The sequence below is a fragment of the Gallinula chloropus genome (genome assembly GCF_964237585.1).
Source record: "Gallinula chloropus genome assembly, chromosome: 18".
Classification (NCBI taxonomy): Eukaryota; Metazoa; Chordata; class Aves; order Gruiformes; family Rallidae; genus Gallinula; species Gallinula chloropus.
This window is the reverse complement of record NC_140103.1, coordinates 14,284,111-14,355,543: the sequence shown is the minus strand read 5'-3', so window position 1 is coordinate 14,355,543 and position 71,433 is coordinate 14,284,111. Positions and strand designations below refer to the sequence as shown.

At 48.5% G+C, this 71,433-nt stretch overlaps 2 protein-coding genes across 2 annotated transcripts; both read left to right on the top strand.

Annotated features, from left to right (window-relative positions):
* Window positions 1-17,679: 17,679 nt before the first annotated feature.
* Window positions 17,680-18,603, top strand: LOC311198485 (olfactory receptor 14J1-like; the record flags this gene model as incomplete). Its single annotated transcript, XM_084272442.1, has 1 exon — window positions 17,680-18,603. One exon carries the CDS (start codon window positions 17,680-17,682, stop codon window positions 18,601-18,603), a length of 924 nt encoding a protein of 307 aa, XP_084128568.1.
* Window positions 18,604-49,722: 31,119 nt separating this feature from the next.
* Window positions 49,723-68,711, top strand: LOC311198484 (olfactory receptor 14A16-like; the record flags this gene model as incomplete). Its single annotated transcript, XM_084272441.1, has 2 exons — window positions 49,723-49,999; window positions 68,221-68,711. 2 exons carry the CDS (start codon window positions 49,723-49,725, stop codon window positions 68,709-68,711), a joined length of 768 nt encoding a protein of 255 aa, XP_084128567.1.
* Between the last annotated feature and the right edge of the window lie 2,722 nt (window positions 68,712-71,433).

The following is a 71,433-nucleotide window of genomic DNA, read 5'->3' as shown; positions in this document are numbered from 1 at the left end:
GAGCCCCAAGGTTAGTGGTTCTTCTAGGATGCAACCTGGGGAGGTTTAAAGCCATAAACCTTTTTCAGCCCATGCACATTTAGCTTGACACCTATTGCTCTACATTTAACAGTTTTGAGGTGGAAACTGGTAGAGCCTGAAAATTACATCAGGCATATTTAAGGCCTCTCCCTTGGCTACGAAAGCCCTGAGTGCCAAGGTTAGTGGTCCTGTTTGTATTCTAAATGGGGAGGTTGCAGGCCAGGAATTTCTTTCAACCCTTGTACCTTTTGTTTTGGAGCTATTCATGCAGTTCGGCACTTTCAAAGGTGGAGGACTGCAGAGCCGTGCAATGACGTCAGGCGCTATTAGGGTTGTTCCATTGGCTAGGAATGGGCTGAGATGATTAGAACTTATTCATGCTGCCAGTGGGTTATCTGGGGAGATTTCAGGTCAGGATCGTCTTTGGCCATCAACCCTTTTTGTTTGGCAGCTATTGCTGGACTTTGAGAAGTTTCAAAGTTGGACGCTGGGAGAGCCTGAAAATGATGTCAGGCACTGTTAGGACATTACTTTGGTAAGGAGAAAGCTGAGCCCCAAGATTACTGGGGCTGCTAGAGTGCAAACAAGGGAGATTTCAAGCAAGGAACCTCTTTCAGCCCTCACCTCTTTTCTTTAGGAACTATTGCTGGACATTTAGAAGTTTCAAATCTGGACGCTGCTGGAGCCTGAAAACAACATAAGGCACTGTTAGGACCATTCCCCCCACTAGGAATGCCCTGATCCTAATGGTTGCTGGGGCTGCTAGTCCATGCCTGGAGCAGGTTTCAGGGCACAAACACCTTCAAAGCTCTTGCACTGTTGTTTGGGAGCTGTTGTTGGATGATTAGAAGTTTCGATGATGGACGCTGGTAGAGCCTGGAAATGACTGCAGGCACTGTTAGGATGATACCCTTGAGCATGAAAGCCCTGAGCTGAAGTGTTAACGGGGCTGCTAGTGTCTCATCTGGGTAGGTTTCAAGCCAGGAATGTTTTCAGCACTCATTTAGAGTTATTACTGGACATTTACCAGTTTCAAATTTGGATGCTTTTAGATGGGGAATATTACCTCTGATAGAGTTTGGACCAGTTCCTTGGAAGAAATGCCCTGAGCCCAACGGTATACAGGGGCTGCTAGTGGGAAACCTGTGGAGGTTTCAGGCCAGGAATATCTTCAAGCCCTCACTTCTTTTGTTTGAGACCTGTTCCTGGAGGTTTAGCAGTTTTAGAGGTTGTTGCTGGTAGATTGAAAGATGACGTCAGGCACTCTTAGGACAGTTGCCTTGGTTAGGAATGCCCTGAGCTTCAAGGTTTGTTGCACTTCTAGTCTACTGCCTGGGGAGGTTTCATGCCAGAAACATCTTTCAGCCCTCACACCTTTTGTTTGGGGCTCTTACTTGACGTTTGGCATTTCTGAAGTTGGACACGGGTAGAGCCAGAAAATGACACCAGGCTCTCTGCAGACCATTCCCTCAGCCACAGAAGCTCTGAGCCCCAAAGTTACTGGGGCTGATTCCCCTGCCAGAGGAAGTTTAGGGCTCCCCAGTTATTTCAGCTCTCAAACATTTTGTTTGGGAGCTATTACTGGATGCTTAGCATTTTTGGAATGTGGACACTGGTAGAGCCAGAAAATGATGTCTGGTATTATAGGACCATTCCCTTGGCTAGGAATGCCCTTCCCCCCAGGGTTCCCGGGACTGCATGTGGGCTACCTCGGGAGGTTTCAGCCCAGGAACACCATTCAGCATTCGTAGATTTATTTAGGAACTATTGATGTATGATTAGAATTTTCACAGGAAGACACTAATAGAGCCACAAAATGACACCAGGAACTCTCAGCTCCATTCCCTTGGCTTGGAAAGCCCTGACTCCCAAGGTTACTGGGGCTGCTAGAGGACTACCTGGAGAGTTTTCTGGCCAGGAAGCTTTTTCAGCCTTTGCAAGTTTTGTTTGCAACTTACAATAAAGTTGGGAGATTCTCCCTGGCCTTCCTTTTGTTATTAATGTATTTATAGAATTATAAATAAAAGGAGGGACAGAGAGAATCTCCCACCTTTGCTGGATCCACTGGGGAACAGCTGTGACGGAGGATGAAGAAAAGGCTGATGCACTGCATGCCTTTTTTACTTCAATCTTTAGGGGTAAGACCAGTTGTCTCTCCATTCCCAGACCCCGGAGTGGAACGATGCAGACAGGAAGCAGACTGAAGCCCCACTTAGACCTGCAAAGCTCAATGGGTCTGGATGGGACACACCCGAGGGCACTGAGTGAGCTGGCAGAAGTGCTCCCCAAGTAACTTTTCCTTATTTACCAGCAGTCCTGGCTGACCAGGGTGGTTCTGCCTGACTGGAGGCTGGCACATGTGACACCCATCTACAAGAAGAGACAGAAGGAAGACCCAGGGAACTGCAGGCCTGTCAGCCTGACCTCAGTGCTGGGGAAGGGGATGGAACTAATGCAGCACATGCAGCACACTCTGGCTATCAGGCCCAGTCAGCATGGGTTTAGGAAAGGCAGATCGTGCTTGACCAATCTGATTTCCTTCTAGGACAAGGGGACCTGCTTAGTGGATGAGGGGAAGGCTGTGGATGTGATCTACCTGGACTTCAGTAAATCCTTCATCACTGTCTCCCGAAGCATCCTGCTGGAGAAACTCGCTGCTCATGGATTCGATGGGTATACTCTGTGCTGGGTTAGAAACTGGCTGAAGGTCGGGCCCAAAGAGTTGTGGTGAACAGAGTTGAGATGAGAGGAAATGGTTTCAAATTACTCCAGGGGAGATTTATTTCTCATTTCAGGAGGAATTTCTTTCCTGAAAGGGTAGTCAAGTATTGGAACAGGCTGCCCAGGGAAGGGGTGCAGTCACCATCCCTGTTGGTATTCCAAAAGGCGTGGGCCTTGTTCGTTCTGGTTTGTCTAAGCTGTAATAACACGGGCCACAGTCATCCCGTTCCTCATGCAGTATCTCCAGGCCTTGTGTGACCCTGACACTATGGAATGACAAGCTGTGTTCTCTTTGTATCCTTTCTGCCTGAAAAGGGACACAAGATTTTCTTTCTTTTTTTTTTTTTTTTGTTAAGCTTTTATAGACAATTTACAAGCACATCTTCATCAGCTGAACCTCTTGATTACTTGAATCACTCCTCAACTTGGGAATTTCCAGGAAGTGTCATACTCACCTTCCCCTGTACCTGCGTTACCCCCAGTCTGTCTCTTCATCTACCTCATCACTGAGGTGTTTGCACCTCTCCTGGTGATACGGCCATGCCCAAGGACATCTTCTCCAGACTACCCCTATGTATGCACTTCACTTTGCTGAAAGGTTTCCACCTCCACTTGCTCTTTGGTCATTCAGATGCCAATAAACATTGAGCTTCAGAGAGTAGGAAAACATCTCATCTTTCAGAAGTCTAATGAACTGTTCTGTCGGAAGTTCAGGGTGTTGATAAGTGACATTTCTATTTGTCTGAATAAAACTGTTCTGGGGGAGAATCTCCTCTTAAAGCTGACCCCCTTCACATGCTGCTTGGCTGTAACAGGCAGCTGAGGAGAGAGATTATATGGGTATTAAACTGTGTCATGTGTAACTGCTGTTTGTTGTCAGAGAAATCTGTCCCTGCCTGTGAGCACAGATGATGCCAGGAAAAGTGTTGGGAGTCCCAGGAGGCCAGTGAGGGAACTGCTGGTCTTGGGGAAGAGCAAGGTTCTCCATGCAGGGTTGGATCTCCAGAGACTGCTCTTCCTGCCTGTCCAGAGCTATTTAGGAGACCTCTGGTCCAGCATCCATTTCACAATGCTGTTGAAACATCTTCCATTAAATGAAAAATGACAGAATCTTTTTTTTCTATGAAAAATTCCTCCATTGTGAAATTACTGTGATTGTTTCATCACCCAACTAAAACCTCGCCAATTACTTATAGAAGCCTTAATTTTTGAAAGAAAATCACATCAATAGACATGCTTGTAAGGGCTTTCTGAATGTTAATGAGCCCCAAGGTGTCTCTAGTGAGTCCACAGACCTCAGATACCAAGAGGACAGTGAAGAAACTTCTCAAGAAGTTCAAGTCAGGAGCAATGCCCAAAGTACCTTGAAGCACTAACAGGCCCCACTGGCAGCCATTGCTGATAAAACCTCCCCAGGGGCTCATTAGAGCAGACAACTGGAGGCCATGAGGACAAACCCAGGCAAAGCACAGGCAGCTCTGATGCTGAGGACATCCTGGCTTGGTCTGATGAAGCAGAAATGCCAAGAGCTGTGCCCCAGCCCCTGGGCAGGGAGATCCTGACCCTCACCCGTGTCTCAGGGCTCTTCCTTGGAATGTGGGCAGTGTGACACCAAGGGAAGGAAGGGGGTATGACACATGGTGGACTCCCCTGGGGTGGGTGCAAGACGGCAACCATACTCCATGGCCATGAAGACAATGTGTCAGGAGAGAAAACTGGTATTCTGGGGTCCTAGGAGTGTGGGGTTTGGGGATTAAAGCTGGGGGTTGGGACAAAAGGTATTTAGTTGGGACATCCAATTATTCCCCAACAATCATTGATTCAGGTAACTGCATCCCAGAGGCGTTCTGCCCAGTGAGGCTTGTGAGCTTTTAAAAACCCTTTCAAAAGCCCATTAGGTTGGGGGTAACACAGGGTGTGAAATCCCCTCCTGACTCCTTCCTTGGCCCACTCCTGCCCCTTGGCAGCAGTGACATGACTGCCCTGGTCTGACTGAACAGACTGGGGGTGGCAGAAAGCGAAACCAGTTTGTCAGGGCCCGCCCTGGATGTTCTCCTGCTGCTCCTGGAAATGCCTGGGCTGGGACTAGGCCAGAAATGATTTCCACTCCCACTAATACTATTGTTTCCCCTCCAAATTTCCAAGGGCTCCAATGAAGTCAATTTTCCAGGCCTCCCAAAGGGTCTTTTTCTCTCTCAGCTGGAGGGGGGTCTCTTCCATGGGGTGCCGCTCTAACCGCAGGCAGCATTGTTCACAGGCCCAGAGCCAGGTGGGACAAGCTTCCCAGTGACAGGCCACCCCCTGGCATGTGCCTCCCTGTGGGAATCCTTGGATCCTGCCTGGCCACCTTTCACATGCAGCCATTCCAGGAGCCTGTCCCAATGTCCTCTGAGCTGGTCCTCTTTCTGCAGAGGGGCAATGCTGGCCAGTTCCTCTGAGCCGAGGGAGCTGGGCCTCGTTAGCTTGGAGAAGAGGAGACTGAGGGGTGGCCTTATTCAGGTTTAGAGATAAGCAAAGGGCAATGGGTGCAAGCTGGAGCAGAGTTCCATGTGAATAAAAGGAGAGACTTTCTCAGTGTGAGGGTGACAGAGCACTTGGACAGGCTGCCCAGAGAGATTGGGGAATCTCCTTCTCTGGAGACTTCAAACCCACCTGATTGTGTTCCTGTGCGGCTTAGTCTGGGTGATCCTGCTCTGGCAGGGAATATTGGGCTAGATGATCTTTTGAGGTTGCTTCCAGCTCCTAACATTCTGTGATTCTTGGACCTTGGATCCCCCTGCACGTCTCGGACCAACTCTGACCCCTCAGGTTTCACCAGGTGTTGGTGTTTGAACACCTCCTTCTTGGCCTCCACCCCGTTAATTCCCATGGGAGCTGGGACCAGCAGCTCCCAGGAAGCAGGTGCCTGTTTTGTGCCCATTGGAATTGGGGCAAGAGTACTCCCAGCTTCAGTGAGTTTGAGGCAGCCACGGGCCAGAGCTGCATCCCTCTCCAGCCCCAGCACTGCAAAACAAGGATGAGGTGCCTCGAGTGACTTGTCATACTCCTTCGCCTCCCCAAGGGGAAAGAGTCCCCTTCCTCTGCTTGCCTGGGTGTCCTGTCTCATGGGGAGACAAGGAAGGGTGATTCTTCTGCCCAGCTCTGGTTTGATCAGAAGAAAGGACTCTGCTGGACAGAAGGATTTCTCCGCAGACAAGAGAGAAAATGGCAGGGAGGACATGTCTTTCCAAGTTGGATCCCTGGAGCTTCAGGGATAGCACAGAGGAGCCCAGGAGTATGTGACGCATTCGCCTGCTCCTCTCCAGTGAGCTGGGCTGGGCTCCTGGGACAGTTCATGAGACAGAGTTCATGAAATATTGCAGCTCTGCAGAGAGACAGCTCACAGCAGGAGCAGCTCCTCTGCCAAGTACACAGGGCTGGGGACACTGCCTGGAGGCACTGAGGCTGAGAGAGCTGAAAGATGCTGAGAGCTCACTGAAGGAGGAATCTCCTCAACTTCTCCCTGGTATGTCTGTGGGTGCAGGGCAATGCAGGTTCTGTTCCTGGAGGGATCTCTGTGACATGGGGCAGTGTGTGGGGTCTGTCAGGAGGACAGTTTCTCTGTAGGACAAGAAAGTGCTGCAAGAAAGGGATGCCTGCCTGCCCCATCAGAGGGACAGGGCAGGACAGCTGTCTTCTGGGCATGGCTGCAGAGGGGTGCCCAGGTCTGTCCTTGTGAGCAGGGTCCCTGCACCCCAGGGGATGTGTGCTGGGGCAGGGACTCTGCTGCTGCTAGGGTCAGCACTCAGCCTGCCTGTTGGGCTATCCACAGCACTTCTGTGTTAAAGTAGTGACCAAGGGAAGGGCAACATAAGGTCCTTCTTCTGGAAAGTGCTGCATGGGTCAGCTTTGCTCCCAGCTTATCCTTCAGACATTTCAAAGAGAATACTTTTCCAAAGGCAGAGTCTTTGCTTTGACTTTTCCTCTCCTGTGGGCTGTGCTGACTGTGGTAGATGAGAACTTATTTCTCCCCTTGAGAATATGCAGCGAAAACTTGATTCTCATTAAGATGTTGGAGCCTGGGCTGAGCCCTGCACACATAGAGGTTCCCCAGGAGAGTGCCCTGATGCCAGGAGGGGTCTGCAGAGCAGAGGGCAGGTTGGATGAGGTCTGTGAGCACAGAGCAGGAGGTGACATGGGCAAAGAGAAGCAGGTGTAGGGACATCTCCAGGCAGCAGAGACGTTGTCAGCGAGGGAGACGGAGCTGCTCCCAGAAATGCCCTGGCAGTGGGGATTTGGTACCTCCCTGACATCCCCCATGGTGCAGACACTGTCCCACAGTAAACCCCTGGTATCTACCACCCAGCACAGACTCTGCACCGAGAGTTCCAGGGTTTCAGGCTGTCTTTTCCTTGGCAGCCCAACCCCCAGTGAGGAGAAACCCCTGAGTGCATCTCTGTCTGTCCCTGTCCTTCCAGCCTTGGCTGGAGCATTTCTTGCTGTTTCCCCACCTGTTCTTCCTGCCTTTGTTTCACTGTTACCTGGGGCTCTGGGCATGTCTGTTGGTGGAGCTGGCACTGAGATGACCCTGACTTCAGCTACCTCATCTGTTGGACTGAGGAATTCCAGGGGTCTCCTGCTGGGCTACAGGTTGCCTCCCACAATGGCACCGCTCTCCTAGGCACTCTGGTGACCCAGAGAGGATCCCCATGCAGAAGAAATCTCAGCACTGAGGCCATGGCAATGCTGCTCATCACCTCTGTATGGGCAGCTGCACTGAGTCCTGTGTGTTCCTGGCTGGGAGCGGGGAGCTGAGATCCTCCTTTTGGTAGGATGAGACCACAGGAGGGCTTTGGAGCTCTGCCCTGGGACACTGGATTCCTCAGCTGTCTGTGGGGTTCAGTCTCTTCCACAAGGAACACCAGGGTGTGATCACAGAGCGTCCAGCACCTGAGACCAGGGCTGATGGACAGAGCAGCTCTCCCCACTCTGCACTCAGGGGAAGGTTTCACTGGCACTGCAGCAGCAATGTCAGGGAGTTCTGACAGAAGAAACACTCCTCAGTTGCAGTGAGGAAAAAACCAAAGCTCCAAAGCACTGAGTTCTTGCGAACCCACAGCAAATCCTCCTCCCAGCACTGGCACACAGAAGCTGAGACAAAACACACCTCCCAGAAGGGACCTGCCAAAAGTTTTCCTGAATTCTGAGAGGCAATCTGAGGATATTCCCTAAGAGTTGGAAGAGGTTTTCCTGAAAGAAGAGTTCTTTAAATTTTCACTGCTTTGTTCTCCCCTGGCAGGTCTCCACACTTGACAGCAGCAGATGTCCAACAGCAGCTCCATCAGCCAGTTCCTCCTCCTGCCCTTTGCACACAGACGGGAGCTGCAGCTCCTGCACTTCTGGCTCTTCCTGGGCATCTACCTGGCTGCTCTCCTGGGCAATGGCCTCATCATCATCACCATAGCCTGTCACGACCACCTCCACACCCCCATGTACTTCTTCCTCCTCAACCTCTCTCTTACTGACCTTGTCTGCATCTCTACCACTGTTCCCAAATCCATGGACAATTCCTTGTGGGACACCAGGGCCATTTCCTACACAGGATGTGTGGCTCAACTCTTTTTCTTTGTATTTTTGATGTCAACAGAGCTCTGTCTTCTCACTGTCATGGCCTATGACCGCTACGTTGCCATCTGCCACCCCCTGCACTACGGGACCCTCCTGGGCAGCAGAGCTTGTGTCCACATGGCAGCAGCTGCCTGGGCCACTGGGTTTCTCTATTCTGTGCTGCACACAGCCAATACATTTTCACTGCCCCTCTGCCATGGCAATGCTGTTGACCAGTTCTTCTGTGAACTCCCCCAGATCCTCAAGCTCTCCTGCTCACATGCCTACCTCAGGGAAAATGGAGTCATTGTGGTTGGTATCTGTTTTGCTTTTGGGTGTTTTGTGTTCATTGTGGTGTCCTATGTGCAGATCTTCAGGGCTGTGCTGAGGATCCCCTTGAATCAGGGACGGCACAAAGCCTTTTCCACCTGCCTCCCTCACCTGGCTGTTGTCTCCCTGTTTCTCAGTACTGGTGTGTTCGCCAACCTGAAACCACCCTCCATGTCCACCCTGTTTTTGGATTTGGTAGTGTCATTTCTTTACTCGGTGTTTCCACCAGCAGTGAACCCCCTCATCTACAGCATGAGGAACCAGGAGCTCAAGGATGCCATGTGGAAACTGATGACTGGATTTTTTAAGCAGCAGTAAAGTGCTCATATCACTGACCATGTAACTGACATTATGAGCACTCCCTAATCTTTAGGTTTTTTTAGTTTGGGGTTTGGGGGGGTTTCCTTCTAGTTTCTCTAAGCTATAAGAACACCCTCCATGTTCATCCCTTTTCTAACGCAATGTCTCCAGTTCTTGTGTTACCCAGACACTAGATAATGACTAGCTGTGCTCTCTTTTCATTAAGTCTACTTTCCAAAACCATTTTTTTCTTTCTTTTTGCTTTTTTCCTTACATTTCTAAAAAAAATTAAAAGCCCATTTTTATCCTATGAATCTCTTGACTACTTGTCTGAAATGGCAATGATTTCCCACCATGATAGGATGGGAATTTTCACGTTTGGTACTGACGGCAGCTCACTAGGAATAAACAGAGTGCTGCTGTGGCAAACAACTCTGTGGTGCATCAGCATGGGGATCACCAGCAGACACAAAGTGTCACTATCCCACTTTAGCAGCACTTGTCAGGCCACGCCTGGAATACTGGGTGCAGTTTTGGTCACTGCTCTAGAAAAAAAAATGTTATGTCCAGTCTGGAGAAGGTCCAGAGAAGGGCCACAGGGGCCTGGGAAGCCTGCCATATGAAGAAAGGATTAGGGAGCTGGTTTTGTTCAGCCTTCAGAAAAAAAAGGCTTAGGAAATATCCCAAAAACAGGTCCCAGTACTGAAAGGCTGTCTACAAAGAAGGGAGAGACTCCTGTTTCTAGGAGGAATCACATGGAAGAGCTGAGGAATAATGGGTGCAAGTTCCTCCTGGAGACATTCCCAGATATTTATAAGATTCAGTGGGATAGGGTGTGGGGACAGCTGCTCTATGTGGTGCTTTTCTTGAGACTGCACACTTGCCGAAAATGGTTGGACCAAAGAATCCTTGAGTTCCTTTCAACCATGTAGTCCATGACTGTATGAGTCTTTTAATATTATTGCTGTCCTCCAAAAGCATTCTTGATGAGCTGAGCCATCCTATATTGACCCTCAGGCATCTACAACAGTGGTTCTGTTCCAAGACAAGGGGAAGCAGGCTGTGAGAAGATGAGGTTTCTTCCAGTGGCCCAGTGCAACGTCATTTAGAAAGGATCTCTTGTTTTATTTCTCATTTCTCACCTTCTTTAACACCTACTGCTGTCATTTTGTTAGAAGCACCACAAGTTGGAGAGCCATCAGCAAACACACATGAACTGTTAACATAATGGAGCTTCCCTTCAAACAGACCTTGAGAAACTCTGGGATTTGATGCACAGGAACATCAAGAAGGTTTCCAACCAGAAGAGATCTTCTCTTCCTGACTATATTTTGGCAGGGCTGGAATTAATTTTCACGTTGGCAGCCCCCATAGTTCTGTGGTTGGGATTTGTAAGCAAAAAAATTCGAACTAAACACGTTTGTTCCTTGCTGAGCAGGGCTTGCACAGCATCAAGGGCTTTTGTCTAATTCTGCTCCAGAAATGAGTCAACTGGGAGTGCACAAGTACCTGGAAAGGTACAGAACAAGCCCTGCTGACTGTAACTGACCAAAGGGATTATCCACACTGTATGACTGCAGGAGTGAGCCCACTGTTGTGTTACACTTGACTACAGAAGGTGGCCTGGTTTTGGGAAGAATAGAGTTGATTTTCTTTCTAACAGGGGGAATGCCCTGTTTGGGAGTTGGGATGAGAGCAGTGCTGAAAACACAGGGATGGTTTAGTTGTGTCCAAGCAGTCAGGAACTTTTCAGTTGTTCATGATGCTCTGCTAATGAGACAGCAGGGGGCACCCAGGGAGATGTGAGGAGACACAGCCAGGACAGGTGATCCAAACTGGCCATAGAGCATATTCCATGCCAATTACATCATGCTAAGCAGATGATGAGAGGCTGGTGGGAGAAGGAGGGTACCACTCCAGAACACGCAGTTTTAGGCACTCTCCAGGTTCAGGACAGCTCTGAGCTGTAGGGTCTGAGCTGTGTGGGTTGGTTAGAACCTGCATTATGCATCACCAGTTCTGTATATTTTACTACAAAGTCCTATTGTTGTTGTTTATCTCTCTCTGCTGTTCCAGTAAACTGTTCTTATCCCAATTCAAGAGGTTTGGGGTTTTTTTGTTTCCTTTTCCCTCCCTTCCCCCTACCACAATCTCCATCCACATCCTCTTAGAGAGGGAGCAGCTGTGTGGTGCTCGGCTCTGGGCTGAGGAGAAACCACAACAGGTTCCAGCACAACAGCGAATCTGCAGCTTTGAAGGTCAGAGGCTGGGAGACCCAGGGCGTCTTTAGCCTGGGCAATGGAGGCTGAGAGAAAGCCCACCTTGTGCTATGTGGAAAGAACATAAGAAAGTCCATGTGAAACTGTGACTTTGAAGGTCAGAGTGGACATGAGGATGAAGAAATGTCATTCTGGGGGTAGTGCTGTGGTGCTAAAAGTCACTCAGAGGAAGTGTGGATATGCTGGTGGCTTTGTGTTTCCAGGATCAGCTGGTGAGGAGGGACAGAAAGCAGTACAGGCTGGGACATTAGGGAGTGATATCAAAGTGGGGAACAGGGTTTGGTTGCCTGCAGTCTGTAGGGAAACTAGACAAGGCAGGGGGAAGTGTGGGATGGGCTGTGGTGCAGATGGCCAAGGGTGCCGGCCAGGCTGAAAGGGCCTGATAGGAATGAGGTCTTTACCCCTGGACTATGGCTGATGGCCCTGCCACAAAGATTTCAGAGGAGACACATTGTTCTCATGGCCACGGAGCATCATTGCCTCCTTGCAGCCACCCCAGGGAAAGCCTCCATTTGTCATACCCCTCTCCTTCCCTTGGCATCGCACTCCCCACATCCCAAAGAAGAGCCCTGAGACACAGGTGAGGGTCAGGATCTCCCTGCCCAGGGGCTGGGGGTCAGTGCTTGGCATTTCTGCTTCATCAGACCAAGCCAGGGTGTCCTCAGCATCAGAGCTGCCTGTGCCTTGCCTGTGTTTGTCTATAGTTGTCTATTCTAATGAGCCCATGGGGAGGTTTTGTCAGCAATAGCTGCCACTGGGGCTTGTTAATGCTTCAAGGTACTTTGGGCATTACTCCTGACTTGAACTTCTGGAGACATTCCTTCACTCTCCTCTTGGTATCTGAGGTCTGTGGACTCATAAGAAAAGACACCATGGGGTTCATTAATATCCAGAAGGCCCTTACAAACATGTCTCTTCAAGTAACGTTCATTATAAAACTCGACTTCTACAACTACTTGGATTTTAGTTGGGTCCTTAGTGATTCCTTGGATTTTAAAGGAATTTCCCAATGGAGGACATTTTTTCAGCCTGTCCAAGTCATTCTGCAGAGCCTTCCTGCCTTCCAGCAGATCAACACTCACACACTTTGATGTCATCTGCAAATTTACTGAGGGTCCAAGTGATCCCCTCAGCCAGATCATTAATGAAGATATTAAAGAGAACTGGCCCCAGCACTGACCTCTGGGGAACACCATGTTTTACCTGCTGCCAACTGGATTTAACTCCCTTCACCACAACTGTTTGGGTCTGGCTGTACAACCAGTTTCTAACCCAGCAAAGATTATACCCATCTGATCCATGGACAGCTAGTTTTTCCAGCAGGATGCTGTGGGAGACAGTGATGAAGTTGTCACTGAAGTCCAGGTAGACCACATCCACAGCCTTCCCCACATCCAAAGAGCAGGTCACCTTGTCACAGAAAAACATCAGTTTGCTCAAGCACGATCTGCCTTTCCTAAACCCAGTCTGACTGAGCCTGATCCCCTGGGTGCCCTGCATGTGCTGCATGATGGCACTCAAGATGATTTGTTCCATCACCTTCCCCAGCACCAACGTCAGCCTGACAGGCATTTTGTTCCCTGGGAACCTCCTACTGGCCCTTCTTGTAGATGGGTGTCACATGTGCCAGCCTCCAGTCAGGCAGAACCACCCTGGTCAGCCAGGACTTCTGGTAAAGAAGGGAAAGTGGCTTGGTGAGCACTTTTGCCAGCTCCCTCAGTACCCTCAGGTGTGTCCTATGCAGACCCATTGACTTGTACAGATCTAAGTGGCTGAGCAGGTCACTTACCAATTCCCCTGGGACTATGGGAGCTTCGGTCCCATTCACATCTCCATTTTTCCACACAGGGGTCTGGGTATCAGGACAGAACAGGTCTTACTGCTAAAGACTGAGGCAAAAAAGGCACTAAGTTCCTCAGCCTTTTCTTCACCCTCTATTACATTGGTCCCCCTGGGTTGAATAAACTTTGGAGATTCTCCCTGTCACTCCTTTTGTCATTAATATATTTATATAAATATTATTAATTATCAATAGCATGAAATATTAATATTACTCTTAATATTACTTAATCTTTAAAGAACTATTATTTATATCAGTAACTATGTAATGAATGTATTTATAGAATTATTAAGAAAAGGAGGGACAGGGAGAATCCAAAACCTTTACTGTAGGTTACAAAAAAAAAATTTACAAGGGCTGAAAAAGTCTCCTCTCCAGAAACCCTCCTAGGTAGCCCACTAGCAGCCCCAGTAACCTTGGGGGTCAGGGCTTTCCTAACCACTGGAATGGTCTGAAGAGTCCCTGGTGTCATTTTGTGGCTCTACTAGTGTCCCCCTTTAAAAATTCTAAACATACAGCAATAGCTCCCAAATAAATCTATGAAGGATGAATGATGTTCCTGGGCTGGAACCTCTCCAGGTAGCCCACTAGCAGCCCTGGTAGCCTTGGGGCAAAGAGCCTTCCTAGCCAAGACAATTGTCCTATAATATCAGACATCATTTTCTGTCTCTACCCGTGTCCACAGTCAAAAATGCCAAATGTCCAGCAATAGCTCCCAAACAAAAGGATTGAAAGCCTGAAAGTTCCCTGGGTAGCCCAAAAGCAGCCCCAGTAACTTTGGGGCTCAGAGCTTTCGTAGCTGAGGGAACAGTCCTAAGGGCCCCTGATGTAATTTTCAGGCTCTACCAGAGTCCAACTTTGACAATTCTAAATGTCCAGTAATAGCTCCCAAACAAAATGTGTGTGGGCTGAGACATGTTTCTGGCATGAAACCTCCCCAGGTAGCCCACTAGCAGCTCAGGTAACCTTGGGGCTCAGGGCTTTGCTAGGAGAGGGAGCAGTCCTAAGATTGCCTGACTTCATTTTCCAGCTCTACAAGCGTCCACCTTTGAAACTGAGAAATGTCCAGTAACAGCTCCCAAACAGATTGGTGACAGGGCTGAAAAAGGTTTGTGGCCTGAAACCTCCCCAGGTAGTAGAGTAGCAGTACAGCAAACCTTGAGGCTCAGGGCATTCCTAGCCAAGGCAACGGTCCTTAGAGTGCCTGATGTCATTTTTCCATCTACCAGCAATCACCTTTGAAAGTGCTAAACCTCCAGCAACAGGTCTCTAACAAGAGGAGCGAGGGCTGAAAGATTTTCCTGGCATGAACCCTCATCAGTGTTCAGATGTGAAGCACAAGGAACCTTGGTGCTCAGGTCGTTCCTTGCAAGGGGAACTCTCCTAACATTGCCTGACGCCTCCTCAGGCTCTACCAGCATCCAACTTCGAAACTCCTAAACTTCCAGCAACAGCTCCCAAACAAAAGAGGAAGAGTTTAAAGATAATATTGACCTGAATGCTCCTCAGGGAGTGGACAAGCAGCCCCAGTAACCTTTAGGATCAGGGCATTCCTAGCCAAGGGAGGGGTCCTAAGATTGCCTGATGTTGTTTTTGGGCTCCACCAGCGTCCATAGTTGAAACTCCTAAATGTCCAGCAATAGCTCCTAAGGAAAAGGGGTGAGGGCTGAAAGATGTTCCTGGCTTGAAATCTCCCTGGTTAGCCCACTAGCAGCCCCAGAAATCTTGGGGCTCAGGTCTCTCCTTACCAAGACAATGTTCTAACAGTGCCTGACGTCATTTTCAGGCTCTCCCAGCGTCCAACTTTGAAAGATTTGTACATCCAGAAATGGTTCCCCAAAAAAAGGGGTGAGGACAAAACACAATCCTGGCCTGAAATCTCCGTAGATAACCTACTAGCAGCATGAGTAACCTTAAGGCTCAGAACATTAGTACCCAAAGAAATGACCCTAATATTGCCAGACGTCATTGCACAGCTGTACAGACCTCCACATTCAAAACTGGTAACCTGCACCAGTAACTCCAAAACAAAAGGTGTGAGAGATGAGATATACTCCTGGCCTGAAACCTCCCCAGGCATCCCACAAAACACCCCAAAGCCAAACAGATACTGAATACAAAAAGACCAGTCTCCCTGGGGTAGGCATCTGAGCATGCAAGGCTGAGGATCTAGGGGGGTTCACAGAACTGGTCAACAGCATTGCCCTTGCAGAGGGGTAGGGATCATTAATTGGCCATGGGCAGCACAGCACTGAGAAACCCACTGCAACTCCCATGTGTCTGCAAAGAGCAGGAGGAGGAAGTGGGGAATGAAGCTGCCCTTGGACATTCTCTGCCTCTTTGCATGAAGCCCTGTGCAAGGAGAAAAGCGCAGTGAGAACTTGGGGCACTCTTCACTGAGCAAAACGTTCTCATTGCAGACCCAAGGACTCCCTCTCCCTGTTTTCTTAGACATTGGAAAGATCCTTTTTGGGAGGTGCATTTCCTGCTGGCTGAGGGTACCATTGGCTGAATGGGGCTCTGATGGGAGCTCTCCAGGTGTCAGTTTGTCCTGGTAGCAGAAAGTCTGTCTTTTTTGATCTATATGATCTTTTCTGGGTGGTGGTTTCCACTTCCCCCAACTGCAGAGCAGAGCTTTGTAGATTTGTTTTTCCTGATTTTGTTCCTGTGAAACACCGAGAAATGCCCAAATGCTCACCTAAACCCTTCCTTTCAGAGGGGGAAAGAGTCCCCTCCCTGTCCCAGCTTTGGGGGTCCTGTCTCATGGGGAGACAAGGAAAGTTAATTCATCCTGCCCAGCTCTGGTTTGATCAGGAGAAAAGACTCTGCTGGACACAAGGATTTCTCCCCAGGAGAGGGAGGGAACATCAGAGATGAGATCATAGAGCAATGCCCATGAGGCCTGAGACACCAGGAGGGAGCCTAGAAGAACTGGTCTCCTCCTGTTGAGCTGGGCCAGGCTCCTGGGAGGGAGGGAGCTCATGGCAACCTGGCAGCACTGACAAGAAACAATTCTGCCCAGGAGCAGCTCCTCTGACAAGCACACAGGGCTGGGGGCACTGCCTGTAGGCACCAAGGGGAGACCTGTGAGGCTGAGAGAGCTGTTGGATGCTGCGAGCTCACTGGAAGAGAGAGGTAGAAGACATTGCTTAGAATTTTCTGCTATTGTGGAGTCGGAGGGAAGTGGGAGCTGAGGTTTTATTGATAATTTGAAGAAGGGAGTGCAAACTCTTGTCATTCGGACTTATCAGAGCATCTCCTGAGCCCTGCACACACAGAGGTTTCTCGGGGCAGTACCCTGATGCCAGGAGGGGTCTGCAGAGCAGAGCTGAGCACAAGGAAGATGAGCACAAGGATGAGGTCTGTGAGCAAAGAGTGTGAGGTGACATGGGCAAGAGGAGCAGCTTCATGGACAGCTGCAGGCAGCAGAGACATTGTCAGGGATGGAGAAGGAGCTGCTCCCACAAATGTCATGATAGTGGGGATTTGGTGACTCCCTGACATCCCCTGCAGTGCAGACCATTTCCCACAACCACCCTGTGGTTTCTGCCAGCCGCCATAGAATCTGACAACAAAGTTCCAGGGTTTCAGGATGAGCCCTTTCCTTTGTAGCCAGAGCCCTAGTGAAGAGAACCCCCTGAGTGCCTGTTTGTCTGTCCATGTCCTATCAGCCTTGGCTGCAGCATTTTTTGCATTTTCACCTCCTGTCCTTGCTGGCTTTGTCTCACCATTACCTGGGTCTCTGGGCACAACCATTGATGGGGCTGGCACTGAGCTGACCCTCACTGCAGGGGTCCCATCTGTAGGATTGAGGACTTACCGGGGGCTCCTGCTGGGCTGCAGACTGCCTCCCACAATGAGAAGCCCCATGCAGGAGTCATCTCAGTGCTGAGGCCATGGCAATGTAGCTCATCACCTGTGTGTGGGCAGCTGCACTGAGCCCTGTGTGTCCCTGGCTGGGAGAAGGGAGCTGAGATTCTCCTTGGGTAGGATGAGACTGCAGGAGGGCTGTGGAGCTCTGACCTAGGAGACTGGATTCCTCAGCTCTCTGTGGGGTCCAGTTTCATCTATGGGGAACACCAGGGAGTTATCACAGAGCATCCAGCACCAGGCAGCTGAGACCAGGGCTGATGGACAGAGCAGCTCTCCCCACTCTGCACTCAGGGGAAGGTTTCACTGGCACTGCAGCAGCAATGTCAGGCAGTTCTGACAGAAGGAACTCTCCTCGGGTAGAGTCAGGAGAAAACCAAAGCTCCAAAGCTCTGCTTTGGCCACAAGTGAAACTGGAGTGACAGTGCTGAAAAGCTCATTCCTCTCCACAGGGGCTTTAGTCTGAGATCACACCATCCTTCTATTTACTGACTGCTGGCAGGCAGGACTGAGTACTCCAGAGCCCACAGCTGACCCTCCTCCCAGCAGTGGCACGCTCAAGCCAGCACAAAGCAGACCTCCCAAAAGGGACCTGCCAAATGTCTTCCTGAATCCAGAGTGTCAATCTGACGGTATTCCCTAAGAATTGCAAAAGGTTTTACTCAAAAAGTTCCCCAACTTCTTCCTATGTTTTTTCCTCCTCTGACAGGTCTCCACACGTGATGGCAGCAGATGTCCAACAGCAGCTCCATCAGCCAGTTCCTCCTCCTGCCCTTTGCAGACACACGGGAGCTGCAGCTCCTGCACTTCTGGCTCTTCCTGGGTATGTACCTCGCTGCTCTCCTGGGCAATGGCCTCATCATCATCACCATAGCCTGTGACCACCGCCTCCACACCCCCATGTACTTCTTCCTCCTCAACCTCTCTCTTACTGACCTTGCCTACATCTCCACCACTGTTCCCAAATCCATGGCCAATTCCTTGTGGGACACCAGGGCCATTTCCTACACAGGATGTGTGGCTCAACTCTTTTTCTTTGTATTTTTGATCTCCACAGTGGACTTTCTTCTCACTGTCATGGCCTATGACCGCTACATTGCCATCTGCCTCCCCCTGCACTACGGGACCCTCCTGGGCAGCAGAGCTTGTGTCCACATGGCAGCAGCTGCCTGGGCCAGTGGGTTTCTCCATGCCGTGCTGCACACAGCCAATACATTTTCACTGCCCCTCTGCCATGGCAATGCTGTTGACCAGTTCTTCTGTGAAATCCCACAGATCCTCAAGCTCTCCTGCTCAGATACCTTCCTCAGGGAAATTGGACTCATTGTGGTCAGTGTCTGTTTAGCTTTTGGGTGTTTTGTGTTCATTGTGGTGTCCTATGTGCAGATCTTCAGGGCTGTGCTGAGAATCCCCTCAGAGCAGGGACGGCACAAAGCCTTTTCCACCTGCCTCCCTCACCTGGCTGTGCTTTCCCTGCTTATCAGCACTGGCATTTTTGCTAACCTGAAGCCCCCCTCCACCTCCTCCCGAAGTCCGGACCTGGTAGTGTCATTTCTTTACTCGGTGTTTCCACCAGCAGTGAACCCCCTCATCTACAGCATGAGGAACCAGGAGCTCAAGCATGCTGTGTGGAAACTTGTGAATGTTTGTTTTTAGTTGTACATCGACTGATCGTTTCCTTCTGTGTATCACTGGCCCTTTCATTCACATTAGCACCTGTCTGTATTTAGTAGGTGTTTTAGTTGGTGGTTGTTGGTTTTGGTTTTTTTCCTTTTATTTTTCTAAGCTATAGTAACATGTTGCACGTTCATCCCATTCCTAATGCAATATCTCCTGCCCTTGTGAGACTGTGCAGTAACGAGCTGTGGTCTTTTTCCTTCAGGTCTGACTGGAATGGTGCACAATTGTTTCTTTCTTTTTTTGTTTCATCAGCTGAATTACTTGACTCTTGGTCTGAAATGGCAATGCTTCCTCACCATGACACAATGGGAATTACCTGGAAGTGTATCACAGAATAGTAGAATCATTTTGCTTGGAAAAGACCATTAAAATCATCGATTCCAACCACTGCCTCACCGTGCCTAGTCCACCTCTACGGCATGTCCTCAAGCACAACCTCTACACACCTTTTAAATACCACCAGGGATGGTGACTCCACCACTTCCCTGTGCATCCTTTTCCAATACCTGACTACCCTTTCAGTAAAGATATTCTTCCTTATATCTAACCTAAATCTCACCTGGTGCAGTTTCAAGCCTTTCCCTCTTGTCCTTTCAATTGTTATCTGAGGTAACAGACTGACCCCCATGTCTCTACACTCTCCTTGCAGGTAGTTGCAGAGACCGATGAGGTCTTCCCTTTAAGGCCTCCTTTTCTTAAGAGTAAAAAGCCCCAGTTCCCTCAGCGACTCCTCACAGGACATGTGCTCCAAACCCTTCACCAGATTCATTGCCCTTCTCTGGACATGCTCCAATATCTCAACATCTTCTTGTAGTGAGGGGGTCAAAGCTGGTCCCAGTACTCGAGGTGTTGCCTCACCAGAGCTGAGTATAATGGAACTGTCACTTCCCTGCTCCTGCTGGTCACACTATTCTGGATGGTGGTGTAGCTCCCTGGCATCCAAGAGGGAAGAGTGCCAGGTAGATTCCACACTACTGAAGGCGGTCCCCCTGCCCAGCCCTAGCCAGGTAAATGGGAGTGACCCAAACCCTGTGGAGGTCTGGAAGGCAGTCCCTACTCGCTGCCGTAGGCACTCCCCCCGCCTACCTACCCCGCTCCCCCAGGTCCCCATATGCAACAGGTTTGGAGCCCTGGAAGTTGAAGAGGAGGTATGTGAGGAGATGAATACAGTCCCTCTACCTCAGAGGAAGCGAAAGCCCAGAGCGAGGCGAGTATCTGCACGCCTTGTGACTGCCTCAGCAAAGCAAGAAGAAAGAAGGGTAGTTGTGGTTGGGGATTCCCTCCTCAGTGGGACGGAGGGCCCCATATGTAGACCAGACCCTACACGTAGGGAGGTGTGCTGCCTTCCTGGAGCCAGGGTCAGGGATATTACCAGAAGGCTCCCAGGGCTGGTGAGTCACTCTGATTATTACCCACTGTTGATAGTTCAAGCAGGCGGGGATGCAATCACAAAGTGTAGCCTGTGCACTATCAAGAGTGAATTTCGTGACCTAGGGCGCTTTGTTGGGGGGACGGGTGCCCAAATAATATTTTCTTCTATCCCCACTTGTGGGAGGTGGGGTTCAGAGTGGGTCAGGAGAACACATGAATTGAATCAGTGGTTGAAAGGCTGGTGCCTGCACAAGAAGTTTGGGTTTTTTGACCAGGGGATGGTGTACTCTGCTCCGGACATGAGTACTGCTAATGGGGCTCGCCTGTCCCATAGAGGAAAGCGGATCCTAACTCAGGAGATGGCAGGGCTCATTGATAGGGCTTTAAACTAGTTAGGAAGGGGGAAGGGGATATTACAAAGGCTGCTGGGGTAAGGCAGGTGCTTTGGGAGTCACAGCACGAGTTGATGGAGGAAATAGATAAATGCCAACAACACAATGGCAGACTTGGGGATGTTGCTCCACATGAGAGTAGGGATAACTCTGTGGATTACCCCGTGAACTCCTCAGTGGAGCCGCTTTTGCCCATCCCCTATCGAAAAACTCGCTGTGAGCTATTGGGGATATCTGCATCTGCTGCCCCACTAAAATGCCTTTATACAAACGCACGTAGCATGGGGAACAAACAAGAAGAATTGGAGATCTTTGTGCGGTCACAGGGCCACGATCTCATTGCAATCACTGAGACGTGGTGGGACAGCCTGGATGACTGGCACGCTACCATGGATGGCTACGTGCTTTTTAGGAAAGATAGGCTAGGGAGACGAGGTGGAGGAGTTGCTCTTTATGTTAGAGAGCACCTAGAGTGTATTGACCTCCAGCTGGGTAGGGACGAACCACTTGTCGAGAGCTTGTGGCTAAGAATTAAAAGGCAGGCCAGTATGTGTGATGTAGTCGTGGGCGTGTACTACAGGCCCCCTGATCAAGAGGAGTGGGTTGACAGTGCATTTTTCAAGCAATTGGAAGTAGCCTCAAGATCGCAGGCGCTGGTCATTATGGGGGATTTCAATTACCCAGATATTTGCTGGGCAAGCAATACGGCCAGTCGTATGCAGTCCAGGCAATTTCTGCGGCATATGGAAGACAACTTCCTGATACAGATGGTGCAGGAACCTACGAGGAGAGGGCGGGTGCTGGACCTTGTTTTCACTAACAAGGATGGGCTCGTGAGGGAGGTGAAGGTCGGGGGCAGCTTAGGACAAAGTGACCATGAAATGATCGAGTTCAAGATCCTGAGTGGAAGAGGCAAGCCAAAAAGTAGGATAGCTACCCTGAATTTTGGAAGAGCTAACTTTGATCTCCTCCGAAATCAAATAGGGGCTATCCCGTGGGCTGCTCTGTTTGAAGGAATGGGAGCCTGCAAGAGCTGGCTAACATTCAAACAGCACTTCTTCCAAGCACAGTATAGGTGCATCCCTTTGAGTAAGAAATCGGGAAGGAGAGGTAGAAGACCTGCGTGGATAAGCAGGGAGCTTTTAAGTAAACTCAAAGGGAAGCAGAAGACCTATAAACTGTGGAAACAGGGTCTGGGATCATGGGATGAATATAAGGATGTTGCCAGGGCCTGCAGGGATGCAACTAGGAGGGCTAAAGCCTGCTTAGAAATTAAGCTGGCAAGGGACATAAAGGATAATAAAAAGAGTTTTTTCAAGTATGTGAATAGTAAAAGGATAACCAGGGATAATGTAGGTCCCTTGTTAAATGAGGCGGGTATCTTGGTAACGGGAGATGATGAGAAGGTGGAGATACTGAATGCCGCCTTTGCCTCGGTCTTTACTCCAAAGGCTTCTCGGGACCCACAGATACCAGACGAAAGTAGCAGTGGTTGGGGAATGAACGGCTCACCTCTAGTTGAGGTAGGGGTAGTCCAGGAGCGACTCAAAGGATTGGATGCACACAAATCCATGGGTCCAGATGGGATACACCCACGTGTGCTGAGAGAACTGGCGGAGGTGATTGCGGAGCCACTCTCTATCATCTTCAATAGGTCCTGGACTACAGGAGAAGTGCCTGAAGATTGGAGAATAGCCAATGTGACTCCAGTCTTTAAAAAAGGCAAGAAGGAGGATCCCAGTAACTACAGGCCAGTCAGCCTCACTTCTGTCCCTGGAAAGGTGATGGAACAGTTTGTTTTGGATGCCATCTCCAAACAACTGGAAGAGAAGAAGGTTATGAGGAGTAGTCAGCATGGATTCACCAAAGGGAAATTGTGCTCGACCAATCTCATAGCCTTCTATGATGTCATCACCAACTGGGTGGACGGAGGGAGAGCAGTGGATGTCGTCTACCTTGACTTCAGCAAAGCTTTCGATACTGTCTCCCACGACATCTTGATAGAGAAGCTGAGGGAACAAGGGTTAGATGAGTGGACAGTGAGGTGGGTCGAGAACTGGCTGTCGGACCGGGCTCAGAGGGTCGTGATCAGTGGAGTAGAATCTGAATGGAGGCCTGTGACTAGCGGTGTTCCCCAGGGCTCGGTGTTGGGTCCAGTCCTGTTTAATATCTTCATTGACGATCTTGATGAGGGTATAGCATCCACCCTCAGCAAGTACGCTGATGATACAAAGCTGGGAGGATTGGCTGACACGCAGGAACACTGCGCTGCCATCCAGCGAGACCTTGACAGGCTGGAGAGCTGGGCTGGGAGAAACCAGATGAGGTTCAACAAGAGCAAGTGTAAAGTCTTGCACCTGGGGAGGAACAACCGACTGTATCAGTACAGGCTGGGGGATGACCTGCTGGAAAGGAGCTCTGTGGAGAAGGACCTGGGGGTCCTGGTTGATGACAGGTTGGCTATGAGCCAGCAGTGTGCACTGGTGGCGAAGAGAGCCAATGGGATCCTGGGATGCATCAGGAAGAGTATGTCCAGCAGGTCGAAGGAAGTGATCCTCCCCCTCTACTCTGTGTTGGTCAGGCCCCACCTGGAGTACTGTGTCCAGTTCTGGGCTCCCATGGTATAAAAAAGACAGGGATCTCCTGGAGAGAGTCCAGAGAAGGGCAACTAAGATGATTAGGGGCCTGGAACATCTCCCATATGAGGAAAGGCTGAGTAAGCTGGGTCTGTTCAGCCTGGAGAAAAGAAGGCTTAGGGGAGACCTAATTAGTGTTTATAAATATCTTAGACTTGGGACGCAGGGGGATTTGGCCAGCCCCTTTTCAGTGGTCTGTGGGGACAGGACTAGGGGCAATGGCTGTAAGCTGGAGCATAGGAAGTTCCGCACCACCATGCGGAAGAACTTTTTCACAGTGAGGGTGACGGAGCAGTGGAATAGGCTGCCCAGGGAGGTGGTTGAGTCTCCTTCTCTGGAGATATTCAAGTCTCGTCTGGATGCCTATCTGTGTAATATGAGATAGGGAGCCTGCTTTGGCAGGGGGGTTGGACCCGATGATCTCTTGAGGTCCCTTCCAACCCCTAAGATTCTGTGATTCTGTGATTCTGTGATTCTGTGATACAGGCCAGGATGCTGTTGGCTTTTTTGGCCCCCTGGGCACGCTGCAAGCTCATGTTCAGATAGCTGTCCACTAACACCCCCAAGATCATTTTCTTCCAGGGACTTCTCCAGCCACTCTGACCCAGGCCTGTAAGACTGCCTGGGTTTATTGTGACCAAAGTGCAGGACCAGGCACTTGGCCTTGTTGAACCCCATACAGTTGGCTTCTGCCTTTCAATCCAGCCTGTCCAGGTCGCTCTGCAGAGCCTTCCTGCCTCCCATCAGATCGACACTCCCACAAAATCTGATGTCATCTGCCAACTTACTGAGGGTGCACTCGATCCCTTTGTCCAGATCATTAATAAAGATGTTAGAGAGGACGGGCCCCAGCACTGAGCCCTGGGGAACACCAGTCGTGACCTGCCACCAGTTGAAATTACAGCACTTCACCACAAGTCTTTGGGCCTGGCCATCCAACCAGTTCCCAACCTAGCAAAGAGTATACCCATCTAATCCACGAGCAGCTAATTTCTCCAGAGGGATGCTGTGGGAGACAGTGTTGAAGGGATTAATGAAGTCCAGGTAAACCACATCCACAGCATTCCCCTTATCCACTGTCATGGTTTCACCCCGGCTGAGAGCCGAGATCCACGCAGCTGCCTGCTCCTTAAAGGAAAAGAGCAGGGAAAAGGGAAGTGGGGTGTGTGTGTGTGTGTGTGTGTGTGGTGTGTGTGAGAGGTAAGGGAAGGGAAAAGGAAGGGGCAAATAACCCCAAAACCAAGAAATTAAGAGGCCCGTGGGTTGGGATAAGGATAGTTTACTAAGATAACAGAAAGATACAATATAACAATGCTGACAGGACTTTAGAGCAAAAATATATGAAGCTGTTGATAGAACTTCTCCATTCTTCTGCATTACCCACCAAGTACAACCAGGTCCTTGAGCAAAAGCAATCCCAGACATGGGTTTACCTTTGCCTGAAGCAGGGATGACCCAAACCGTCTTCCCTAATATACTTTTCATATGCACTACTGGGACTCTGTCTCCTTCTGCAGTACGTGGAAATTTTGACTGGGCAGGACCAGCTCGATTGGTGGATCCCCTAGAGTTAACTAGCCACCTGGCTTTGGCTAAATGTGTATCCCAATGTTTGAATGTTCCACCACCCATCGCTTTCAGGGTAGTCTTTAAGAGCCCATTATATCGTTCAATGTTCCCAGAGGCTGGTGCATGATAAGGAATGTGGTACACCCACTCAATGCCATGCTCTTTGGCCCAGGTGTCTATAAGAACGTTTCGGAAATGAGTCCCGTTGTCTGACTCGATTCTTTCTGGGGTGCCGTGTCGCCATAGGACTTGCCTTTCCAGGCCCAGGATTGTATTCCGGGCAGTGGCATGGGGTACAGGATATGTTCCCAGCCAGCCGGTGGTTGCCTCCACCATCGTAAGCACGTAGCGCTTGCCATGGCGGGTGCGTGGGAGGGTGATGTAATCAATCTGCCAGGTCTCCCCATATTTATATTTCATCCACCGTCCTCCTTACCAAAGGAGCTTCAACCGCTTCGCTTGCTTGATTGCGGCACACGTCTCACACTCAAGGATAACTTGTGCAATAACATCCATGGTTAAGTCCACCCCTCGATCTCGAGCCCATCTATATGTTGCATCTCTCCCCTGATGACCTGAGGAATCATGAGCCCATCGAGCTAGGAATAATTCAGCCTTACGTTGCCAGTCTAGATCTACCTGAGCCACTTCAATCCTAGCAGCCTTATCTACCTGATGGTTGTTTTGATGTTCCTCCATGGCCCGACTCTTAGGTACATGGGCATCAACATGATGTACCTTTACAACAAGCTTATCTAACCGGGCAGCAATATCTTGCGATAAGACAGCAGCCCATATGGGTTTGCCTCTACGCTGCCAGTTGTTCTTTTTCCACTGCTGCAACCAACCCCACAGGGCATTGGCTACCATCCATGAATCAGTATAAAGGTAGAGCATTGGCCACTTTTCTCTCTCAGCAATGTCCAGGGCTAACTGGATGGCCTTCACCTCAGTGAACTGGCTTGATACACCTTTTCCTTCAGTGGCTTCTGCTACTCGTCTTGTAGGACTCCATACAGCAGCTTTCCATCTTCGATGCTTTCCCACAAGGCGACAGGAGCCATCAGCGAAAAGGGATTATCGCTTCTCATTCTCTGGCAGTTTGTTGTAAGGTGGGGCTTCTTCAGCACATGTCACCTCCTCATCCTCTGGTGACATCCCAAAATCTTTGCTGTCAGGCCAGTCTGTGATCACTTCCACAATTCCTGGGCGATTAGGGTTTCCTATTCGAGCCCGCTGAGTAATCAGTGCAACCCACTTGCTCCACGTAGCATCAGTGGCATGGTGTGTAGAAGGGACCTTCCCTTTGAACATCCAGCCCAGCACCGGCAGTCGGGGTGCCAGGAGGAGCTGGGCTTCAGTTCCAATCACCTCTGAAGCGGCTCGAACCTTTTCATAGGCGGCCAGTATTTCCTTTTCTGTTGGAGTATAATTGGCCTCAGAGCCTTTGTAGGCCCGACTCCAAAACCCCAGCGGTCGACCTCGAGTCTCCCCTTGTGCTTTCTGCCAGAGACTCCAGGTAGGGCCATTCTCCCCAGCTGCAGTGTAAAGCACATTTTTAACATCTGTCCCTGTCCAGACAGGCCCAAGGGCCACTGCATGGACTATCTCGCGTTTGATCTGCTCAAAGGCTTGTTGCTGCTCAGGGCCCCATTGGAAATCATTCTTCTTCCGAGTTCCGTGGTAACGTGGGCTCACAATGAGACTGTAGTTTGGGACATGCATTCGCCAAAACCCTTTAACATCTAAGAAAGCTTGTGTTTCCTTTTTGTTGCTTGGTGGAGACATAGCTGCTATTTTATTGATAATGTCCATTGGGATCTGACGACGCCCATCCTGCCATTTTATTCCTAAAACTGGATTTCTTGTGTAGGCCCCTTGACTTTACTTTGCTTTATAGCAAAACCAGCTTCTAAAAGGATTTGAATTATCCTTTTTCCTTTCTCAAATACTTCCTCTGCTGTATTGCCCCATACAATGATGTCATCAATATACTGCAGGTGCTCTGGGGCTTCACCCTTTTCCAGTGTAGTCTGAATTAGTCCATGGCAGATGGTGGGGCTGTGTTTCCACCCCTGGGGTAGATGATTCCACGTGTATTGGATGCCCCTCCAGGTGAAAGCAAACTGTGGCCTGCACTCTGGCACCAGTGGTATTGAGAAGAAAGCATTTGCAATGTCAATTGTGGCATACCACTTGGCTGCCTTTGACTCCAGTTCATACTGCAGTTCCAGCATGTCCGGTACAGCAGCACTCATACCTGGAGTGACTTCATTTAGGCCACAATAATCTACTGTCAGCCTCCACTCTCCATCAGACTTCCGCACTGGCCATATGGGACTGTTAAAGGGTGAGCTGGTTCGGCTGATCACTCCTTGACTCTCCAGTTGACGAATCAGCTTATGGATGGGGATCAGGGAATCCCGGTTAGTACGGTATTGTCTCCTGTGCACTGTCGTTGTAGTAATTGGCACTTGTTGTTCTTCGACCTTCAACAACCCCACCACAGAAGGATCCTCCGAGAGCCCAGGCAAGGCACACAATTGTTCAGTTTCTTCTGTCTCCAAAGCAGCTATTCCAAAAGCCCATCGGTACCATTTTGGGTCTTTAAAATACCCTCTAAGGAGATAATCTATACGTAAGATGCACGGAGCTTCTGGGCCAGTCACAATTGGGTGTTTCTCCCAGTCCTTCCCAGTTAAGCTCACTTCAGCCTCTAACACAGTCAATTGTTGGGATCCCCCTGTCACTCCAGAAATGCTAACAGGTTCTGTCCCAACATGATTCGATGGCATTACCGTACACTGGGCACCAGTATCCACCAGAGCCTTGTACTCTTGTGGGTCTGACGTGCCAGGCCATCCGATCCACACAGTCCAATAAACATGGTTATCCCTCTCCTCCACCTGGCTGGAGGCAGGGCCCCTCTATTGTTGCTGACTATGTTGGCTGTTCACTGGTGCAACGTTCTTCCTGGCAGAACCACGTTGTGCGATTCTTTTGCCTCGCAGCTCATTTACTCGTGCTTGAAGGGCTGAGGTGGGCTGCATACCCCACTTCATCATGTCCTCACCATGGTCACGCAGGTAAAACCACAGCGTCTCTCGCGGTGTGTACCTTCTATACACTCCCTTTTGGAGTGATGGACGCTTTCTCCCAATAGCTGCAACATCGTTCCATATGGGTTGGCAGTTGGACACATTGTTGTCAAGTCATTTGACCAGTTTCTCTACCGCTGCGATGACAGAGAGAAACATTGCCTTGATAATTCCCGAGTTGGCCGGACACCTCATATACGGTTGGTGGATCTGTATCATCCCAGTCCATTGATGCCAGTGAATTGGTGTGCCCTGCTGGTGCACTTCGTACAACTTTACGCCACATATCTGGGGTGCATAGGACGTCATCAGGATCAGAGGGAAGCTGTGAGTTGTCCAGATCATAATAAATTACCTCCCGTACAGCTAATTCTCTCAGGTGCTGGATAACTGCCTCTATGCTGTTACACTTGGGTGATTGACATGTAATATGTTCCTTTATGGGATACCTTTCCTTCACACTTGACAGTAGTCGCCTCCAGAGTCTGAGGATTTCCGTCTTTTTCCCAATTGCCTTGTCAATACCTCCTTCCCTACCTAGGGATCCCAACTGCTTGGCCTCCCTGCCATCTAATTCCAGACTATTGGCCCCGTGATACCAGCATCAGAGCAACCAAGTGATGTGCTCACTTGGGTGGCAGCTGAAATCTTTTTGAACCTCACACAGCTCACTCAGGGTCAGGGATCGTGTGACAACAACCTCTGGCCCCGCCTTATCCTGAGATGCTCGAGATGGCCCCGCCTCATCCTCATCACCATCATCCTTCACTACACAAACCCATTTCTTTTTGTGTTTCCTCTTTTGTACGGGAGCAACAGACACTGGTGTGGGTTGATGTTTTGGATTATTGGCAGTGTCTGCTGTAGGAATTGCAGTTGCTGCAGCGTCAGTTGGACAGGTTGCAACAGCCACATTTCCAGTCACAGGGGTTGCAGTGGCCTCAGTGCTAGTCACAGGGGTTGCAGTGGCCTCAGTACCGGTCATAGGGGCTGCAGCAGCTGCAGTCTGTGCTGGTCTGTTTTCTTTCCTTTCCCCCTGACAGTGCTGCCTGCTATTAAGCAGTGTTTGGTAAATAGTGGCCAGGACCCAGCACAGTGCAGTAAGTTGTGCATCTCTGGGAAACCTACAGCAATTTCTTTTCAGATATGCAGTCACATTAGCAGGGTCCTGTAGATGTTCAGGAGTGAAGTTCCAAACCATTGGGCGTGAGAAAGTGCCTAGGTACTTGCCCATACTCTGCCACATGTCCTGCCACTCATGATTACCTGGCCTCAGACAAAGCTCTTGAGTGGTATTCATAAACATGTGCTTAATATTTAACAAAAACTGAACCATTTGCACCAAACCTACCAACAGCATTTTTTAGGACAAAAAGCATTTTATATCTAGAAATCAAATGGTGTTTTTGTAGGGAAAAAAGAGCTGTTTTTAGAGTAAATTGGTGTTTTATAGAAAAGAAGCATGGTGCTTTTACACAACCACCGCTTTATTCTGTATGACAAAAATTTGGTTTTATAGAATAAAAGTGCTGGTTTACAGGGTTTTTAGGGTTTTTTTTTCCTCCCCAAAATAAAACGGAGTTTTCCAGGCTGAAATGGCTTCGTGTTCCTCCAAGGACCGACTGCATAATCTTCCCAAGGATTTCCACTCCCCTAGGGCTTCTAGTAGAAGCATGGCAATACACGTGGCATCACTAGATGCAAAGGATAACTGTCTAACACCTTGGCTTTTTTGATACCTAGCTAAAGCACAGAGGCTTTAACAACAATATTTTTACAGTGCATATGTAGCCATTTTCCTACCAAGCTTCACTTAATATTTATCGTTTTTATCTACATGCTAGAAAACTGAAAACTATTTACATACCAGTACAACAGATAGAGCCGCTGTAAAAACCAGGATCATTGTTTTCAGTGACAGTCACTTTCCCCCTTCAGCACCTTGCATCCCACAAAGCTAACTCCAGTCAGAAAACCCATTCCAGTTCATTCAGCACCTTTATATCTTCTGCAGCCACTGATAAACAACTCAGATCAGAAGACCAACAGCTGCTCCTCCAGCTGCTTTTAATCCTTCAGCAGGTAGGGCACTCCCCTTTCCCAAGGGACTGTGGGAAGGGCAGTGGGTGGGGCCAGGGGTATATAAACCACTGGTCTTGCACTAGGCAGCTTATTCTGCTGCTGGCTTTCTCTAATGTTAGTGCTCTGGCTTTCATTTAGCAGATGCAGCTTGGTAGTCAGCTTGGCTTATTGAGAACGTGTTTGAGGTAAGAGCTTAAGGAGTAGTCTGTGTTAAACAGTGTGTGTGTGTTAGAGAGTGTACTCATAGATGGGTTTAAGGTTTAGTTTTGGTTTCTTAATTGATTTATTATTGTGTTTTTAAGGGTTTGTAAGGTAACTCTACATAGTTATTTATTGGTCTGTGGTTCTAAGTGTGTGGCATTTTACTGATGTTCTTGACTGGACGGAGGATAGAACCTCATCTTTTATTAACCACTTTTCCCCTATTGTGTGTAAATTATGAGCATTGCTTCTTATAACAGGCCTGACTTACAAATCATCTAGCTAGGGTCAGGTAAAGCCTATAGGGTTTCAGCTTTTCCCAATACAGTAACAGGGATCAAATGGGCTACCTTTTCTCAGTTCCAGGAGAGGTCATGGCTTTCCTGGCGGTTTCCAAAGCACTGTGGTTTTTTCTAGCTTGTTTGGAGGTCACAGCAGGCCCCTCATGGACTGTAAGTATTAGCCCTTTATTTCACGGGCCTGTAGCAGAGCCCAGAGTTTGGTAGAAGACCAAATATAGCATTTGTCCCCAAAACACAAGGTATGCCTTGCAAATGCAGTTTCTGGGGCAGTGTGCCAACTGGGGAGGGGGGAGCAAGGGAGATAAATAATGAGTGGACTTGAGCCTGGGAGGAAGGGAGGCTTCCTGCAGGGATCTTAGGAACTGGTAAACTGTCGGTCTGCATCCGGGTGACTCGCTCAATGCTCTTTGCAGATGCAGAGGGATGAGCAGAGTGCCATAAGAAAGCAGGTCAGCATATGTTACACAAGGTAAGATGTGACTGGTGGCTGTATGACTAGCTTATCCATTTCAGTCTGTAACTTTTTTGTTTGAAGTCTCAAAGTGCCAAGCAAAGCCAGATGTCAGCACTGGTAGTGACCTCAGCCAGGTGAATTGAGACTAGCAGCCTAAATCAGTGATCACTTCTTCAGGGTCAACTGTGTCTGTGAAGTTCTAACTGTCTCTCTTGATTTACAGGTGATACCTGAAGCTTGACACAGCAAAGTGTCCCAGTAAGCAGACATCCAGTAGACATTTTACCCTGTCAAGAAAGGATTCTGCATCTCCAGACTCCTCAAAGCTATGTAGAAGGAGGCAGAGAAGGGGCAAGAATGGGAGGGGTGTGGGGGAGGCTCTGTAAGGCTGCACAGGGAGGAGCAGGTCACTTGTCAGTACAACGCCAGTCTGTGCCAGGCAGGGCAGCTCCAGCTCATATCTGTCTGTATGCTTGTTGTTTGGTGTGTCTTCTCTGTCTTAGTCCTTCTCTGGGTGTCAGCCTCCTCTTTGTGCTCAGAGGGGCACAGCGTGCCTCTCAGGCATAGTCTCTAGGGTCTTGAATGCCCATGCTTGCTCATCAGCATAGCGACCACAGGGCTCTTCTTGATTTGCCTGGCAAGGTCACAGCACGGTTTGTCCTTGCATCTTGGAAGTTTCCAGTTGGTCCTCTCTTGCGGCATCATCACCAGCTCTGCCAGGAGCTCTGCTCTCCAGTCACCTGTTTTCACATTTGAGGCTTTTTCCTTGCATCTTTCCATCATTAGGTATTGAAGGCAGTCATCTTGTGCATCTGTTGTCACAATTTTGACAGCAAGTCCTTCCAACGAGCTGTTCAAGTCCCCTCACTTCTGGGGTTGCCATAGAGCTCCCTCCTGTCTGCTCTTGGTGGTGTTGTTTGACAGTGTTGTCTGTCAGGAGCCCTTCTTGCTGACAGTTTTTGGCCCTCTTGGAGTCACATTGTCCACAGGGTTCTGCATTGTGTCATTCTGTGTGCATGTTTGGCTTGGAGCTGCTCTGCGCAGGGCTGTGGAGTTGGGGTGATGTGGCATAGCAGTAAGAGTCCAGGGTTACCGTGCAGGATTCTGCCTGGGAGGCTTTGGTAGAGGTGGTACTGTCAGCAGGGTGTGCAGATCATCCTTTCCATCCTGTTCCTGGGAGATGATGGGAGCTGCCTGGGTGGGGCCCTTCAGCATTGGAAAAAGCAGATGGGATTTTGCAGGGGTGTAAGGCTGCAGGGCTCCAAGGTATGCCTGCTGGTTTTTTATCTGTTTGTGTTTTAATGGCTGCCTGCAGTTAGACTCCAGATAGGGTTCCTAAATGGAAGCAAGAGGTCTGCAATGTTGCAGCAATGAGTTGGCATCAGGGTGACTTGCTTGGGGCCAGATGCCATGCATACCAATGCAGCAACAGAGGAGTCAAGGGGAAGACCCCAAGGAGGTAAGTCAGCTGGTGGCGTCAGCGTGATGAAATGGTCAGCGGCTCTGTGCCACCTTTAAGACTTGTGTGTGGCTGTTTCTCTTTTGAAGGTGCAAAGTGTGGAGGAAAGGGGGCCGTTTCCAGGGAAGGCCACTCGGGCCAGGTTAGTCATTCCTAGTGGGCCAGTGTTGCATTGCAGGTGAGCGTTATAGGCTGTTGTGGTTTTACCCTGGCTGAGAGCTGAGATCCATGCAGCTGCCTGCTCTTTAAAGGAAAAGAGCAGGGGGAGCAGAGGGGTCAGGGGGGTGTTAGGGAAGGGAAAAGGAAGGGGCAAATAACCCCAGAACCAAGAAACCCAAACCCCGTGGGTTGGGATAAGGATAGTTTACTAAAATAGTAGAAAGATAAAATATAACAATGCTAACAGGACTTCAGAGAAAAAAATATATGAAGCTGTTGATACACAATGCAGTTTCTCACTGAACCCACAGCTCAGGCCGTGCCACCCAGAGCCATCCCGGAACCCGACCGTCCCCCAAAAACCACATGTCCTGGAGCTGCCCCTGCTCCTCCTCCCATCAGCCCCCCTTTATACTGAGCATGATGTAATTGGCATAGAATACTCTTTGGCCTGTTTGGGTCACCTGTCCTGGCTTCGCCCCTCCTTTCTCATGAATAGAGAAATATGAAGAGCTGAGAAAGTCCTTGACTGTCTGACAGCAACTAAACCCATCAGGGTGTTATCAGTGCTGCTTTCATTTTAACTCTCAAACACAGCATTTCATCCGCTGCTACAAACAAAGTTAACTCCATCCTGACCGAAACAAGGACAGCCACTTAGAAGAATCTGTAAATCAAGTGATGCCGGAGATACGGCTTGCCATCTGGAGGCAAAGATCAGAGCTGCCAAAGTTGCCCGAGAGTGACATCATGCGGGGAAACCTGTAGCGGCAGCACTGGTGAAAGGGCCTAATGTCAAGCCCGTGGTCCAGGCTGTCTTGATTCGCTGTGGTTTTTTTTCAATAGATGAATCCATTAATATAAATTTTCCTTGTAAGAACTAAACTATCAATGAAGGATCTTGTGCTCATAGTAAAGGCTTCCTTCTGCCTTGGTCTTCACCTCATTAATGGAAAAACTCTTGTCCTTGTTGCTCAGAACCAAATATTTCTACAGACTCTGTGTGGCCCAGCATGATGCCTTTTGCTAGCTGCCTGTTTGATTTGGGTTTATCCTAGGTTATTCTGTTCTCTTCATTGCTCCCAAGAATGCCATTCATCCTTTCATTTACAAAATTTTCAGAACAAGCCATGCTTCTCCTACCTTACAAATCCTCTTTCACTTTACAATTACTCTGGAACTCAGACAATTCCCTTCCCTTCCCTTTTTGCTTTTGGGTTTTTTTGAGGGTTTTATGGTGTTGGGGTTTTTTGGGGGGGTGAGAGGGTGGGGGGTGTGGTGGTGTTGTGAAGAGCAACAAAATCACATCTGTTGTCTCCATTGATGCACTCAGATGTATTGATTTATCTACTCTTTGAACTGAAGAGGGACATTAACACTCCTGAATAACAGGAGCAGTTCCAGTTTGAACTCTTTCATCTTATGCTATGCATGCTGTTTACCAGTGACAACACTGAGTAAGTGCATTGTAATTCTGACATTCCACAAAACTACAGCTCTAGTACTGTTTCTTGTCCAGGTTGGTATATAAAGTACCATGAAATCCTGAAACACCAATCCTCTTGCTCTGGTCTAAAACCTTGAAGTGAGTCAGCTCTAAAGTTTTTTATTGGATTCAGTTCAGCAAACACACCCAAAGCACTTTCTTAGGGTCAGGCTGTACTGTAGTTTGCGTTCTGATAGGGATGAAAGGGCTTTTTGTACCAATCCCTGCCTGCTTGCGTGGAAAGTGGAACAATTTAACTTAGTGGCATTATAGTCCTTCCTTGAGTGAATGAGTGAGTTTGTAAATCACAAGAGGGGTGGTCATTAGCACAAGTAAGATAAAGCTATGTAGCTGGGCTATAAGATGTGCAAACTCTATTCTTCTAGATCCCTGGATAATCTACACATTAACCAATATTCCAAAACAAAAATAAAGCGTAATGCATTGGAGATATCCAGCAGAAGGTGGGAGTGATCTTCATTGGAAGATGGAAATAACTGACTTAATTGGTTATTAACTTATGAATTCAAGTGACTTTTAAAGCTGAGAAGTGGAGCACATGAAATATTTTTTTCTAAAAGTTTGATAACTTTGTTTTGTGCATTTTCATGATTATATGGATATCAGAGCAGTTAACTTTGCATCTTTAAGCATACTGTCAGGAGGATACCATACTGTCTGCTTGCCCAATTTCATTCCTAGAAAGGACAGAATAATTTTTGCTGAAGTTGTCAAAAAATCAAAACATGATTTAAGTGAGGCAACATCCTAACCACTAGGTCTTTGGGTGGCAATTGTCAGAACCTGACTAGCAGCTTTAGCATACGAGATATCATTATATTCAGTCTCTGAGTGTTTCAGGATATTCCAAGTAACACAGCTACATCTGTAGAATAGTGCTTACTTGCTAAGTTAGTGTAAACAAGCAAGATCAGTTGAGAGCAATGGGAATTATGTTGAGCTGCATCTTCTCCAACTAGGCAGAAAATGTTTGCTTTCAGGTTGACTTTCTCAGTTGCTTTGCCCTGCTATTAAAGTAATTATTGTCTGACCCTTGTCAGACCCAGAAGGGGTTACAGATAGGGGTGATCACTTAACCTGCCTAGCAAGGAACTGTCATGAGGATCACTAGCCCTCATCCTTATTGGGGACTTCAATTTACCAGATGTCTCCTGGATGTACAGTACAGCAGGGAGGAAGCAGTCTATCAGATTCCTGGAGTGTTTGGAAGACAACTTCCTGACCCAGCTGGTGACTGAACCCACCAGGGATGGTGCTCTGATGGACTTGTTGTTTGAAAACAGTGAAGACCTAGTGGGGGATGTGAAGGTTGGAGGACGCCTGGGGCATAATGATCATGAGCTGACAGAATTCTTAGTACTGGGAGAAGTAAGAAAGGGAAACACCAGAACAAGCACCTTAGGCTTCTGTAGGGCTGACTTTGATCTGTTCAGGAAGCTGCTCAATAAGATTCCATGGGAGGCAGCCCTGGAGGGCAAAGGAGCCCAAGAGGGTTGGTTGCTCCTCAAGAAGGAAATCTTGGCAGCACAAGAACAGGCTGTCCCGGTCTGTTGGAAGAGGAGTCAGTGAGGAAGGAAGCCAGCTTGGCTGAGGAGGGAGATCCAGGAAAATCTTTGGGAAAAGAGGGAAAAATATGAGCTTTGGAAGAAGGGGGAGGTGTCTTGGGCTGACTATAGGAATTTAGTGAGATCATGTAGGGAGAAAGTCAGAAGGGCTAAAGCTGAACTGGAAATCAGACTGGCCAGTTCTGTAAAAGAGAATAGAAAGTCCTTCTCTAGGTACATTAACAGTAAGAGGAGGATCAAAGAGAATCTCCATCCCTTATTGGATACTGAGGGAACACTAGTGACAAGGGATAAGGACAAGGCTGAGGTCCTTAATTCCTTCTTTACCACAGCCTGTAGTAGTAAAGATGGTTACTCCCTGAGTACTCATCCTCAGGAACTGGCTGACAGAGAGGGGAAGAATAGCATAATTCCCATGGTTAAGGAGGAGATGATTAGTCATCTACTTGGCCAGTTAGACACTAACAAGTCAATGGGACCTGATGGGATTCACCTGAGGGTGCTGAGAGAGCTGGCAGATGTGCTTGCCAAACCCCTTTCCATCATCTACCAGAAATCCTGGCAGACTGGGAAAATTCCGCTTGACTGGAGGCTGGCAGATGTGACACCCATAGACAAGAAGGGGCAGAAGGAGGATCCAGGGAACTCCAGGCCTGTCAGCCTGACCTCACTCCTGGGGAAGATCATGGAGAGGGTCATCCTGGGAGCTGTCATGCAGCTCGTGTGATGGCCAGGGGATCAGGCCCAGTCAACATGGGTTTACAAAAGGTAGATCCTGTCAAACTAACCTGATCACCTTCTATGACAAGGTGAATGGCTTAATGGACAAGGGGAAGGCTGTGGCTGTGTATACCTGGACTTCAGGAAAGCCTTTGACATGGTTTCTCAGAGCATTCTGACTAAGAAACTGGCTGCCACTGGCCTGGACAGGTGAACCCTCAACTGGGTTAAAACCTGGCTGGGCAGACAGAGCCAAAGGGTGGTGGTGAATGGAGCCAAATCCAGCTGGAGGCTGGTCACGAGTGGTGTCCCCCAGGGCTCAGTCCTGGGTCCAGTCTTGTTCAACATCTTTACCAATGACCTGGATGAAGGGATTGGATGCTCCTTCAGTAAGTTTGCAGATGACACTAAACTAGGAGGAAGTGTTGATCTGCCTGAGGGTAGGGAGGCTCTTCAGAGGGATCTGAACAGGCTGGACCGATGGGCTGAGACCAATGGGATGAAGTTTAACATGGCTAAGTGTAGAGTGCTGCACATGGGACATAACAACCCCCTGCAGTGCTACAGGCTGGGGGAGACTGGCTGGAGAGCTGTCAGGAAGAGAAGGACCTGGGGGTGTTGGGTGACTGCAGGCTGAGTATGAGTCTAGCAGTGTGCCCAGGTGGCCAGGAAGGCTAATGGCATCTTGATTGTATCAAAAACAGTGTGGTCAGTAGGTCTGGGGAGGTGATTTTGCCCCTGTACTCAGCATTGGTGAGGCCACACCTCGAGTGCTGTGTCCAGTTCTGGGCTCCCCACCATCAGAAGGACATTGATGTCCTTGAGCAAGTGCAGGGAAGGGCAACCAGGCTGGGGAAGGGGCTGGAGGGCAAATCCTGTGAGGAACGGATGAGGGAGCTGGGGATGTTTAGGCTGAGGGGAGACCTTATCACCACCTACAACTACCTGAAGGGAGGTTGTAGAGAGGTGGGCGATGGTCTCTTCAACCAGGTGACAGAAGATAGAAGAAGGGGCGATGGCCTCAAGCTGTGCCAGGGCAGGATTAGATTGGATATTAGAAAAAAAAAAAATTACTGAAAGGGTTGTTGGGCTGGAACAGGCTGCTCAGGGAGGGGGTTGAGTCACCTTCCCTGGATGTGTTCAAAAAAAGGGTAGATGAGTTGCTTAGGGATATAGTTTAACTTAGGATGGGAATGGTTGGACTCAAAGATCTTCAAAGGTCTCTTCCAACCTGGTAATTCTGTCATTCTGTGACTTCATTTAAGACCTTCCTCTCCCAACCCACATTCCTGCCCCAGTTTTACCCAGGTAAGAAAGTCAAGTCTTGGGTATAGGCAGCATTCATACAAAATAACAAGAACCTTGTGATTAAAGCAGAGCCTCAGAGTCAGGAAGCTTGAGTTTATGTCTGGTTTTCTTCTGTATATTCTGTGTGACTTTGAAAAACAAAGAATCGATATCAGAGAAAAATGGCCATGAGTTTTCACTGCTGCAGTATTGTAAAATACCTTCAAAACTGCAAGTAGTCTTGAAAATATAAATGTTAATTGCCCTTCCTGTGGTTCCCCTACCACAATACACCAAGCAGGTTGAGTGGTTACAGTCTTTGTTCACAACTAAATCATTGTGAGTTCCTGAGTATTCTAGGATTTAAAATATTTTTTTGCCTTTACAGGAAACATTGCACATTCAAAAGAGCAGTGAAGACTCAGAGGTGAATGTCAGCCCTCATCACACTAATCTCCAAGGACAATGGCTGTCGTTGGATACAACACTTAGATGATGCATATTATAAAGTCAGTATCTTGTGCATGTAGACCAAAGGCTCTCATCTGGGCTTCTTTCCAGATAGAGCACAAGCCAGTGTACACCTCTCTGGCCAAGTCATTAGTGCTCTCATAAAAGGAACAGTCCTGTGAACCAGTACACTTTTTCCAGAACTCTTTTTAATCTCACTTCTATTTTAGGTTAAACTGGATCAAAAAGATCAATTCTGAAACTCCCTAGTGCCCACTGAGAGCTTGAACCACTCAGCCACAGAACCAGGCTCCTTCCTGTGAAAGTGGTAAGACAAAGTTTAAAATTGGTGTTGGTAATTCGGGTACTTGTGGGACCAGACAAATAACAAGTAAGAGCTTTCTTTATTACATTTTAAAAGTGAATATTTAAATCCCTTATCCAATCTGAGTTTTGCTTCCTGGTATTTTTTCATCTGTAGCATGAAAATCCTCATTTATTAGCACTGGCTAACCACAGCATAAACCTCAGCAACCCGAAATGCTGCCTTGGAACTTGGAACAGGGAGCAGAGCACCACCTAGTGACAAAGGATAAAATTACTCATTTGTTACTAAATGTTTTATTGGATAATGTTTAAAATTCAGAGAAAAAAAAACTAATACAAATAAAATATCTAAGTTAACAGTTAAAATCTTTTACAATCCTAAGTTATTGTCTGTCAAATATAAGGTAACTTTTCCTGTACTAATCGAAGGAATACAAGAGTTACGATTACTGATTCCAGTCTTTTCACATGAACTTCAGTTGCTTGGAATATAGATTTTATTAACTATTAGTGATTCGTTCCACTTGCTGTTTTCCTTTATACACAGTAAGAATGTAACACAAAGCTTAAGGAGAATAATTCAAAAAGGCCAGAACAACATTGAAAGCTAGTATTAGTATGTGATGACAGCAAGCCATCAAATTCCAATATTAGCCTTCATCATTGGCACTGTTCTTTTAGAAGGTTTTTAAAAAATCAGATAATGACACAGAACCCAGACACACTACTCTGTGTCTAGGTTAAAGCTATTATCAATTTTGGTTATTTTTCTTGATAAAAACAAAATACTGAACTCTTATAGAAAAAAGTTACATTTCACTTGAAACAAATGCAAATTTCTCATTTGTATGTCAGAGGAAAATGGTTTTTCCATGTTTTTAAAGTGCTATAGTGCCAAGTGTTGCTTAAGGAACTCATTTAGCGGTGGACTTGTCAGTACTAGGTTAATGGTTGGATGTGATGATCCTAAAGGTCTTTTCCAACCTAAACTGTTCAAAAAAAGTGATGGAGAATTCATATTCTCTATTTAGGTTCTCTATTTAGGTTTTTATAGACAACAAATTACTTTTGCAACTTGTATTACATGTTAGAATCTTATTCTGATTTTCAAATTATGATAACTGTCTACAAACTGATAAATAATGAGCATTAAAAGGCACAATGCTGATAAAGAACTATGAGTTGACTGGAAACTAAATGGTGTAATAAATCCTTTGTAAGACACAGAGTTTTTAGCAATCTTTCCTGATACGTTTTCTCAGAAGCACTTACTGGGTGAAGGGAGGTGTAAATTTAAATCAGTATTTTACCAAGCTCTGTTAAATCAATTCAAAAGTAAATTTCAGAAACATTTCACAAGTTAACTTTTTAAAAATATAGATATATTTATTTCCAGTTAGCTTAGAATGACTGTGAAATTCTCTAGGGCAGAGATTTATTATTAGTTTAAAAATCCCAGTTTCAGATATTACCAATTTACTTCCATCGATACCAGGTTGTCACCAGAGTTGCTTTCTGCATCTGCACTCAAAAAAGTGGAACAAGTTCTTTGTAAGCCACACCAGCCTATTGCTCTGCCTCTTGTACAAGAGGTCCCAGTTCTTAAACAGCTTCCCAAAACGGCTTCAGTTCCACTCAGTTTTATTGTAGTTGTGGTCGCTTCTTAGAGAGGACTCCTTTTCCCAGCGACTGTCGGGAAGGGAACAAAAAGGCACTTTTAAGATCTTTTCCATTTGTAATATTAACCTTCCCTAGATTATGGAGTTGAACTTAGTTCACATGTAAATAAAAATACAGCAGGGAGGGCACTGAGAAAGCAGGTCATTGGAAGTGGCGAGTAACTTCTGCCTTCACTGGTCATGCAAGTCTCAAGCACCCGTGCAATTCGGTCTGGCGATTCCTCTGCGTGCAAAACTCACTGGACATCGGCGAGAGGTAATTACAGTCTAACATGACGTGCTGGTGTAACGTAACTGTACGACAGCTGGAAAGGATCTCTGACTGCCTGTACACTGATAATACGGCCTGAATAGCGAGCTGGTATCACTGTCGTTGGCCTTGCACAATGAAGCAGCCCGTGTTTTGTACAAATCAGCTGCTGGGGAGAAAGGCTCTGAAGCGGGAGTCTCTGTTGAGGGACCCCTTTCTGCAAGCAGCAACCCCCGGGCATAGATCCAAGAGGGCAACTAATCTTAAAGCACCAAAAATCAAAAGGAGAGAGGCAGCGGGTGCACCCATCAGCGGCCATCAGCACCCATCAACAGCCATTGCTCTGCACGGAGCGGTGACTCATCGGGGGTGGAGCTAGGGGCGACAGCAATTATCCCTCACTATACAAGAGGGTCCTCTGGGAGCGCCAGCGACCAGGAGTGGTGTGACCAGGACAGGCAAACAGGGCTTGGCATGTCAGAAGGCCGTGGCAGGGCGAGCAGGCAGGGCGAGCCCACCCTTCTGGCTCACAGGGTAAACTGAGCGGACCGGCTAGTGCTCACAGGGTACACAGGTGGAGCCAAGGGATTCCTGTTTGCTCTGCGTTCAGACTGTCGAACCATGGTCTCCACCAGGCAGAGAGGTTCCCCCTACAAATCTGGGGCAACCCTGACGGAGGGCCTGCCTAGAGATGCTGCGGTTCAGGTCCCAGGCTGCAGGCAATGCTGGAGTCTGCAGTTGCCAGAGAAAAGAGGCAAGCACCTAACCTGTGTGAGGTGTGAGCAGGTCGATGATCTGCTTGCTTTGGTAGTAAAACTAAAGGAGGAGAATGAAAGACTGAGAGCAATCAGGGATTGTGAGCTAGAGATTGACTGGTGGAGTAGCTCCCTGGCATCCCAAAAAGATGAGAGTCGGGAAGACACCTCGCACCTGAAGATGGTCTCCTCTCTCTGCCCTAGCCTGGTAAATGGGAGGGACCCAAACCCCGAGGGTGCCTGGAAGACAGTCCCAACTTGTCGTTGTAGGCACTCCCCCTGCCTACCTTCCCCACTCCCCCAGGTTTCCCTAAGCAACAGGTTCGGGGCCCTAGTAGTTGAGAAGTTATGTGAGGAGGTGAATGGAGCCCCTCTGCCTCAGAGAAAGCGGAAGCCTAGAGTGAGGCGACCATCCGCACGCCTTGAGACAGCCTCTGTTGGGCAAGAGAGAAAGGTAGTTGTAGGGGATTCCCTTCTTAGAGGGACAGAAGGCCCTATATGTAGACCAGATCCTACATGCAGGGAGGTGTGTTGCCTCCCTGGAGCCCGGATAAGGGACATCACCAGAAGGCTACCAGGGATGGTAAGATCAACTGACTATTTTCCATTACTGATAGTTCAAGCAAGCAGGGATGCGATCACAAAGTGTAGCCTGCAAGCTGTCAAAAGGGAATTCTGGGACCTGGGACACTTAATTGAGGGGGGAGGAGCCCAAATAATATTCTCTTCTATCCCCACTTGTGGGAGGAGGGGCTCAGAGCAGGACAAGAGAACCCACGAGTTGAATGTGTGGCTGAAAGGCTGGTGCCCGCACAAGAACTTTGGGTTTGTTGATCAGGGGATGGTGTATTCTGCTCCTGGCATGATGACTGCTGAGGGGGCTCACCTGTCCCATAAAGGAAAGTGGATCCTTGCCCAGGAGATGGCAGGGCTCATCGATCAGGCTTTAAACTAGTTAGGAAGGGGGAAGGGGATACCACAAAGGCTGCTGGGGTTAGGCAAGTACTTCGGGAGTCACAGCGGGAGCTGATGGTGGAAAAAGGTAAATACCAAAAGCACAATGGTGGACTTTGTGACGTTTTTCCACGTGGCAGTAGGGAAAATTCTGTGGATTGCCCTGGTTACTCCTCAGTGGAGCCACTTTTGCCAATCCCCTGTCAGAAAACTCACTGTGGGCTGTTGAGGGTACCTACATCTGCTGCCCCAATAAAATGCCTTTATACAAATGCACGTAGCATGGGGAACAAACAAGAAGAATTAGAGATCCTTGTGCGGTCGCAGGGCCACGATCTCATTGCAATCACAGAGACGTGGTGGAACAACCTGGATGACTGGCATGCTGTCCTGGATGGCTATGTGCATTTTAGGAAAGACAGGCTAGGGAGGCGAGGTGGGGGACTTGCTCTTTATGTGAGAGAGCACCTAGAATGTATTGACCTCCACCTGGGGAAGGATGAACCATCCATCGAGTTCTTGTGGGTTAAAATCAAGGGGCAAACTGCTATGTGTGACATTGTTGTGGGAGTGTGCTATAGGCCCCCTGATCAAGAGGAGCAGGTTGATAATGCATTCTATAAGCAGTTAGAAACAGCCTCAAGATCCCGGGCACTGATCCTTATGGGGGACTTCAACTATCCAGATATTTGCTGGGCAAGCAACACGGCCAGTCGTGTGCAGTCCAGACAATTTCTGCGGTGTGTTGAAGACAATTTCCTGTTACAGATGGTGCAGGAGCCTACAAGGGGCTGGTGCTGGACCTTGTTTTAAATGACAAGGACGGGCTCATTAGGGAAGTGAAGGTCGGGGGCAGCTTAGGACAAAGTGACCATGAAATGGTCGAGTTCAAGATCCTGGGCGGAAGAAACAAGCCAAAAAGTAGGATAGCAACCCTGAATTTTGGAAGAGCTAACTTTGATCTCCTCCGCAACTTAATAGGGGCTATCCCGTGGGCTACGCTGTTTGAAGGAATGGGAGCCTGTGAGAGCTGGCTATTATTCAAACAGTGCTTCTTCCAAGCAGAGGAACGATGCATCCCTTTGAGTAATGAATTGGGAAAGAGAGGCAGAAGACCTGCGTGGATGAACACAGAGCTATTGAGTAAACTCAAAGGGAAGCAGAAGATCTATGAATTGTGGAAACAGGGTCTGAGCACCTGGGGAGAATGCAGGAATGTGGTCAGGGCCTGTAGGGATGCAACTAGGAAGGCTAAAGCCCTCTTGGAAATGAAGCTGGCAAGGGACATAAAGGATAATAAAAAGGGTTTTTTTTAGATATGTTAATAGTAAGAGGATGGCCAGGGATAATGTAGGACCCTTGCTGAATGAGGAGGGTTTCCTGGTAACGGGGGATGCTGAGAAGGTGGAGATACTGAATGCTGCCTTTGCTTCGGTCTTCACTTCAAAGGCCCCTCGGGACCCACAGATCCTGTATGAAAGTTGGAGTGTTGGGGAAACGAAGAATTTCCCTCTGGTTGAAGTAGGGGAGGTCCAGGAGCGGCTCAAAGGGATTAATGCACAGAAATCCATGGGCCCTGATGGGTTTCATCCACGTGTGCTGAGGGAGCTGGAGGAGGTGATTGCTGAGCCGCTCTCTATCATCTTCAACAGGTCTTGGAGGACAGGAGAAGTGCCTGGGGCCTGGAGGATAGCCAATGTCACTCCAGTCTTTAACAAGGGCAAGAAAGAGGAACCTAGTAACTATAGGCCAGTCAGCCTCACTTCTGCCCCAGGAAAGGTAATGGAACAGCTTGTTCTGGATGCCATCTCCAAGCAATTGGAAGAGAAGAAGGACATGAGGAGCAGTCAGCATGGATTCACCAAGGGGAAATCGTGCTTGACCAATCTCATAGCCTTCTATGATGTCATCACTGGCTGGGTGGATGGAGGGAGAGCAGTGGATGTCATCTACCTTGACTTCAGCAGGGCCTTTGATACTGTCTCCCATGAAACCCTGATAGCAAAGCTGAGGGAACAAGGGATAGATGAGTGGGCAGTGAGGTGGGTTGAGAATTGGCTGTCGGACCGAGCCCAGAGGGTTGTGATTCGAGGAGCAGAATCTGACTGGAGGCCTGTTACTAGCGGTGTTCCCCAGGGCTCGGTGTTGGGTCCAGTCCTGTTTGATATCTTCATTGACGACCTTGATGAGGGAATAGCACCCACCCTCAGCAAGTACCCGATGATACAAAGCTGGGAGGAGTGGCTGACACGCAGGACGCTGCGCTGCCATCCAGCGAGACCTGGACAGGCTGGAGAGCTGGGCAGGGAGAAACCAGATGAAGTTCAACAAAAGCAAGTGTAAAGTCTTGCACCTGGGAAGGAACAACCGTTTGTATCAGTACAGGCTGGGGGATGACCTGCTGGAGAAGAGCTCAGTGGAGAAGGACCTGGGGGTCCTGGTAGATGACAGGTTGGCCATGAGCCAGCAGTGTGCCCTGGTGGCTAAGAGAGCCAATGGGATCCTGGGGTGCATCGGGAGGAGTATAGCCAGCAGGTCAAAGGAGGTGATCCTCCCCCTCTACTCTGCCCTGGTCAGGCCCCACCTGGAGTATTGTGTCCAGTTCTGGGCTCCTTGGTTTAAAAAGGACAGGGATCTCCTGGAGAGAGTCCAGAGAAGGGCCACGAAGATGATTAGGGGCCTGGAACATCTCCCCTACGAGGATAGGCTGAGTAAGCTGGGACTCTTCAGCCTTGAGAAGAGAAGACTAAGGGGGGACCTAATTAAAGTTTATAATTATCTTAAGCAGGAGATTCAGGGGGAATCAGCCAGCCCCTTTTCAGTGGTCTGTGGAGATAGGACAAGGGGCAATGGCTGCAAGTTGGAGCACAGGAAGTTCCGCACCAACATGGGGAAGAACTTTTTCCCAGTGAGGGTGAGGGAGCCCTGGGACAGGCTGCCCAGGGAGGTGGTGGAGTCTCCATCTCTGGAGATATTCAAGACCCGTCTGGACGCCTATCTGAGTGATATGTCCTAGGGAGCTGCTTTGGCAGGGGGGTTGGACCAGATGATGTCTTGAGGTCCCTTCCAACCCCTACAATTCTATGATTCTATGATCCTATGATTCCATATTAATTACATCATGCTCAGTATATAAAAGGGGGGCTGGTGGGAGGAGGAGGAGGCAGCTCCAGGACGTGCATTTTTGTGCACGGCCAGAGTTGTGTGATTCAATGAGAAACTGCATTTGTGTATCACCTGTTTCATATATTTTGCTTCAAAGTCCTGTTATCATTGTTATATCTCTCTTTCTGCTATTCTAGTAAACTATCCTTACCCAACCTGCGAGGTTTTGTTTCCTTTTACTTGGGTTTTTTCCCTTTCCCTTCCCTCTCCCTCCCCCCCAACTTGTCCCCCCACCCTCTTCCTTTTAAAGAACAAGTGACTGTGTGGTGCTCAGCTCTCAGCTGGGGCAAAACCACATCTACTAAAATCCAAAACAAATCTATTCTTAAAAACATGAAAATTCTTATATTAAAGTTATATTAATTGTCTCTTAAGCGACATCTACATCAATTTATTCAGCATGGTTACATTTCATTGAATCAACAGGGCCAGCCATACAATGAAGAAGATCAGTTGGTTGCTGCTTAGAAACATCCAGTCATCAGTTTCCACATGGCATCCTTGAGCTCCTGGAACATCAGCCTTAGATGAGGGGGTTGACTGCTGGTGGAACCACTGATTAAAGAAATACCTCTACCAGGTTAAGTGGTCTGTGGAGACTGGACAAAGGCCAATGGCTTCAAGTTGGAGAATAGGAGTTTCAACACCTAAATGGAGAAGAAATATTCACAGTGAGGGTGACAGAGCCCTGGGACAGGCTGACGAGGGGGGTTGTGCAATCTCCTTCTCTGGGGGTATTAAAGACCTGTCTGGACACTGACCTGTGCGATCTGTCCTGGGGAGCTGCTTTGGCAGGGGGGTTGGATTCGATGATCTCTGGAGGTCTCCTCCAACCTCAATTCTGTGAATCAGTGAATCTATAAATAGGGAGGAGATTGAGAGGGGATCTTCAGGTAGGCAAACATGTCAGTGCTGACAGACAAGGAGTCCACTCCCAAGTAAGGAAGGCATGTGGAAAAGGCTTTGTGCCATCCCTACTCCGAGGGGATCCTCAGCACAGCCCTGAAGATCTGCACATAGGACACCACAATGAGCACAAAACAGCCAAAACCTAAAGAAGCTCTGACCACAATTTCCCTGAGCGAGGCCCGTAAGCAAGAAAGCTTGAGGATATGGGGGATTTCACAGAAGAACTGCTCAGCAGCATTGCCCTGGCAGAGGGGGAGTGAAAAGATATTTGCTGTGACAATATATTTAATAAGGAAAAAAAATTATCTGCTGCTTTATTCTGTCTGAGATAAGAGTGAGAAAGTGTAAGGAACTTTGCAGACAACAAGATCACTGATGTAGGGGGAGAAGGTCCTCCAAGCCCGGCAGTAGATATTCCCTTGCAGCCAATGGAGAAGACCATGGTGAATGAGGCTATTCCTCATCAGCCCATGCTGGATGATGTGGAACAGTGATTCTACATGCAGCCTGTAGACATCCCCATGCTCAGGCAGGTGCAGACACCTGAAGGAGGCTGTGACCTCATAGGAAGTCTGTGCTGGAGCAGGTTTGCTGGCAGGGCTGTGGAGGACCCAGGCTGGAGCAGTCTGTTGCTGAAGGACGGCAGCCCATTCAAGTGACCCACCCTGGGGCAGTTGGTGATGATCTGAAGCTATGTGGGAAGGACTTGGAGGGGTTCATGGAGGACTGTCTCCTGTGGGTGGGACGCAATGCTGGAGCAAGGGGAGACTGTGAGGAGTCCTCCCCTGAGGAGGAAGGAGCGGCCGAGACAATGTGTGATGAACTGACCCCAATGCCCATTTCCCCATCCTCCTGTGCTGCTCAATTAGAGGAAGGAGAGAATTAGAGAGTGAAGGAGACCCTGGGAAAAACAGGGAGGGATGGTGGGGGGGGTGTTTTAATTTTTTTTTTCTTTCTTTCTCATTCCTCTGCTCTCTTTGATTGGGTAATGAATTAGATGGGTTTATTGAGAGTAACTCAGGAGAGTGACCGCTGCATGATCTCTCCCTGTCCTTATCCTGACCTTTTGTTACATCTTCTCTCCCCTATGCAGCTGAAGAGGGGGAGTGATAGAGCAGCTTTGGTGAGCACCTGGGTCAATCCAATTCTAAAAGAGGTTGAAGAGGAAGTACATGGGCATGTGGAGTCAAGGGTCATAGGCTACAATAATGATCATTAAACTCCTGCCCAGGAGACCAGCCAGGTAGATGCCCAGGAAGAGCCAGAAGTGCAGGAGCTGCAGCTCCCGTGTGTCTGCAAAGGGCAGAAGGAGGAACTGCCTGATGGAGCTGCTGTTGGACATCTGCTGACTCTCTGTAAGGAAAAGTGTTTTCAGAAGTAAAAGACAGGAATCAGGAGAGATTTATAACAAGGAAAACTGCAATCTTCATTTTTCTGACAAATACCCAGGTGTGTATGAGGAGCAGAAGCCTCTCCCATGGGCTCCCAAAGAGACATTCCTGGTCTTTAGTTATAGGTACAGGTGCATAGGGGTGACACACAGTTTCCATCAGATCAACCCACTCTCATGGACAACAGGATCTTGGAAACTTGCCTCTGCCCACAGTAATTCCCATGGGAGCTGGGACCAGCAGCTCCATGGCAGAAGGTTTTGATTTTTGTGCCACTGAAATTGTGGCAAGAGGAATCCCAGCTGCAATGGGTTTGTGGCAGTCATAGGTCAGAGCTGCGTCCCCTTCCAGCCCCAGGGCTGCAAAGCAAGGATGAGGGGTCTGGAGTGACGCTCACGGGGGGAAAGAGTCACCTTCCTGTCCCTGCCTGGGGTTCCTGTCTCATGGGGAGACATAGAAAGGTGATTCTTCTGCCCAGCTCTGGTTTGGTCAGGAGAAACAACTCTGCTGGACAGAAGGATTTCTCCCCAGCCAAGGGAGGGAAAGGCAGTAAAGACTTAGTGTCTTTCCAAGTTAGTTACTTGGAGCTCCAGGGACACCTCACAGGAGACTCTGGGGAATGGAGTATGTGACGTATTCGCCTGCTCCTCTGCTGGGAGCTGGGCTGGGCTCCTGGGATGGAGGGAGCTCACTGCAACCCAGCAGCCCTGACAAGAGACAGCTCTGCCCAGGAGCAGCTCCTCTGCCAAGGACACAGGGCTGGGGACACTGCCTGTAGGCACCGAGGGGAGACCTGTGAGGCTGAGAGAGCTGATGGATGCTGAGAGCTCACTGCAGGAGAAATCTCCACAGCACTCTGCCTGGTATGTCTGTGGGTGCAGGGCAATGCAGGTTCTGTTCCTGGAGGGATCTCCTCAAGCTGGGACATGGGGCAGTGTGTGGGGTCTGTCAGGAGGACAGGTTCTCTCTAGGACCAGAAAGTGCTGCCTGGAAGGGATGCCCTTGTGCCCCATCAGAGGGACAGGGCAGGACAGCTGTCTTCTCCTGGGCATGGCTGCAGAGGTGTGAAGCAGTGTGTGCACCACGGGGTACCCAGGGCTTTCCCTGCGCCACAAGGGCTCTGTGCTCGGGTAAGGACCCTGCTCCTACCAGGGTCAGCACTCACCCTGCCTGATGGGCTTCCATCCATGCTGGTGCACAAAGAAGCTCTGGGTGGAAAGTGTGACCCATGGAAGTGTAGGGTCCTTCTGCTGTCAAAGTGTGCTGCATCGGCCAGGTTTACTCCCAGCTCCAGTGGATCTCTGGCAACTTCCCAGACACTTTTCAAGAACACCAAGGACGTAATTTCTACTCCAGGTAAAGAGACTTTGCTTTGATTTTTCCGCTCTTGTGGACTGGGTGGGAAGTGGGAGCTGAGCTTTTCTTGATAACTCTACAGAAGGCAGTGCAAACTCACTGGTCATTAGGACTTGTCAGAGCATGTCCAGTGCCCTGATGCGAGGAGGGGTCTCCAGAGCAGAGTTGAGCACAGAACAGGTTGAATGAGATCTGTGAGCACAGAGCAGGAGGTGACATGGACAGAGAGAAGCTGTTCCAGGGACAGGTCCAGGCAGCAGAGTCATTGTCAGGGAGGGAGAGGTAGCTGCTCCCAGAAATGCCATGGAAGTGGGGATTTGGTAAATCTCTGATATCCCCTGCAGTGCCAACACTATGTTCTATAGGGAACACCAGGGTGTGATCACAGAGTGTCCAGCACAGGGCAGCTGAGACCAGGGCTGGTGGACAGAGCAGCTCTCCCCACTTTGCGCTCAGGGGAAAGTTTCACTGGTACTGCAGCAGCAATGTCAGGGAGTTCTGACAGAAGAAACACTCCTCAGTTGCAGTCAGGAGAAAACCAAAGCTCCAAAGCTCTGCTCTGCCCTCGGCTGAAACTGGAGTGACAGTGCTGAAAAGCTCATTCCTATTCACAAGGGATTTAGTCTGAGATCACACCATCCTTCTATTTAGTGACTGCTGACAGGCAGGACTGAGTTCTTGACAGCTCACAGCTGACCCTCCTCCCAGCACTGGCATGCAATACAAAGCAGAGCTCCCAAAAGGGACCTGCTAAAATTTCTCCTGAATACAGAGAGTCAATCTCAGGGTATTCAATAAAAATTGGAAAAGATTTTCCTCAAAGAAGAGTTCCTGAATTCTCACTGTGCCTTCTCCTCCTTGGACAGGTCTCCACACTTGATGGCAGCAGATGTCCAACAGCAGCTCCATCAGCCAGTTCCTCCTCCTGCCCTTTGCAGACACATGGGAGCTGCAGCTCTTGCACTTCTGCCTCTTCCTGGGCATCTACCTGGCTGCTCTCCTGGGCAATGGGCTCATCATCATCACCATAGCCTGTGACCACCACCTCCACACCCCCATGTACTTCTTCCTCCTCAACCTCTCTCTCACTGACCTTGGCTGCATCTCCACCACTGTTCCCAAATCCATGGACAATTCCTTGTGGGACACCAGGGCCATTTCCTACACAGGATGTGTGGCTCAACTCTTTTTCTTTGTATTTTCGATCTCCACAGAGCTCTGTCTTCTCACTGTCATGGCCTATGACCGCTACGTTGCCATCTGCCACCCCCTGCACTACGGGACCCTCCTGGGCAGCAGAGCTTGTGTCCACATGGCAGCAGCTGCCTGGGCCAGTGGGTTTCTCTATTCTGTGCTGCACACTGCCAATACATTTTCCCTCTCCCTCTGCCATGGCAATGCTGTTGACCAGTTCTTCTGTGAAATCCCCCAGATCCTCAAGCTCTCCTGCTCAGATGCCTACCTCAGGGAAATTGGAGTCATCATGGTCGGTGCCTGTTTAGCTTTTGGGTGTTTTATGTTCATTGTGGTGTCCTATGTGCAGATCTTCAGGGTTGTGCTGAGGATCCCCTTGAATCAGGGACAGCACAAAGCCTTTTCCACCTGCCTCCCTCACCTGGCCGTGGTCTCCCTGTTTCTCAGCACTGCCGGTTTTTCCTACCTGAAGACCCCCTCCATCTCCTCCCTATTTCTCGACCTGGTAGTGTCATTTCTTTACTCGGTGTTTCCACCAGCAGTGAACCCCCTCATCTACAGCATGAGGAACCAGGAGCTCAAGGATGCCATGTGGAAACTGATGACTGGATGTTTCTAAGCAGCAATAAACTGCTCATCTTCTTCTTTATATCACTGGCCATGGAACTCACATTGGGAACAGTCTGTACTTAGTAGATTTTTAGTTGTGGGGCTTTTTTTGGATTCTGTTTTCCATAAGTCTCAAAATCGTGGTTCACCTTCATCCCATTCCCACTGCTCTATCTCCCAGTCTTCTGTTACCTAGACGCTGAGTAATGATGAGCTGTGCTCTTGTTGCATCATGTCTGCCTCCAAGGGGTCAAAATATTCCTCCCTTACAAAAACAATTTAGCAGCACATTTTCATCAGCTGAATCACTTGACTACTTAGGAACTTCCAGAAATCTACCTATGGCAGCAGAAGAGATAATGACCTTCCCCTGTACCTGCATAACTGCTGGTCGTTTCCTTTCATCTGCCTTGTCATTCCGGTGTTTCCACCTCTCCTGATGACACAGCCATGCTTAAGGACATGTTTTCAGCAGACTAGGCGGACATGTGCACTTCAGTTTGCTCACAGGTTTCCACCTCTACTTGCTCTCTGGTGATTCAGAAGCTGATAAAATGTTTGTTGTCTGCTTTGAGCTACAGAGAGTTGGAAAATGTCCCATCTTTAAGAATTCTAGTGTACTGCTCTGTCAAGAGGTCAGTGTGTTAATAATTGACCTTTCTATGTATCTCATTGAAACTATTCTGGGAGAGAATCTCCTCTGAAAGCTGACCCCCTTCACACGCTGCTTGGCTGTAACAGGCAGCTGAGGAGAGAGATTTCATGGGTATTAAACTGTGTCATGTGTAACTGCTGTTTGTTGTCAGAGAAATCTGTCTGTGCCTGTGAGCACAGATGATGCCAGGAAAAGTGTTGGGAGTCCCAGGATGCCAGTGAGGGAACTGCTGGGCTTCGGGAAGAGCAAAGTTCTCCATGCAGGGTTGGATCTGAAGAGACTGCTTTTCCTGCCTGTCCAGATCTCCTCAGGAGACCTCTGGACCAGCATCCATTGCAGCATGCTGCTGAACTTTCTTCCATGATCCCTTTTGGTTTATATCAATAAACACATTTTTGCCTCTCTCTTAAGAGTGAAGTGCATCCCTCCTATCTATCCCTTCTGTGACAGTTGGGGAATGGCCTGTTGGAGAGTGACAGGGTACCTTGGGTTCTGGCAGACAGTAGGATGACCATGAGCCAGCAATGTGCCCTCCTGGGTAAGAGGGACAATGGCATCCTGGGGTGTATTGGAAGGGGTGCTGTTACTAGGTCAAGAGAGGTCTTTCTCCCCCTCTTCTCTGCCCTGGTAAGACTTCACCTGGAATGTTTGGTCCAGTTCTGGGCCCCTCAGTTCAAGAAGGACAGAAAACTCCTTGAAAGAATCACAGAATCACAGGGTTGGAAAAGACCTTTAAGATCATCAAGTCCAACCATTCCCATTCCCAGCTAAACCAGATCTCTAAGTACCTCATCTACCCTTTTTTTGAACACATCCAGGGATGGTGACTCAACCTCCTCCCTGGGCAGCCTGTTCCAGCCCTGACAACTCTTTCAGTAAATTTTTTTTTTCTACTATCCAATCTAACCCTGCCCTGGCACAGCTTCATGCCATTGCCCCTTGTCCTATCTTCTGTCACCTGGCTGAAGAGACCATCGCCCACCTCGCTACAACCTCCCTTCAGGTAGTTGTAGGTAGTGTTAAGGTCTCCCCTCAGCCTCCTCTTCTCCAGGCTAAAAAGCTCCTGCTCTCTTAGCTGCTCCTCATAGGATTTGCCCTCCAGCCCCTTGCCCAGCCTGGTTGCCCTTCTCTGCACTTGCTCAAGGACCTCAATGTCCTTCTGATGGTGAGGAGCCCAGAACTGGACCCAGCACTCGAGGTGCAGCCTCATCAACGCTGAGTACAGGGGCACAATCGCCTCCCCAAACCTACTGGACACACTGTTCTTGATACAAGCCAGGATGCCATTGGCTTTCCTGGCCGCCTGGGCACACTGGTGGCTCATATTCAGCCTGCAGTCACCCAACACCCCCAGGTCCCCCTTGTTCTTGTGTCGATAATTGGGATGGTGCTTTTACACACCTTCCTCAGGAGTTGGCATTATTAGGTTCAGTAGTGATGGATGCCTGTGTAGTCTTTAGTTACTCCTGTTGTACAAACCAAAAAGGCCAGAATGTTAATGCTACTTTAAATGGGGTAATTATGTTTCTCCTAATGTCTCTGTTCTGTCTCTATTCCAGTAACCCTTCCTGCAGGTGTATTCTTAATATGTGGGGACCGTGCTTGGGGAGGTTTTCCCTCACGCCTTAATGGTGACCTTGTTTGATTCAAATACTTAAACAACTAATTAACAAATCCCTTAATTCGGCTGTTTTGCTTGTGCAAGAAGAAAAAGAGGGAATCGTGGGAGCCTGGCTGGCCGATCAAGGCCACAGCTACTTGGCTTGCAAAACAGCCTTAAGAATTCACTAACAAGGGGCTGAAAATCCTGGGAATGAGAACCTGTAATGAGATCTCATGGTACTTTGAAATTCCATTGTGGTGAGAGAGACCTGGTATGGAGCAGATGACCTTTTCCCCCTCTATGCTGGCCCCTTGTTATGTAACCCTCAGATGTATATAAGCAGCTACCAGCTTGAATAAAGTGAAGTGATTGCTTTTAACCATACTGGAGTGCAGTCTGTTCCTAGTGACGCTCTGAACTTCCAAAGCCCCTGGATATAAATTATTTCCCAAAATCTGGATTTTGGACAGGGGAACTCGCAACATCCCTCTATGACAAAATCCTCTGGCCTCATAATCCCTCTATGACACAATCCCCTGCCCACACAATCCATCTGTGACACAAACCCCTCGCCACACAATCCCTCTATGAAACTATCCCCTGACCTCACAATCCATCTATAACACAATCCCCCTGGCATCACAATCCATCTATGAAACAATCCCCTGGCCTCACATTCCCTCTATGACACAATCCCCTGGCCTCACAGTCCTTCTATGAAACAATTCCCTGGACAGATTGTTATCGACAAACGAGACACTCACGCAGGGAGTGTGATTAGCAGCAGTTTATTCAGAGAGAAAGAAACAGCGCTGGGCGGGAGGAGACCTAAGTCTCACCACTCCGCGCCGTAGAGGGGTAGGATACAAGTATTTATACTCTTTAATAAACAAAGCAATCTATTTTCCAGTTATCTATTAATTCTTGTGATTAGCCAAGCAAAGTTTCTTATTCATTTTTGTGATTAGCGAAGCAAAGTTCATATATTGTTTTTCTTCGTCTTCTTGTACAATCATTAAACAGACCTCTTCATTCTTCCTTATCGATGACCCTGGTGTAAGATGTATTTCGCACATGGTTTCCTTTCACACTAGTGTGGTCACAAACTATTTTATAGGATGTTTTCCAAATCCGCCTCGTCTTCTTTCTCTTCCTCTGATCGCTCATTCCATTTCATAAGCATAATACAAAATAAGCTTAATATTAACTTCAAACTATTTTACCTTTGTTTTAACTCGTACAAGCATAAAAAGAATCATTCCCTCCTCCTGCAAGCAGAAAAGCTTCTAAAGCATTCCGTTTATGATCATTCATCCAAACCTCGTACTATTTCAACTATTATCGGAGGAATCAGCAAACGTTCACTTGTCCCTTAGTTGGCCCCTCTCCCATATTTGCTCATCTTTAACAGCAAGCTCATACATTGGCTACTTAATTTCTATGGTTTCCACTTCTAAGTTACCTATAACTCAATTCCATGTCTCGTTAGCAACTAACAATATTCGTTACACAATCATTCTTACAAAATCAGAACATTACAACTTGTTTCAAGGTACATGTGGTTTACTGAACAAAGGCTCATCTATCACAATCCCCCCTTTTTCTTTTTATCACCATTTTGTTCAGTAAACCATTATAACTTTCGGTGGCTTAGTATAAGAGTTTAGTCAACTGGGGAAAGAGTTAAACCATGATTCATACGAGCCTTGTTGAGATTCTCTTTCTCGTCATCTCTTTTCCAACCCTTCCCTAAGTTTAGCCACAGTATCTCTAACAATGTCGGTATGATCTGCATAAATACAGCATTCTTTTCCTAAGACTACACAAAGTCCCCCTTGTTTTTTTAAAAATAGGAGATCTAAACCTCTCCTGTTCTGTAACACCACCTCATATCGTGATCTTAGGGATTTTTCCATTAACATTAACTTTAAGGACCTTTGAATCCTCCCACCTAACAAGGGTCCTTGGCATGGTCTAATTAATTGCTCCCAGATACATACAATAATTAAAATAATCAGCCAGGATGGGTGGTGGTATTCTGATTTCCTACAAGGTTTTTCTTGATCCCATTTATTGCCCTCTAGCCCCCCTTTTTCTTTTCCTAGGTGCGTGTGTTCCTGAGGCAGTGTTAAACCGGGATTTGCACTAGGGCAGCTCCTCTGAGGCTTGCGCGTTCCTCTAATCTCGGGGTTCCGTCCTCCACAGTTTTTACACCTCTGCCTCGCCCGTCGGCTCGGTTGCTTCGAGTCACGGGGTGTTCCATCTTCCCGGCAGCAGGGGTATTCTTCAGGAGGCGCCGAGATTTTTCTCTTAGCGCACCTTTGTTTGAATTTCTCCCAGTTATTCGTTTTACTCTGGGGAGCTGCACCATACTCCACTTAGGTCTCTCCGGCAACACACCTGGACAATAGTTATTGAAAGAGGAACAGGCTCGTTTGGGTGGAAACATTAATATTCTGGTAACCTATATATATTCCACCACTGTGGTGACCATTTTTCAATTTCCCCTTAAGCTGTTTTATACTCAAATATTTCTTGTGTCAATTTCAATTTTTGTGTGTAATTATTCCCATAAATTCCCCTAGGAGGGGTTCCTTCCTAACAATGAGACCACCACCGTCCTTGGCAGATTTTACAAATAAAACACATAAAAGGATAACAATTACAACGTTTGACTCCACACTTAACTGTAAAGTTTTTACACACTTATAGTTATAAGTTTTTCCTTCATCACTTATCTGTATAAGAACATCGGTGTTTAAGATCTCTTTAGGGTCATTCTGAGACTTCCAGGGGAATTGGTGACCTTCCAGGATGGCTCTTGCAATGTTGAATCCGAAATAGGTCCCTTCACTTGACTGGCGTGTGTCCATCCACACTCAGCAGTCCTAATGGCTGTATCTGTTGTAAGTAAGACAAGAAAAGGTCCCTCCCTTTTGAGGTGTTAAAGAAGTTTCTTTCCAAGTCTTTATCAGGACTTTGTCACCCGGTTGTATCTTGCGTATCACCATATCCAAGGGGGAGGCGTTGTGCCAATATTCCTTTTCTTATTAACTCCTTTCTTCCTGCCATTAGTTGTGTCTTGTAAGCCTCTACTAGGGAATCGCGGATGATTCCCCAGGTTACTCATGTCATACGACATCCCATATAACATTTCAAAGGGAGAAACACCCACATCAGTTCTCGGCTGTGTTTAGATATTTAATAGAGCCAATGGTAAACACCTAATCCAGGTCATCCCTGTTTCCAATTTTAATCTTGTTAATTGTTTTTTAATTTCTCCATTCATTCTTTCAACTCTGCCAGAACTTTGTGGGTGCCATGGTGTGTGGTGTTGCCACTCAATTCCAAATCTACAGTTTCAACAATCCCAAAATCAATTTGTGTATTAGAAAAGGGTCTATGGGCCAGGATTCTTCCTCCTGCTTTTTCCATGTGTATCTTGTGTTTCCCTCCAGCCAGTGCAAGCAGCTTCCATGCTTGCTTGGTGAACCAGCCAGGGGAAGCAGCTGAGCTGCATACTAAGTCAGCACACCACCACGCAGCTGTAACTCTGTGATCTCCCTGGCCAAGTCCACCCCGCAGATACACTGGCACCAGCAAGATGCCAGCACAGGGGAGGGGCACAGTGCTTGGGAGGAGGAAAACTATTGTTGTAGGCAGCAGTACTGTTAAAAATACTAGTTAAAATATTTTGTGAAACTACAGGATTCAGCTGCTTTATTTTTCTTAGATATTGTCTATTGACCCTTTGACACGTTATACATCCCCTTAAAATTTGCTTAGCCAGATCATATAAACCAATGCACATATACTTAATTACAAATTGGTCAATTAAGGCTTAAGTGCCCCAGTGTGTACCACTGTGTATTCTTTGTAAAATTTTGAGGGCCATTGTTTTAGGAAAAACCTCTCGGCTGTCAGGTAATTCTCAGGTTCCTGAACTATTCTTTTATATTCCCATCTTTATTAGTTTTTCTTACTCCTGTGGTATGAATTTCGGTACCTGTGGATTTAGTTCTTTCTGCCTCTTATCCGATATATCTGTGTCCCTAGTCTCCAGAATTAGTAAAGCAGCTCTTTTAGCTTCTTGGTCAGCTAAACTATTTGCTCTTATTTGCGGGGTTAACCCTTTCTGGTGTCCCCTCAAGCGTACCACTGCAATTTTCTTAAGGCCCCTTATGGCTTGTAAGCTCTTGATGGATTAGTCTTTTCCTTGTAAATTTGTTAACCCTCTCTATTCCCAAATCTTCTAAATGTATAAGCTATTCCAAAAGCATATTTTGAGTCTGTGAATATGGTTCAAGATATAAAAATTGGGCCGGATTCTGCAGAGAGGTAGTTTCTAGACACAATGTTGGAGAAGCAATTAATATCCATTTGTCCGCTTTTTTTGTTGTAATACTCCCCTGATGTTATGTGGGAGATTACTTTCAACTCTCCTCCAAAGGTAATTTTGAGAGCTTCCTCCACCAATAGTGCCGTGGCTACTATTATTTGCAGACAAATGGGCCATCCCCTGCTAGTCGGGTCTAATAGTTTGATAGGCTATAGGTTTTTGCTTCCTGCCCACTCCTGAGCCAATACCCCGTATGCAACACCTCCCTCTGTATTAACAAATAAGAAAAAGGGTCTCCGCAAGTCGGGTAAACTGAGCATGGGGACATTTGTCAATTCCCTCTTAAGTGTTTCCAATTTTTCTCCGTCCTCTGGAGTCCACTTTAGCAACCCATCATGAGCTAATTTAGCATATAAAAATTTTGCTTTTCCACTAAAATTCTCAACCCATTGTCTACAATGCCCAAAAAGTCCCAATAATTGTTACACTTGTCGTTTATTTCTGGGCAGAGGCATAGAGAGTATTCCATTAACCCTTTCACGATCCAATTTCTTAGTTCCTTTACTGAGTCTGTGTCCTAGGTACTTAGCTACTTCTTCTACAGACTGTAATTTTTGTTTAAACACCTTTAAACCCTGTAAACCTAAAAAGTTTAAAAGTTTAATACTCTCCCATCTAATTGTTTCCTCATCTTCTCCGACCAACAACAAGTCGTCCACATACTGGACGAGGGTTACTCCTTGGCCCGGCTCATATTCCCGTAAAAGTCGTTAGTTTTTTAATTTCTGGTTTCAATCCCTTCCTACCCTCCTCAGGTAGTGGGCATTGTTTAATTTGTACCGGGACCTCAGGGTCCTTAATCACAATCACAAAAGGTTTAATATTTAATCTTCCCGTGGTCTCTGGGGTATACCATACCTCAGGGTTCATTTGCTTTTCGTCTTCAACTTTAAGGGAGCATAATTTAACTCCTAATTGGTTTTATTTATTTATTTATTTATTTCCAAAGAAATTCCTAGTTTACCCATTAAGTCTCATCTCAGTAAATTATAGTCGGCTTCAGGCACCAGCAACAATGATTCTAAGCCAATTTTGGAGTTGCTTTCAAATAATATTTCCTTGACCACGGGTACCGCAAAGGGTTCCCCTTTTGCGCCAATTACCTGTACTGTCTCCAAGGAAATTTTACATCCCCGTGGGTAAACTTTGGATGGTGGATCTTTCCGTCCCTGAGTCCACGAGGAACTCAATTTCTTACTGCTGGGGACATACTTTCAGTTTTACCAGGGGCTCTGTCTTACTCCTTATCCCCAGCAAATAAAGTTCTTGACACCCCTAGTCTTCTTTAAACATTTTCTCATCCCCCCATTGCCACTTCTCGTAAGGGGTTCTCTTTCACTTAAAGTGTATAAATTTGCCCTTGTTTCAGAAATTATCCAAAGGGCTGCATTCTAAACTAAAGGGTTCCTTTACATTTACACTCAAATTTAGAGCTTGACATACCCAATCCTCAAAGGAACCAAATCGGGGCCAAAAAATATTTTTGCCAATTTCTTTTTCTCCCCATAGATTTACACAATAATGCATCATTTTCTCCTTAGATTTTCCTTTTCTCGTAGAAGATTCTCCCCAATGACGTATCATCAGTCCTAACGGACTTTCCGGGGGAACCTTGGAATCGGGGGTTAGTTTAGTTTTACTGTTCCCCTGGCCCATTTTTAAAAATACCTCCGAACGGAAACGCAATGACTTACCAGTACCTTCGGTAAAAACCGGAACCGTAGGGCCACTGTACTGGAAGTCCGAAAGCCCACAACGTCTGGTGAGCTTCTTCGTTCGGTATTCTTCGTGCACGGAAATCAGATTTTTCTTTCTTTCTCTCTGCCGTTCGGAAAATCTGGGACTGATCACCAAAAAACCTCCCTCGGGCCACTCAAAATAGAGTGGGGCGCCTCCCGTAGAAGTATCTGGTGATCAATTACCGGATCCGAGTCACGGCACCAAAATTGTTATCGACAAACGAGACACTCACGCAGGGAGTGTGATTAGCAGCAGTTTATTCAGAGAGAAAGAAACAGCGCTGGGCGGGAGGAGACCTAAGTCTCACCACTCCGCGCCGTAGAGGGGTAGGATACAAGTATTTATACTCTTTAATAAACAAAGCAATCTATTTTCCAGTTATCTATTAATTCTTGTGATTAGCCAAGCAAAGTTTCTTATTCATTTTTGTGATTAGCGAAGCAAAGTTCATATATTGTTTTTCTTCGTCTTCTTGTACAATCATTAAACAGACCTCTTCATTCTTCCTTATCGATGACCCTGGTGTAAGATGTATTTCGCACATGGTTTCCTTTCACACTAGTGTGGTCACAAACTATTTTATAGGATGTTTTCCAAATCCGCCTCGTCTTCTTTCTCTTCCTCTGATCGCTCATTCCATTTCATAAGCATAATACAAAATAAGCTTAATATTAACTTCAAACTATTTTACCTTTGTTTTAACTCGTACAAGCATAAAAAGAATCATTCCCTCCTCCTGCAAGCAGAAAAGCTTCTAAAGCATTCCGTTTATGATCATTCATCCAAACCTCGTACTATTTCAACTATTATCGGAGGAATCAGCAAACGTTCACTTGTCCCTTAGTTGGCCCCTCTCCCATATTTGCTCATCTTTAACAGCAAGCTCATACATTGGCTACTTAATTTCTATGGTTTCCACTTCTAAGTTACCTATAACTCAATTCCATGTCTCGTTAGCAACTAACAATATTCGTTACACAATCATTCCTACAAAATCAGAACATTACAACTTGTTTCAAGGTACATGTGGTTTACTGAACAAAGGCTCATCTATCACACAGATAATCCCTCTATGACACAATCCCATGGCTTCAAAATCTCTCTATGACATAATCCCCTGGCCTCACAATCCCTCTATCACACAATCCCCTGGTCTAACAATCTATTTATGACAAAATCATCTGGCCTCACAATACCCTGGCTTCACAATACCTTGATCTCACAATTCCCTGGTCTGAAAATCCTCTGGCCTCTACAAACCATCTAAGACACAATCCCCTGTCCTCAAACTCCATCTATGTCACTCTGCCCTGGCCTCACAATCTCTCTATGACGCAATCACCTGGCCTCACAAACCATGTATTAAAAAATCCCATTGCCTCACAATTGACTGGCCTCATAATCCACTGGCCTCACAAGCCCCTGGTCTGTTCAGATCCCTCTGAAGAGCCTCCCTACCCTCAGGCAGATCAACACTTCCTCCCAGCTTAGTGTCATCTGCAAACTCACTGAGGGAGCATCCAATCCCTTCATCCAGGTCATTGATAAAGATGTTGAACAGAACTGGAACCAGGACTGAGCCCTGGGGGTGCCACTCGTGACCGGCCTCCAGCTGGATTCGGTTCCATTCACCACCACCCTTTGGCTCTGCCTGCCCAGCCAGCTTTTAACCCAGCTGAGGGTTCACCTGTCCAGGCCAGTGGCAGCCAGTTTCTCAGTCAGAATGCTGCGAGAAACTGTGTCAAAGGCTTTCCTGAAGTCCAGGTAGACACATCCACAGCCTTCCCCTCGTCCATTAAGCCGATCACCTTGTCATAGAAAGAGATCAGCTTCTTCAAGTATGATCTGCCTTTCCTAAACCCACGTTGACTGGGCCTGATCCCCTGGCCATCACACGTGCTGCATGATAGCTCCCAAGATGACCCTCTCCATGATCTTATCCGGGACTGAGGTCAGGCTGACAGGCCTGTAGTTCCCTGGATCCTCCTTCCGCCCCTTCTTGTCTGTGGGTGTCACATCTGCCAGCCTCCAGTCGAGTGGAACTTCCCCAGTCTGCCAGGATTGCTGGGAGATGATGGAAAGGGGTTTGGCAAGCACATCTGCCAGCTCTCTCAGCACCCTCGGGCGAATCCCATCTGGCCCCATTGACTTGTGTGTATCTAACTGGCCAAGTAGGTCACTCATCATTTCCTCCTGAACCATGGGAACTTTGTTATTCTTCTCCTCCCTGTCAGTCAGTTCCTGAGGATGAGCACTCAGGGAATATCCATCCTTACTATTAAAGACTGAGGTAAAGAAGGAATGAAGGACCTCAGCCTTGTCCTTATCCTTTGTCACTAATGTTCCCTCTGCATCCAATAAGTGCTGGAGATTCTCCTTGACCCTCCTTTTACTGTTAAAATACCTAGAGAAGGACTTTTTATTGTCTTTTACAGAACTGGCCAGTCTGAGTTGCAGTTCAGCTTTAGCCCTTCTTACTTTTTCCCTACAAGATCTCTCTACATTCCTATAGTCGGCCACAGACACCTGCCCCTTCTTCCAAAGCTCATATTTTTTCCTCTTTTCCCGAAGATCTTCCTGGATCTCCCTACTCAGCCAAGCTGGCTTCCTTCCTCGCTGACTCCTCTTCGGACAGGCTGGGACAGCCTGTTCTTGTGCCACCTTTTTGAGGAGCAACCAACCCTCCTGGGCTCCTCTGCCCTCCAGGGCTGCCTCCCATGGAATCTTATCAAGCAGCTTTCTGAACAGCCCAAAGTCAGCCCTAAGGAAGTCCAAGGTGCTTGTTCTGGTGTCTCCCTTTCGTACTTCTCCCAGTACTAAGAATTCTATCAGCTCATGATCACTGTGCCCCAGGCGTCCTCCAACCTTCACATCCCCCACTAGCCCTTCTCTGTTTACAAACAAGTCCAGCAGGGCACCTTCCCAGAAGAGAAAAATACCAAGGGCAGGGGCATTAGGAGGGGGTTCCCCAGAACAGGAAAGCCCTGAGCCCCCCAAGGAAAGAGGGCCACCTGCGGGCTCCGCGGGGAGGTTTCTGGCAGGGTAGGTCTTCCAGTCCCAGCTCCTTTGGTTTGGGAGGTACGGTTGGACGTTTGGCACGTTGCCAAGGGACAGCCAGACTGGCCCAAGGGCAGAGGCATTAGGAGGGGTTTCCCCAGAACAGGAAAGCACTGAGACCCGAGGTCAGAGGAGCCACCTCCAGGCTCTGCAGGGAGGTTTTGAGCTGGGTATGTCTTTAAACCTTGGCTTCTTTGGTTTGGGAAATACCTCTATGCATTTGGCATGTTGCCAATGGACGCACAAACTGGCACAGAAGAGAAAATTCTCGAGGGCAGAGGCATTAGGAGGGGGATCCCTGGAACAGGAGATCCCTGATCCCCAGGGTCAGAGGGGCCGCCTCCAAGTTCTGCAGGGATGTTTCGGGCCGGGTATGTCTTTCATCCCCGGGTCTTTTGCTTTAGGAGCTACATCAGGCACTGTGCACATTGCCAATGGACGGCCGCTCTGGCTGAGAAGAGAAAAATCCCGAGGGCAGAGGGAACAGAAGGGGGTTCTGGTAAGAGGGAATGATCTGATCCCCAGGGTCAGAGGGGCTGCTTGCAGGCTGTACGAGGAGGTTTCAGGCCAGGTGTGTCTTTCATCCCTGGCTTCTTTGGTTTGGGAACTATGGCTGGCCATTTGGCACGTTGCCAATGGATGGCAGCTCTGTCCCAGAGGGGAAAAATCCCAAGGGCAGAGGTGTTAGGAGAGGGTTTCCCAGAGCAGGAGAGCCCTGTAGTCAGAGGGGCTGCCTGCAGGCTCCGTGGGGAGGTTTCAGGCCGGGTGTGTCTTTGAGCCCCGGCTCCTTTGGTTTGGGAGCTATGGCTGGGCGATTGGCACATTGCCAATGGATGGTCACTCCTACCCAGACAGGAAAGATCCTGAGGGCAGGGGCGTTAGGAGGGTTGGTTCCTCGGAACAGGAAAGCCTCAGGCCCCGGTATCGGTGGGGCTGCCTGCGGGCTCCACAGTGAAGTTTTGCTGCTGAGATGGGTTTTGGAAGCAGCAGTTACAGTTTCCTGCCAGCCTAAACTATAAACAACGAGCAATTCAAGGCCAAAGTCGTGGCCTGAGAGATGGTCACAGTGCCTCTGAGAATCAAATAGAGGAGAAAACAACCCGGCAGCAGCTGCATTTTGCCACCGGAGAAGGAGCGAGAAGATGTAACGAGCTGTGCAGACACCAAGTCCGGAACAGGGAGGGGGAGGAGGCGGCCCAGGTTCCAGAGAGAAAGATTCCCCTGCAGCCTGTGGAGAAACCCATGGAAAAGGCCCAGACCCCCACCTGCAGCCCGTGGAGGGGCTCCATGCTGGGTGGAGCAGGTGGAGACATAGAGGAGATGCTGTGACCCTAAATTGGAACAAGCCCCTGCCAGCACTTGCAGCCAAGAGGAGAAACAGAGACACAGAGATGAGTGAGAGAGAGATTTGCACCGGAACAGGTTTGCTGGGGGAGGCTGGTGACCCCACAGAGGACTGGGACTGAGAGACATTGTGATTTATGACTGCACCCATAGGAGTGACCCACGACTGGGCAGCTGGTGAACAGATAAAGCCCTGGGGAAAGGATTTATGTTGGAGAAGTTCATGGAGGACAATCTCCTGTGGGTGAGACCCCGCGGTGCAGCAGGGGGAGGGTGTGGAATGAATGCCCCCACCCCCCCCACCCCCGAGCCGAAAGGGAAACCAACTTGCAAGGGACTGACCAAAGCCCCATCTCCTAGTCCCTGCCCCCCTGTGCTGCCATCGGGGGAGAAGAAGGGAGGGAAATCATGGCTAGAGTGAAGTCTGCTAAGAAGGGAGCAGGGAGGGAGGTTAGAGGTGTTTTAAGATCTGGAAAAGGAAAACAGCTCATGAAGAAGTAACCGAGAAGCCCATTTTCCCCAGTGCCTGCCCCCCTGTACTGCGAGCAGGGGGAAGAAGGGAGCAAGATCATGGCTAAAGGGAAGTCTGCTTAGAATGGAGGGGTGGGGGGAAGGAGCTACCGAGAACCTCATTTTCCCCAGTCCCTGCCACCCCTGTACTGCGAACAGGGGGGAAGAAGGGAGCAAAATCCTGACTAAAGTCTGCTAAGAAGGGAAAGGTGGGGGAAAGTGTTTTAAGATCTGGTTACGTTTGTTTTAAGATCTGGTCACGCTCCCAAATCCGTTTTTTTTCTTCACTGTTCTTTGTAGCTGTAGTGTAGTGTAATAAAGTAGAGTAGTTTCTCTCTTCTTCACTTTGTGTTGAGTCTGTTTTGCCCACGTCGATGACAGAGTGATCTCTTCCTGTCCTTATTTTGACTCCTGAGCATCTTAATAGGTATTTTCTCCCCTCTCCAACTAAGAAGGGGAGTAATAGACTGACTTTGGTGGGTGTCTGGCCTCCAGCCAGGGCTAAACCACAACAACATTAATAACAGAAGGAGGGCCAGGGACCATCTCCCACCTGTATTGAATGGGGGGAACCATTGTGGTGGAGGATGTAGAAAAAAGGCTGATGTACTTAATGCCTTCTTTGACTCAGTCTTCAGCAGTAAAACCAGTTGTCTCCTGATACACAGATAGATCCCTGATTGGAAAGATGGGGATGGGAAGGAGACCGAAGCTCCCATAATCTCAGGGTAATTCCTAAGTGACCTGCTCAGCTGCTTAGATCTGCACAAGTCAAAGGTTCCAGATGGGATACACCTGAGGGTACTGAGGGAGCTGCCAGAAGTGCTTGCCGAGAATCCTTCCCTTATTTACCAGCTATCAAGGATGACCAGGGTGGTTCCACCTGACTGGAAGCTGGTACATGTGACACCCATCTACAAGAATGGCCAGAAGAATGTCACGGGGAACTACAGGCCTGTCAACCTGACCTCGGTGCTGGGGAAGGTGATGGAACAAATCATCCTGAGTGCCATCATGCAACACATGCAGGACACGCTGGGGCAGTCTGTTGCTGAAGGAGGGCAGCCCACTAAAGTGACCAACCCTGGAGCAGTTGGTGATGATCTGAAGCCATGTGGGAAAGACTCACGTTGGAGGGGTTCATGGAGGACTGTCTGCTGTGGGTGGGACACAATGCTGGAGCAAGGGGAGACTGTGAGGAGTCGTCCCCTGAGGAGGAAGGAGCGGCCAAGACAATCTGTGATGAACTGACCACAATGCCCCTTCCAATTCCCGACCCCCATGCTGCCCAGTCGGAGAAAGAAGTGGGGAGTGAAGTGGACCCTGACAAAAACAGGGAGGGATGTGGGGCTGTGTTTTAAAGTTTGGTTCTTTTCCTTTTTCCTCATTGCTCTACTCTCTTTGGACTGGGTAATAAATTAGATGGGTTTCTTGAGAGTAACTCAGGAGAGTGACCGCTGCATGATCTCTCCCTGTATTTAACCTGACCCTCTGTTACATCTTCTCTCCCCTATTCAGCTGAGGAGGGGGAGTGATAGAGCAGCTTTAGTCAGCACCTGGGACAACCCAGCACACATTCAAAAAGAGGTTGAAGAGGAAGAATAAGTACATGGGGGTGTGGGGTCACTGCTCATAGGCTATAGTAATGATCATGACACTCTTGCCCACAGGAGCAGCCAGGTAGATGCACAGGAAGAGGCAGAAGTGCAAGAGCTGCAGCTCCTGTGTGTCTGCAAAGACCAGGAGGAGGACCTGGCTGATGGAGCTGCTGTTGGACATTTGCTGCCTCTGGCTATGGGAAAGTGTTGCAGAAGTAAAAGACAGAAGTCAGGAGAGATTTATACACAAGGAAAATTCAAATGCTCGGTATGTATGGGAGCTGAAACCTCTTCCATCGGCTCACAAAGAGTCATTGGTGGTCTTCAGTTTTGGGTACAGGCAAATGAGTGTGACATACATTCTCAGTCAGAAGTCCACTCTCATAGAGAAGGGGATCTGGCAACTTGCCTCCAGCTCGAGTAATTTCCATGGGAGCTGGGACCAGAAGCTCCCAGGCAGCAGGTGCCAGTTTTGTCGCCACTGGAACTGGGGTAAGAGAACTCCCAGCTCCAGCACCTTTGAAGAAGCCATAGGCCAGAGCTGTGTTCCCTTCCAGCACCAGGTGTGCAAAGCAAGGATGAGGGGTCTGGAACGACTGGCCTGACTCCCTTCTTTTCACAGGGGACAAGAGTTGCCTCCCTGTCCCTGCCTGGGGCTCCTGTATCATGGGAAGACAAGAAAAGGGGATTGTCCTGCCCAGCTCTGGTTTGATCAGCAGAAAGAACTCTGCTGGACACAAGGATTTCTCCCCAGCCAAGGGAGGGAACGTCAGAGAGGACTTCAGTATTTTTCCAAGTTAGTTCCTTGGAGCTCCAGGGACACCTTGCAGGAGCCTGTGGGGAATGCAGTGTGTGATGTATTCACCTGCTCCTCTGCTGGGAGCTGGGCTGGGCTTCTGGGACAGTGGGAGCTCATGAAACATTACAGCTCTGGCCAGGAGCAGCTCCTCTGCCAAGCACACAGGGCTGGGGACACTGCCTGGAGGCACCGAGGGGAGACCTGTGAGGCTGAGAGAGCTGACGGATGCTGAGAGCTCACTGGAGGAGAAATCTCCACAGCACTCTGCCTGGTATGTCTGTGGGTGCAGGGCAATGCAGGTTCTGTTCCTGGAGGGATCTCCTAAAGCTGGGACATGGGGCAGTGTGTGGGGTCTGTCAGGGGGACAGGTTCTCTACAGGACAAGGAAGTGCTGCCGGTCAGGGATGCCTTTCTGCCCCATCAGCTCTCTTTTCCTGGGCAGGGTTGCAGAGGTGTGAAGCAGTGTTTGCACCCAGGGGTGCCCAGGGCTGTCCTAGTGAGCAGGGTCTGCACTCAGCCTGGTTCATGGGCTTTCCACAGTGATAGAGACAGCACCTGTGGGTTTGAGGATTGACCCAGGGAAAGGCAGCGTAAGGTCCTCCTGCTGTAAGAAAGTGCTGAATGGGTCAGCTTTGCTCCCAGCTCCAGCTGATTTCTGAGAAATTCCAAAGGGATTTGGAAGACTAACATCATGGAAACATTTTCCTGATGCTTGCCTGATTATTCTGTCTTTACTTAGACTTCTCCTCTCCTGTGGGCTGTGCTGACTGTGGTAGATGAGAACTTATTACTCCACTCAAGAATGTGAAATGAAAACACAATTCTCATTGAGATGGAGCTTTTCCTGAGCCCTGCACTGGGGCAGTGCCCTGATGCCAGGAGGGGTCTGCAGAGCTGAGCACAGGGCAGGTTGGATGAGTTCTGTAAGCACAGGGCACGAGGTGAAATGGGCAGAGAGAAGCAGCTGCAGGGACAGCTCCAGGCAGCAAAGACATTGTGAGGGAGGGAGAAGGAGCTGCTTCCAGAAATGCCACCCAGCACAGACTATGACCCCAGGATTGTGTGGCTTACTAATGAATCTTTGGATTGGCTTCCCTAGAGAAGAGAAACCCCTGATTGTATTTCATCCTGTCCTTGTCGTTCCAGCTTTGTCTGAATAACTGGGGCAGAGGGTAGCTGAGACCAGAGCTGATGGACAGAGCAGCTCTCCCCACTCTGCACTCAGGGGAAGGTTCCACTGCCACTGCAGCAGCAATGTCAGGGAGTTCTGACAGAAGAAACACTCCTCAGGTACAGTCAGGAGACAACCAAAGCTCCAAAGCTCTGCTCTGCCCTCGGTTGAAACTGGAGTGACAGTGCTGAAAAGCTCTTTCCTATCCACAGGGGATTTCATGCCATCCTTCTATTTAGTGACTGCTGCAAGACAGGACTGATTTCTCCAGGGCCCACAGCTGACCCTTCTCCCAGCAGTGGCATGCTCTAGCCAGCACAAAACAGACCTGCCAAAAGGGACCTGCAAAACTCTTCCAAAATACAGTTTTTCCTCAGAGAAGAGTTCCCTAAATTCTCACTGCCTTTTCCTATTTGGACTGGCTTACATGCCAGCAAAAACATATGTCCAACAGCAGCTCCATCAGCCAGTTCCTCCTCCTGCCCTTTGCAGACACACGGGAGCTGCAGCTCCTGCACTTCTGGCTCTTCCTGGGCATCTACCTGGCTGCTCTCCTGGGCAATGGCCTCATCATCATCACCATAGCCTGTGACCACCACCTCCACACCCCCATGTACTTCTTCCTCCTCAACCTCTCTGTAACTGACCTTGGATTCATCTCCACCACTGTTCCCAAATCCACAGCAAATTCCTTTCAGAACACCAGGGCCATTTCCTACACAGGATGTCTGGCTCAACTCTTTTTCTTTATATTTTTTATCTCAACAGAGTTCTGTCTTCTGACTGTCATGGCCTATGACCGCTACGTTGCCATCTGCCACCCCCTGCACTACGGGACCCTCCTGGGCAGCAGAGCTTGTGTCCACATGGCAGCAGCTGCCTGGGCCAGTGGGTTTCTCAATGCTGTGATGCACACAGTCTGTACATTTTCACTGCCCCTGTGCCATGGCAATGCTCTTGACCAGTTCTTCTGTGAAATCCCCCAGATCCTTAAGCTCACCTGCTCAGATGCCTACCTCAGGGAAACTGGCTTCCTTGTGGTTACTGCCTGTTTAGCTTTTGGTTGTTTTGTGTTCATTGTGGTGTCCTATGTGCAGATCTTCAGGGCTGTGCTGAGGATCCCCTCGCAGCAGGGACAGCACAAAGCCTTTTCCACCTGCCTCCCTCACCTAGCTGTGGTCTCCCTGTTTGTCAGTACTGGTGTGTTTGTCAACCTGAAGCCATCCTCCATCTCCTCCCTATTTTGGGACCTGGCTTTGGCCTTTCTTTACTCGGTGGTTCCACCAGCAGTGAATCCTCTTATCTACAGCATGAGGAACCAGGAGCTCAAGGATGCCATGTGGAGACTGATGACTGGATGTTTCTAAGCAGCAACAAAGAGTTCATCTTCTGCATATTGCTGGCCTTTGAACTCCCATTAGGACCCATCTGTATTTTGTAGGGTTTTTTAGTGGTTGTTGTTTTATTTCGTTCTAGTTGGTCTAAGGTATTATAACATTGTCTATTTTCATCCCATTCATAAAGCAGTATCTCCAAGTCTTTTGTGACCCACAGACTGCATAATGACAATCTGTGCTCTCTTTGCATCATGTCTGCCTGCAAATGGCTAAAATTTTTCCTTCCTTTTTAAATTTTATTTGTTATATAAAATATTACAAGCACATTTTCATCAGTTTAATCACTTGTGATGTGGTTTAGCCCTGTCTGGATGGCAAAGACTCTCCAAAGGTGGCCTAATATTCCCCTTTTCAGTTGGACAGGAGAGAAAATATATGTTGAGAGGCTCAGGAGTAGAGATAAGGATGGGGAGAGATCATTCTGCAATCAGCATCATGGGCAAAACTGACCCAACACAGCATAAAGGAAAATACCTCTCTAATTGATGACACTGCCCTGCACACCCAGTGCAACCAGAGTCAGGTAATAAGCAGTGTGTCTAGACTTTGAATCACCTCCCCCCACCCCTCCCTTCTTAGCAGACTTCACTCTTGCAATGATTTTGTTCCTTTCTTACTCCTCATTGTGTCACAGGTGGGCTGGGATGGTTTCCTTCTTGGCTGGGGTTGGGGGGTGCAGGGCATTCCTCACACCCTTCCCCTGCTGCATCGTGGGATCCCACCCATGGGAGACAGACCTCCACAAACTTCTTCAACATGAGTCCTTTCCCATGGGGCTTTAGCTCTTCAGCAGCTGCTCTGCCAAGGATCACTGCTATGGGTGCAGTCATCAATCACAATGTCTCTCAGTCCCGGTCCTCCACGGGGCCACCAGCCTCCCCCCAGCAAACCTGTTCAGGCACAAATCTGTCCCTTGCTCATCTCTGTGTCTCTGTCTCTCTCCACGGGCTGCCAGTGCTGGCAGGTTCTTGCTACAACGTGGGTCACACTGTGTGTCTCCCCTGGTCCAGTGAGGGGCCTCTCCAGGGGCTGCAGGTGGGGTCTGGGCCTTTTCCATGGGCTTTGGGGGGACACCCGCTCCACCATGGGTTTCTCCACAGGCTGCAGGGGCATCTTTCTCTTTGGCATCTGGGGTGCCTCCTTCCCTCCTCCCTTCCCTGGCCTTGGTGTCTGCACAGCTCCTTACATCCTCTCACTCCGTCTGTCTGATGACTCAGAAATGCCAAGCACTGATCCCCACCCTTGAGAAGGGAGATCCTAATCCTACCTGTGTCTCAGGGCTCTTCTTTGGGATGTGGGGAGTGTGATGCCAAAAGAAGGACAGGGGTATGACACATGGTGGCCTCACCTAGGGTGGGTTGAAGGATGCAAGGATGCTACATGGCTGGAAGGACAAAATGTCTTCTCTGAGGCCTTTGTGGCCTGGCCATCAGCCTTTTACAAGGATAAAGACATCATTTCTATCAGGACCTTTCAATCAGCTCATCCAAACTTCCTCCAAGTAACTTTTAGCACCACAGCACTACCCCCAGGATGACATTTCTTTATTTTCACATCCATTCTGACCTTCAAAGTGGCACTTTTGGTGGACTGGCTTTTTAATGTTTTTTCCACACACAGAGGACATGCAGTAGCACAAAGAGGGCTTTCCTCAGCCTCCCCCTCCTCAGGCTAAAGAAGACTGGGTCTCTCAGCCTAAGCCTATCTTGGCAGACCTTTTCACCCAACTGACAGTTCCTCTCCATTCCTCCAGACTGGGGAGCCCCACATTGGGACTGACTGCTCCAGAGGTGACCACACTGTTGCGGAGTCCAGATGGACAAGAAGGGCCCTGGTCTGCCACACTTCTTCCAGTGCAGCCCAATGTGCTCATGGCAAGATTCCTGTTCATCACCTTTGACTGCTATGGCATCCCCTGGAATTCCAAAATTCTTCTCCTTGTGGCTGGTTCTCCACCCATCATGCCTGAGCCTGTCTTGAGATCTGGGTGTTGTGCTGGAACCTTTTGTCATGGTTTCACCCCAGCCGAGAGCTGAGCACCACACAGCTAGTCTCTCTCTAAGAGAGTGTTGGGGCGTGGGGGGGAAGTTTTAGGGCAGTGGAAAAGGGAGGGAAAAGGAAACCAAAAAACCTCAACCCCCAAACCAATTTACTGGGAAAGTACAGAGAGAAACAACAATAACAGGGCTGTTTAGCTGTTGCCTTGTGGTAAGGCATGGCGACCTGGTTCAGGAACGGCAACGGCACCACACTCTGGCAGCACGGTCCATTCAGGTCACAGACACCTATGTGGTGGACGGCAAATGGCGTTTATTGGAGAGGGGCGCGGGGCTTTATACCCCAGGGATCGGATGTCACTTCCGTCCGCTTACCTCACCGGCTACCTACTATTGGTTACCTAAAGAGAGGGGGGGGTCCTACCTTTCCGTACAGCCCGAAATCTTCCGACCGCCAGTCCCTATCTACCGACATTTCCCCCCTCCCTGTGCTCACTAAAACTACTCATAGTGCAAAGTGCAAAAGTGACACACAATGCTGATATATAAAAAGGTGATAGCTTATAACAGTGTTGGACTACAGTAGTGACAATATATAATAGTGATAATACATAATAGTGATAATAATAGTGATAATATGTTAGTAATAATATATAATAGTGGCAAGTTATAATATTGATAGCTTATAATAGTGA